At 36.2% G+C, this 70,925-nt stretch overlaps 6 protein-coding genes across 6 annotated transcripts; 3 read left to right on the top strand and 3 right to left on the bottom strand.

Annotated features, from left to right (window-relative positions):
- Window positions 1-1,096: 1,096 nt before the first annotated feature.
- LOC132049377 (receptor-like kinase TMK4) lies at window positions 1,097-4,783 on the bottom strand. The gene is made up of 2 exons (XM_059440145.1): window positions 2,271-4,783; window positions 1,097-1,677 (listed from the first exon to the last, which is right to left on the bottom strand). Exons 1-2 carry the CDS (start codon window positions 4,582-4,584, stop codon window positions 1,187-1,189), a joined length of 2,805 nt encoding a protein of 934 aa, XP_059296128.1. The 5' UTR covers window positions 4,585-4,783; the 3' UTR covers window positions 1,097-1,186.
- Window positions 4,784-6,001: 1,218 nt separating this feature from the next.
- On the top strand, window positions 6,002-10,243 carry LOC132049385 (peptidyl-prolyl cis-trans isomerase FKBP15-1-like). Its single transcript, XM_059440156.1, has 6 exons — window positions 6,002-6,158; window positions 6,283-6,332; window positions 7,260-7,322; window positions 7,767-7,857; window positions 8,811-8,915; window positions 9,923-10,243. The coding sequence occupies exons 1-6, from the start codon at window positions 6,095-6,097 to the stop codon at window positions 9,997-9,999; spliced, it is 450 nt and encodes a 149-aa protein (XP_059296139.1). The 5' UTR covers window positions 6,002-6,094; the 3' UTR covers window positions 10,000-10,243.
- Window positions 10,244-17,128: 6,885 nt separating this feature from the next.
- Window positions 17,129-22,447, top strand: LOC132049359 (peptidyl-prolyl cis-trans isomerase FKBP62-like). The gene is made up of 13 exons (XM_059440120.1): window positions 17,129-17,446; window positions 17,835-17,921; window positions 19,575-19,835; window positions 19,927-20,001; window positions 20,082-20,162; window positions 20,247-20,441; window positions 20,529-20,627; window positions 20,760-20,935; window positions 21,019-21,141; window positions 21,246-21,392; window positions 21,477-21,604; window positions 21,692-21,809; window positions 21,893-22,447. Exons 1-13 carry the CDS (start codon window positions 17,272-17,274, stop codon window positions 21,941-21,943), a joined length of 1,716 nt encoding a protein of 571 aa, XP_059296103.1. The 5' UTR covers window positions 17,129-17,271; the 3' UTR covers window positions 21,944-22,447.
- A 1,289-nt stretch (window positions 22,448-23,736) lies between these two features.
- Window positions 23,737-27,248, top strand: LOC132049368 (small ribosomal subunit protein eS8-like). Its single transcript, XM_059440132.1, has 4 exons — window positions 23,737-23,867; window positions 23,994-24,066; window positions 25,967-26,300; window positions 26,816-27,248. The coding sequence occupies exons 1-4, from the start codon at window positions 23,864-23,866 to the stop codon at window positions 27,074-27,076; spliced, it is 672 nt and encodes a 223-aa protein (XP_059296115.1). The 5' UTR covers window positions 23,737-23,863; the 3' UTR covers window positions 27,077-27,248.
- Window positions 27,249-29,106: 1,858 nt separating this feature from the next.
- On the bottom strand, window positions 29,107-43,103 carry LOC132049349 (probable xyloglucan glycosyltransferase 6). Its single transcript, XM_059440110.1, has 5 exons — window positions 42,273-43,103; window positions 40,294-40,602; window positions 38,942-39,232; window positions 38,750-38,863; window positions 29,107-30,121 (listed from the first exon to the last, which is right to left on the bottom strand). The coding sequence occupies exons 1-5, from the start codon at window positions 42,921-42,923 to the stop codon at window positions 29,480-29,482; spliced, it is 2,007 nt and encodes a 668-aa protein (XP_059296093.1). The 5' UTR covers window positions 42,924-43,103; the 3' UTR covers window positions 29,107-29,479.
- An 11,382-nt stretch (window positions 43,104-54,485) lies between these two features.
- On the bottom strand, window positions 54,486-57,432 carry LOC132049340 (transcription factor bHLH62-like). Its single transcript, XM_059440099.1, has 8 exons — window positions 56,498-57,432; window positions 56,228-56,431; window positions 56,073-56,138; window positions 55,922-55,990; window positions 55,770-55,814; window positions 55,484-55,675; window positions 54,975-55,074; window positions 54,486-54,824 (listed from the first exon to the last, which is right to left on the bottom strand). The coding sequence occupies exons 1-8, from the start codon at window positions 57,167-57,169 to the stop codon at window positions 54,787-54,789; spliced, it is 1,386 nt and encodes a 461-aa protein (XP_059296082.1). The 5' UTR covers window positions 57,170-57,432; the 3' UTR covers window positions 54,486-54,786.
- Window positions 57,433-70,925: the final 13,493 nt, after the last annotated feature.

Raw genomic sequence — 70,925 nt, 5'->3', positions numbered from 1 at the left:
ACAATAGGCTCAACAGTTCAGCGAGTAGGCGCGGAGCAATATTAGTGACTTGATCGGCTGAATTTTGAAAGATAGACAGAAAATGCAGGAAACGATTGTGTAAAGGGCTCACTAAAGTTCGGTTTTGATACCATACAGAAGAATCCGATAATTTAACTCAAACTTACAGTCAGGGGATAGGCCTAGGACATTATAAACTCCAGTGAAAACTTCACACAATTAATGAGCGACAAGAGTATTTTCTAACACTACAAGGATGAATCTTCTGTCAATGATCTTACATCTGCCAATATCTAAAAAATGCTTTGAGTTGTCCCCTTTTTTGCTCGTTGTAAGTTTTACTTGTGGTTCCTTATCAACAAGAGCATCGCGATCCTTTTCTGGGAATTTTTGGGCAAAGGGATTGAAGCTGGGAACCAAGCTCAAAGAAAAAGTAGTAAACTCTTTAATTGCAACTCCTATAAACTAGAGTACTAGTATAAAGTATAAAGGATTGCTACCTACGTTTTCATTTCAGAAAATATCTTAGAATACTTTGTTCTTAAATGAATAGGAGAAAAACCAGCACTGATAATAGGAGTAAACTCAAAACTAAGAATATATGTTGCGCATGGGCACTTACATCTAGTCTAGATTTAATGGAAGAGAATTAAATATTATTTTGGTCAGATATACATAGTTTATAATATATATCTAATCGATTTTATCTTTCTCTTGTAAAGACACATTTGAACACTTGTACAGATGCAGTGAAGGATATTTAAAGGACTGTAGTTGCCTAGTCGTTAGCCTTGTTTTCATTTAGAAGGAAATCAAATACTCTATGCGGACAATTCGTAATTCAGTTTATGCTCACAGAGTAAGTATATATAAATTTGAGAAATTATTTCTTCCCAGTGGTCGCCTAATAATCCCAGTCATGATAATATGCAACTTTTTGGTTCCTCCTTCCCAACATCATTTTTTTTTACTAGTCAGAGAACTAAAATCTACAACCGAAATGTCTACCTGATCCATAATTGATACTTATAAAGCAGAAAATAAATTTTATGAGCAGTAAGAACAATTAGAGAAGAAAAAAAAAGAAAGGAAAACCTGAGACAGAAAGGTGCATCTCTATGTTATCGGTTCTGTGGCATTAATATACACGTCCTTTCTTCACAATTTAAGTATATCTTTACATTAATCACTGGTGTTCCTTTGTATAACTAGATGTGCTTTTGTCTCGCTTTGTATAGTCACCATATGTGTCTTCAGAAAGCATGGAATCATCGTTAGCTCTCCATTTTTGCAGGGCTTGAGGAAGACTCATAGTGAAATCAATATTGAAACTACCATCACCAGTAGCAGCAGAGGGAGTCCATTGCTCTACAAGAGGAGCTAAGACATTTACCACGTGTCCCATATCTGGTCTCTGTGATGGTTCCCTAGCCGTGCAATGTCCTGCTAGCTCTGCTACTTTGCAAATGCTCTGGTAAGTTTCCTCGTCCGGATCCAGGGTCGAGTCTAGAACTTCTAGAATCTTCTCTTTGTTGACAACCATTTTTTTAAACCAGGGGACTAAATGACTTCTGTCTTCTGGTAAGTTCTCATCAAGTGCTTTTCTGCCAGTGAGTATCTCCATCAAGATCACTCCAAAGGCGAAGACGTCAATTTTCGTGGTAACTCTTCCAGTGGCTAGTTCCAACAAACAGAGATCCCATGAGAATTATTGCAGATTTATGAACATATATCATCATATTCCTAATCTAATATGAAATTCTAAAAGAATAAATTCGTTTCATTTGGGATAGTCAAGCTAGAAACTTTTTGTTACTACCCGTTGTTACTTGTACTACGGTGGTCCCATTATTTTGTTGTTGCTACTATTCCTTTTTTGCTAAATGCTATGTAATGTTTTCCTATTATTTGCTATGTCTTCTTTACTTTTGTATTTGCTTTTTCAAACTACTTTGATATGCTTTACTTGAATTGAGGGTCTATCGGAAACAACCTCGTGAACCTCAGGGTAAGGTCTGCTTACACTCTACCCTTCCTAGACCCCACCTGTCACAGGATATGTTGTTGTTGTGGTTAAGCTAGTAACTGTGTTGGCCAAATATACATTATGTTCAGCAAAGTTCTTTTCCAGGAAGAGAACGTGTCAAGGTGCATTTTAACCATTAAATTCTTTAGCTTAATTTTCAAATTAAATCCTTTGTTTGTTCTATGGTTAGTTAGAGGCTTAAATTGAACTAATTCATGCAATAGAAAAGGAGTGTTATACATACAAGCATACTCTGGAGCAAGATACCCAAAAGTTCCTGCCAGCCTCGTTTCCACGGAATACTTCCCATCAGGTGCATTTTTAACTAATCCAAAATCAGAGACCTTAGCCCTCATGTCATCATCAAGAAGTACGTTAGAAGGCTTTAGATCTCTATGTATGAAGCTTTGTTGTGCCAAACCATGCAGATACTCTACTCCTCTGGCAACATCTAGTGCTATTATTAATCTTTGCTTCCAAGTAAGAGGTAGAAATCCCAATCGATCATGCTCGAACAAATGCTGGCCTAATGTCCCTTGTGGCATGTACTCGTAAACTAAAAGCCTCTCATTTCCATTGACACAAAATCCATGAAGTGCCACTAAGTGTCTGTGTCTAACCTTTGTGAGTACTTCAATTTCAGCTCTGAACTCGTTCAGGCCTTTGTTACTTGCTATAGTAGCTTCCATTCTCTTCACAGCAATCTCTGTCCCATCATGGAGTTTACCTTTGTAAACGATGCCAAACCCGCCACGTCCCAATATATTTTCTTCATTGAAATTGTCTGTCGCCTCTCGCAGAAGTTCCACCGGGATGGTTACATGCCCACCTTCATATACATAGATTTCGCTGTTTGCTGCACTACTTTGACTAGCCGTGCTTGGAATTGCACCATAACCATTCACATTTTTAGGGGAACCATTCTTCGATTTTTGCTCCTTGCCTCTGCTCAATTTTGATTTTTTCCCATTACGCTTGTATTTATATATCACCAAGCACAAAATTACTAGGAGTACGAAAACAGCAGCAATAACAATAGCAACAATGACCCCTGTAGAGACAGAAGATTTATGTTCGTCTTTTGCAGCAGAAGGTGATAAATTATCTCTCCCACCAGACGAACTTGGAGTACTTGATCTTCCAGGTGGAGGACCTAGGGGCACATCTTTCCCTATAAACGGATTACCAGACGTTTTCACTATGACATCCGAACGAAATTTTGGGACCTTCCCAGAAATGTTGTTGTTGGAAACATCGACAAGCACCAGGTCTCCTAAACTCGTCAGGCTATCTGGAATTGGACCAGTGAGATTATTATCACTCATGATCAATTGTTTCAAACCGGTGAGATTAGCAGTTGCAGGAGATATAGTACCAACCCAATTCTGTTTTGCAAAATTGATTACAGTGACACTGCCTTTAGGATCACATGTAATATAGTTCCAATCTTTACAAGGATTATTCCCTGACCAAGACTCGGCAATTGCCATCGGACAACCCACTGCTCCAGCAATCTCAATCAATATAGTTACCTGTGGATCACACGGTCCTGGCCCAGGATTACAAAAATGATTTGTGTTACCAAGACTCACTTGGACATTTGGTTTGAACCCTGGCATTGGTCCTAAAAATATGTTATTTTGCAAAGACACGTTAGCCAGCTTAGGAAGTGAAGTTAGGGAAGGAGGAATCGCTCCAGTTAAGCTATTATCACGAAGCTGAAGATCGATCAAATTACTACAACCAGAAAGATCAGGAATTGGCCCTGAAAACTTATTAACATGGATCCAAACCTGAATTAACTGTTCCATAGAACCAAGAATATCAATGCTGCCTGAAAGCCCAAACTTTTGATTATTAAGCACCAAGTTTTGGATCCCAGACTTAGCAAAACTCAATGGCAAGAACCCCGTTATATTATTATACGAAAGCCTAAGATTCTCCAAACTAGGTAACGACCCAAAAAAGTCCGGAATCTGACCAATAATATTAGCATTAGACGCTGAAAAACCAGTCAAGGATGGTGAATCTGTTAAACTATCAGGAATCGTCCATGGAGGAAGACTAGGATTTTCATCAATGCTAAAATGCTGTAAATTGGTTAACCCTTTAAGAAAATCAGGAGGAACGGACGTAAAATTATTGGAATCAAGATGAACATCCTGAATATTAGCAAGGCCTGATAAAGAAGGTAAAGAACCGGAAAGACGATTCTTTTGTAGATTAAGAGATTGAAGATTAGCAAGTTGATTAAGATCTGGTGGTAATTGACCTCCTAAAGATTTTCCTATAAGACTAATAGAATCAACCCTGCCTGAAGAGTCACATGACACACCTGGCCATTTACATACATTGTTACCTGACCAACCAGGAGGTGTGGGTATTAGAGACTTAGCCAATTTAGCCATGATGGATGCATCATCACCCGAACCATCACGTACAACGACAGACACCTTAACGTCGGATAAAACGTTAGCGGAGGCATTGGTTATGAGGAGGAAGAAGAGGAGGTAGCATTTGATTATTTTTTCATAGAATTTGTACCTTTTTTTGCCCATTGTTATGGCTATACCTTTCTCTTTTTCTTCTCTCACCTCATTGTTCGGAAAGATTAGGGTTTGTGTGAGAGAGGAGAAAGAAGGCTAAGGGTTTGGCTTTGTGTTGAATGCTTGAATTAAGGAAAGAAAGCTGAAAATGTATGGAATGGCGAAAGAACGTTTATGGCAAGTTTCTAAAACTTACCATATTGGCTTTTGGCAGAAAACATTTTCGAATTCTCCTACACGTGACATGAAACGACGCTATATTGTTGATTCTTTTTTCCAAAGGGTTAACAGCATTTTCGGTCCCTCAATTATTAGTCGATTTTAATTGATGTTTGTGATATCCGACTAAGTACATTTAACCTTCAATTAATTTAAATGTGCATTTTTTATCCATTTGTTTGTGCAATATTCACAAATTTACCATAATTACTAGTCGTTCCACTACTTATAATAACATATGTGTTATGTTAAGCTTGCACTGTTACCCTATATTTGACGGTGATATAATTCTAAAAGTAGTTCAAATATAACATTTTTCTTGTGTAGTTCAAATATAACATTTTTCTTGTGTCCTAGTTTATGTGGCACAATTGAAATTTTGAGAGTCAACCAAGTTTTTTTCTTATCGAAATTTCTGTATACGCCCTTTTTAAATTCTTAATTCATGTGATTTATAGTACTTTTTACGTGGTTTCCAAATATATAAATTATTTCAAAAACTTAAAACTTTTATGCCTGGATTCATGGTCAAAGTTTAGAAGTTTTAATCTCAAAATTCCAACCGTATCGCGTACGAGACGGCTTTAATTTTGGGATTTTAAGACGGCGGGGGCATTATCGATATCGTATACACGACAACAAAATTTTTAATAACGACTGAGGGATAATACCGTGTCGGATCGGTCACTAATAGCGAAGCAGTGGCGAAAATACAAGTATATAGGTGAAAAAAATTGTGTTGGAGCCAAGATTTGATCTCAAGTGGTGACCAGTGAGCACTCAGGGGCACTCCTACCAACTGAACTATTTTTACAATTATGTTTGAGGGGTCCTTTTAAAATATATCATAGTTTTTCAAGGTATATAAATATATATAGGGTTTTTCTCGAAGTTAGGGGGGCACGTGTCCCCCCACCCAACACGTTGGGTCCGCCCCTGACCACATGTATTAGGATAGAGGGAGTAATTCTTACATAAAAGGACTAAAAATACATATTTCGATTAATTAATGGTTAAATGTGTTTCGTTAGATATACAAGAATACACCTGCAATCCACGGACCAAAATTGCTATTATCCCTTTGCCGAAAGTTTAATTGGGTCATTATTGGTGACGTGGACGTCGTTGTAGAGTTCGTCCACGTGGAATTTATGATTGCTAACGTGTAAAAAAATGATTGGCCCTTACTACGTTGCAGATCCGTGATGGCTTATTTTGGATCTATTCTTATATTTTTACTACCTAGAAAGAAACAAGGGAAGAAGAGGAGATTCATATTAGTGTGAAGAAAACAAAATCGAAAATGGAATTAGGCCGGGCATTCAATGCCACTTCAATTTTCCTTGTTTTGCTTCTTGTTACCATAGGTAACAGCTATTTTTGTATGAGATCTCTTAATGCCATATTTAATGCGCTAATTTTTATTTTTTTCTTGAGCTAGAAATCAAATACTAAGTCAATAGCAATTACGTTTTGATTTGTATTTTACAGTTACGGCTAAGAAGTCCAGTGATGTGACAGAGTTGCAGATCGGTGTGAAGGTAAGGTTTTTGTGAAAATCACGCTCTATGTCTACTTTTGTAAATATTTACGCCACGTAGCCCATACTTTGTGTATGAATACCCGATTTAGCTCATATTTGTGTATAAACACCTTTTAGGATCTCTTGCTTTTAGCACAGTTTTAGGTTGTAGGTATTTAAATAAAAAATGAATAAAGAGCATAGTTTTTGGATGCAAATGTCATTTGGCTCAACATTCTGCTTTAGACTAATGATTCGATGAAAATTGAATCGAAAGTGCTCTATACTTGTTACCTTTAGCAGAATTGTATAGAGGGAAATATGCATACGGTGAGAGGGGGAAGTTTTGTTTCTATAAATGGTTCAAGTTAATTCCTCATTGAGTGTGAATACACATCAACAGTATACTCACTTTGCCGAGTGGTTTGAGAGCACGAATGGAGAATGAAAAGCTAGTCTCTTATAGTGGTTTATAGCAATGATGACGAGGTGTATTTGATAGAGAATAATCGGTGAATAGGAGCGAATAGATAATGTTTGTTTCTTTCTGTTCCACGTGTCTTATGAAATCATACTTGTCCCTCGTATAAATAAGTATACGAGGCGTGCTATGGCATTCACAAGAATCACAACTATGTATTGTGCCTCGCGGAGTATTTGTCAACTGCATGTATTGGTGATTCTCTACTTTACACTGCGTTTGTAGATTCATCAATCTTTTATGTTTTTCGATGTCGATAGCAATGGTTGCCCTACCTTTCAAGGTGGGGGTTAGGTCTGCGTACACTCTACCCTTCCCAGACCCCACATGGTGGGATTATACTGGGCTTCTTGTTGTTGTTGTTGTTGATGTCGATAGCAATGGTTGTACATCTCCTTCATTTGCTGATTCTTTCTAAACACTAACCTACACTAACCTATTGTTTTCTTGGTCCATCTGTTGCAGTTTAAGCCAAAATCTTGCGAACTTCAGGCTCACAAGGGTGATAGAGTCTCAGTACACTACAGTGTGAGTAGAAGTGCTTCTCTACTTTACTATTTAAAAGATCCTAATTGTGGATGGAGGGAAGGTTACCCATAAGAATGAGGTGCTTCTAAGTTCTTGTGATCCCTACTGGTAGATTAATAAATTATAATGTTTACTCCTTTTAGGCAATCCTCACTTACCTTTATCCGAAGGAAAAAAACGGAAACCGTTGCCTTGATAACTGGGTTTTTTGTCAATTATGTTGGAGAATTATATTCATGCATATTGGCTTGAACATAAGAATAGAGTACTGAGGAAAAAGATTTCCCTTGATTATTCAGATATTTTCCCCTTTTCATCTACTTTCATTCTCTTCCTTGGTAAGCTTCGGGAAGTTGGATCCGTACCTTTACACCAGAGATAATGTCTTACTCAGTCTAGAGGTAACGTCAAAGTGATTCACCCTATATCCTAATGCTCCTGCAGGGAAAACTTACAGATGGAACTGTATTCGATTCCAGCTACGAGAGGAATGACCCCATTGAATTTGAGCTTGGAAGTGGTCAAGTGATTAAAGGTTTGTTTGCGATTCCTTTAACATTTGCACATTCTACATCATTTATTCATTTCTAATCCTTTGGAACAATGGCAAACACGACATCATTACATTCGTGCATTTTCTGATTTGCTTGGTCTTCTTTGATGGTTCCCCTCTATGATAACTGGCAGCAGTTGTGAGAAGCATATTAGGAACTAGAATCTCAGTGAAAAGCCATTGAATTCTTGACAATGATAAGCACGAATATGCGCATGGAGTAAATAGGTGTAGTGCTTACAAAACAAAAGATGGCTTATTGTTTTTGTCTCTTGCTTTTCAAGATAATTTAGTTCTTTAGTACTTTGTGTGAGCTTACAATTTGAAGTTTTACCCTACACACCTTGGACTGTAAACCTTTACTCCGTTGATAAGTCAAAAAATCTTTGTAATACACCAAACTAGTTGCAAAAATTGATGATGTTGGTGCATGGCACATCAAAGTAAAAGTTGGAAAAAAAGGAGCTAGGTTGTTACTTAGCAAGAGAAAAGAAAAAAGGCAACAGAGCTTGCATTGTAAATAGAATCTGACAAACTGAAATCATAACACAATAAAAAGTGTGTGCCTCTTCAAAGATATGAGGCCTGAGGCCTTTTAGGCCCGTTGGTTCTTCATGAAGTATGAGAACCTCTTTTGTATTTCCTACTCTTCAAGGTAACACATTTACTCATGAAGTAAAGCAAGTCTATAGTATAAGTTTCTCTAAGCTAGATTTATGTTTCCCTATTCTGATTTCCTTCTATGTAATTCATTAAATATGATACTTTCGCAGTCTACGGTGATATTAAGGACATAGACATATATAGATTTTGACAGAGATATATAGAATATTACATTTTCTGAAAGACATTATGTGAATGTGGTAAGCTATCCTAAAAGGGTTACTTAACAAAAGAACAGAACAAGCTAGACGATACTGAATGTCGCCTTGCAGGTTGGGATCAAGGAATTCTTGGAATGTGTGTCGGAGAGAAGCGAAAGTTGAAAATCCCTGCTAAACTTGGTTATGGCGAGAGTGGATCTCCACCAAAGATTCCAGGTAACGTCAGATCTTCTTTAATAACTTACAAATTCTTTTTTTGATAAGGTAACTTACAAATTCTGCTTAAAGGATTAGCTAAAGCTATAGACCACAAGCTTTAGGTATTATCCTTTGGTACACTAATCAACTGTACCACAAGCTTTAGGTATTATCCTTTGGTACACTAATCAACTGTTTTTGTGGTATCTATTTGTGATTCTGAACTAATTGTTTTAATAGCCTGGTTTCATTAGCGATAAATGTGCTCTCCTTCTGGTGGCAATGCCTCCGTTCCATATAATTGATTGGCATTTGTTTGACTTTTTGGAGAATCTGCAAAAGAATTTTGCAAACATTTCTGGAAAATCTTTTTAGGTTTTCAGAAAGTGTTTCTTTGGTGAATTTTTCTTTTCAGAATTTGCAAATTCTGGAAAATGGGCTATCTGTCAACTCGGAAATACTTTCTTATTTTGCAATAACTTGGAAATAAACAAAAATTCAAAAAAAATGTTCCAGAACTTCTCCAAATATAGTAAAGTTCTTTCTTCGCCAGAATGAATTCTTCTTTTGTTGGCGTAGCTTCTGATTTCTATTTGATTTGCCACAGTAGCAAAAATTGTAATTTCTTCAAAGGAAGTCAGTTTGGGTGAGTTGTCTGGATTTGTAACTGAATTCGTCTCCATGATTGACCTCTACATCTATTAAGAGCGGGTGGGGGTAGCAGGGACCGCAGGGTGGGTTAGGGGCATTATGTTGTATTCTTCAGCAAGAGGGTTGAATGCTGCTTAAATTCTGATGATGCTACATCTATCATTTGTTAACTAGAGAAGCACTATGCTGGAATTATAGATAGTTTAAATGTAAGCACATATATGTCTAATCATAATCCATTATCAAGTTCGAGATATGATTTTATTCTACTTGTTGCTGGCATTTTGTGCTCTCCTTTGTTTGTTATGTAAATTTTCCCTTTGAGTTAGCTAGTATCGTGTCTCAATATCTTTTATATCCGTTCAAATTTATAGGTGGTGCGACACTTATCTTTGACACTGAGCTGGTTGCTGTGAATGGAAAGAAATCAACAGCTGATAGCGAACTGTGATTTCATGATATCTCTACACACTCCTTTACATTAGCTTAAGTATGGAGGAAACTTCTACGGATTTGTTAATGTTAGGCTATCTGATACACTAGTTATATTTACCTCTTTGATAATTTAGATACTGAAGTATTGGTCTCTGGCAGAATTACACAAGTATGTTACCTTTTGTCACTTGTTCTTTCTTCTGCTAAAGTTAAGTAGATGGACGTTGAACTCTAAGGGTGGTTTTTCCATCGTTACTTCTCATTCTAGTACCATTGGTGGTTCTATTTCTTCTTCCTTTCGACGTCAGAAGTATCTGGTAGTGGTAGTGGATGATTTTGTTTCTTGATGGAGGATACTGGAATTAAAATCTTTCCATGAAACCCAAGTATTTGGTTACTTGACGCACACCCAAGGCGAAAAGGAGAAATTGTTATTGCTATATCACTAAGTTACAGAACCAAGGAGTATCTCTGTAAAAAAAACAGGAGTATTTCTCTGTACGTCACAATCTCGGAGCTTATGAAATTGTTGTCAACTTCCATGAGCATGTCAATGACTTCCAATCTGATTTTTTTGACTTACTTTGTTAGTGGATTTAAATCATACTGGGTAGGCCGTGGTTTTTGCATCTTTTGAGTATGGTGTTAAAACTGAATACTCATTAGAACAGGTTCTATAGTGGAGTTAAGGCTAATTTTAATAGGAGACAAATTAGGTAGGAATTAATTCACCACCTCTTCTTAAGTTGTGAAGGTGCACCAAATTAACAATAGGAAACACGTTTTTGCAAAACTGACCTCCCCATTTTATCCATAGTTTTGCATGAAAAAAAAAAAAAAGCCTTCAAAAGATTTCCGTTAGTAGGTAACCCACCCACTATCCTTTAGAAAAACCATTCAAGATGTCAACCCTTAAATCACTTTTCATAAAAATTACTCCTTCCGTCCCATAACAAGTGTCATTTTTGTCAAAAACACGCATATTAAGAAACCAATAATGCAATATTAAGTTTACTAAACTACTCCTATATAATAAAAATAAATTATTTTTTCCTCTTAATTAAAGCATGCATGAGTATTAATCCTTTTGACCTTGAGAATCCAACAATACAAGTTATTATGTGGCTTTTCTGATCATCATTTATCTAAGGGTAGAGTCGAAAAAAATTAGTCAATTTATATCTTGATTTCCTAAGGTGACACTCAGGAGCAAATTTAAGCGTAAAATAAAGGTCATGTCAACCAATGATCATCCGATTAAATTTGGTATATTATGTGTATAATTTTTAAAATATATCTAGTATTACCTGTCGGAATCCTGCTACAAAAGGCTTAGTGGTGCACTTGGTTGAAAATTAAGTTATCTATCTTGAGGTTCAAGGATCAATCCCCCACTTAATGCATTTTTTTCCTCTTTTTTTTTAGCAGCGTACCCATCTTCTAGAAATTCTAAATTCGTCGACACTTATTATGAGATAATTTTTTTTGGCTAAAATGACACTATTATGGTACAGAGGGAATACTTAGATACATTAAAAAGGAGGACACGACCAGAGTAATAACTTAACTATCTTGGTTAGCCGGAATCTCAATACCGATGGACCTCAAGGTTATTTAGGCGACGACGAGATATTTATTAGTCTTTTCTTACACCTAATTTTTTTTGGTCTATCCCGGTAGTGAAAGTTTAATTCAATTCTTAAAAATTCCATTCAAACCCTAGATTAACATCATAAATTCCTTAATGAAAATAGAAATTAAAAACAATTATTTGCATGCAACGATGAGGAAGCACAAGTAACCATAGAGGAACCAAGAAGAGAGAGAGAGAGAGAGAGGAGCTACGGAACAAAGATCAAGAGGAAGAGGAAAGGAGAAAAATCATAGCATCGAGGAACGAAAGATAGATGATGATGTATGACTCGAGGGTGTGATCTATTGATCAATATGTAATATGTAGTGGCTTGAGAAATGGGTCTCTGGTTAGGCAAAAGAGCTAGCAATTTTTTTTCATCTGTCTAAATTTTGACTGATAGAGTTACTTGTTACATGTGTTGGTATGAGATAGTAGGTATCTTGTAAAATTAATCAAGAAGCACAAGTTAAGTTTGATTATGACACCACCATTGAAAAAAATAAACAGATGGATAAAATGGGTTTTACACTTTAAATGACAGTCCTATGTAATTAACGAAGTGTAAATTGATGTGGAAAGATATGGGAATACCCTTCGTGCATCCTAGACTCACAGAGCAATTAATTATAGGTGACCAAAAGGTTTTAAAATTGAATAGAGATAACTTAAATTTTAATTATTGAGTAGAGGTGATAAAATTTGATTAGTGATTAAGGGTTTTTGGACTTGTTCAATAATTTCGTTTTTAACACTTTGACCCAATTTAATCAAATCCTAATTATCTAAAATTGATAGGGAAAAAATTTTCCAGTCCCCCCTCCCCTCCTCCTCGCACCCCTCACACCCCCTCCCCCCCTCCCCCAACAACAAAAAAATACTAAAAAAGTTTTCTCACCCCCCCCCCCACGCCCCTCCCTGCCAATTATTTTTAAAAATAGTTTTGATTTATTTTTTTATTTTTTCACTCCTCCCCCCTCACCCCCACACCCCACGAAAAAAAAAATTAAAAAGTTTTGAATTTTTTTGTTTTTGTCACCAACCCCAAATCCTCCCACCCCTCACCCCCGTGACCCAACACCCCCCCCTCCCAAAAAAAATTAATTTTGATTTTTAAAAAAAAAGTTTTTAAAAAGTTTTTGTTTTTTGCAATTTTTCTTGAAAAGGATTTTTAAATTTTTTTGTTTCTTACTCCACCCCGCCACCCCCTCCTCCTCCTCTTTTGCTCTGCTGCTTTCTTCTTTTATTTAGAAAATCGTTGCGCAAGACCAAAAACAAAAAAATTTCAAAACATTTTTTTTAAAAAAACACAAATTTAATTTTTTTCTAAGAGGGTGGAGGTGTTGGGGTTGTTGGGTCATAGGGGTAAGGGGCTGGTGAAAAATTATTTTTTTGGGGGGGGGGCGGGGGGATGGTAAAAAAAACAAAAACTTTTTAATTTTTTTTCGGGGGGGGGGGAGAGGAGAAAGCTGATGAAAAAACAAAATAAAATATATCAAAAATTTCTTTAAAAAAAAAAATTTGGCGGGGGTGGGGGGGAGGAGGAGAGGGGGCCTGCAAAGAAAAATCAAAACTTTCTAAAAAAATTTAGTGTGGGGGGGGGGAGGAGAGTGCGAGGCGGTGGATGGAGGAAGAGGAGGAAATTTTGGTGAAAAAACAAATAAAAAAATCAAAACTTAAAAAAAAATTGTTTTGGGGTGGGGGGGGGGGGGGGGGCTAGTGAAAAAGCAAATAAAAAAAAATCAACACTTTTTTAAGGAAAAAAATTTTTGGGGGTGGCGCGGCAGAGGGATTGGAGGAGGAGGAGGGGAGCTGGTGGATTTTTTGGGATTAGGTTGAGATTTTTTTGTAGGAACCCAGTAGCTCAGTTGGTTGATTACTTGAACTTTCACCTTATTAGTGAGGGTTCAAATCCCCACATTATAATCTCCTCCCGAATTTTCCCTTCCCCAACCCTTATGTAATAAAATATTTTTTTTTTAAAAAAATTTAAAAATACATTTTAGACCCCAATCTCTTTAATCCCAAATTTAATTGAATTTTGACTTGGGTGATCTCCACATGTCACCTTTAGTAATTTCATAACTTAAGAATCACCATAAACTAATTCGAACTCACGCATACTATTATATTTAGTTAAAAATTTATCATCTTGCAATAATATCCCAATTTGTACACAGGATGTCAGGATCCTACCCACTGTCACTGTCAGTTGTCACCAAAAGATAACAAATCTGGAAGAAATGAAACTTACAGCATCACTTTAAATTTTCATGTTTTGGTTAAACCTGTTCACTGGCATTTCCTATTTCTATTTCAAAAAAAATTCATTTATAGTATGGTTCCCATTTCCTTTGGAGCTTGAAACGGGTAACTATTCAACATCAGACCCTACTACATATCGTATTACGTCGAACTTCAAAAAAAGACTGTACTGTTAGATTAAGATTAACGGCTGAAACAATTGCCCACACTATTACCAAATCAAAGATAACCTGTGTTTCGTCATAAATCATAATTAGAGATTTTCTAGAACCTCGATAGGTGTTGCGACACGTGATTAGTGCTCCCCTCAGTCTACTTTTATTTGTTCATTTTTATCTTTATACACCCCTTAAAAATTAATAAATAAAATATATATTTTATTATATTATCCATATTAATTGGTGTATAATCTTATTAGATTTGGAGATAATTTAGAAATGAATAACTACTATTAAGAGTAAAATAAAAATAAAAAGTTTGTTTTTTCTTGATATGCTAAAATGAATAAGAAAAGTGAAAATTTATTTTTAATATAGTGGATAAGTAAAAATGAATAGAGGGAGTAGCTTTTTTGGTAGGGCTTTTGGGAAGATTTTTTTCTTTTTGGAAAAATGCATTTTTAATTATTACCCAAATCAGATGGGAGTACACTAGAAATAAAAAATGGTGGATATACCTTATTCTATCGAATCGCATGTAGAAATAGTCACCTTAGCTAAAACATTGGGGTCGTTTGGTAAGTAGTTAGGATAATGCGGGTATTAGTAATGCAGGTATTAGTAATTAAAGTATTAGTAATGCCGATATTAATTATGTGGGTATTAATAATGCAGATATTGGTTATGTAGGGTTCAGTTATGCAAAAATTATTTCTTTTTGTTATATTAAAAATTAATAAATATATTATAGTTTTTAAAATTAAAATATTTGTTTACAATTAAAGTTAAAATATTACAACAATAACAATCGTTGAAATCACAACGTGGTGCCGGGAAGGTAATGACGCAGAAGGACTTCACTACTTTTAAGGTAGAATAATTTTTTGAAAGACCCTCGGTTCAATAAAAAGCATAAAAGAGAAGGTCGAGATAAGGCTAAAATTCAAACGTGTGGAAATGCAAATAACGAAAGCGACACAAATAAAAATGAATAATCAAAGTACGTGAATAACATAATAGCAAAAATCGAGCACGAAATTATATTTGATACGTTAATTACTAATAAGGAAGGATAACAAGACTATCTATTAGCCTTCTACCCTAATGCGGATCCTCCAAACCCTATCTAAGGTCAAGTCCCTCGTAAGCCGCCGCGGCACGTTCATCTAATCACCTCTCCCCGGTGCTTCGCTTACCCTACCTCTTCGAAACCATCGCAGCCTTCTCTCCCGAACCACGTCAGACGGGCGTGCCGCTGTGGTTCTCCTCTTCACATGCCCAACCATCTCGCCTCACTTCCCGCATCTTGTCTTCCACCGAAAGCCGCTCCCACCTTGTCCCGAATAGCCCCATTCCCCAATCTTGTCACTCGCCGCGGTGTTGCCCGGCCACATCCATCTCGGTATTCGTCTCGACAACTTTCGTGCGCGAACGTGAGAGAGATCTTCAGCGTCGACACTCCGCTCCGTGCAACACTTGCCATAGTCGGTCCCCAACCACCAACACCTTGAAGCTTGCCCTTAAGTTTGGCAGTAAGCACGCTTCTTTCACGTAGCACTGCGACAAGCCTCGGTTTCATCTATCACCGCGATACGATGTGTGACATCGTTACGTCAATCTCCCCATTGCCCTTGCATGATGGACCCCGAATGTGGCTCGCACTGTACGGATGGCACGGGTATAAGCCTCGCCCGCACTTGATCTGAAGTGCTTCCAGCAAACTTCCTCCCAGTACTCTTTGTCTTGGTCCTCTTTCATTTAAACCCTTTCGCTCAAGGTACGTCTCTAACCCTCGACAGCGTTAACTCCGCCCTGCGAGTCTCGTCGATCGGGACTATGTCATCCGCGAAAAGCATACACAAAAACAGCACTTAACTTGAATTTGTCGCGTCAATCCGTGTCAATAACAAGGCAAATAAAAAACGGACTAGAGCGTCGTTGATGCGGCCCCGTTTATAACTAGGGAAGTGCTACCGAGTCCCTCTCCGTCCTTACCCCGATTTTGGCTCCCTCGTACATGTCATCGATCACCCTAATGTACGCCGTTGCGGTGTACACTCAGCCCCAAGATCTCCGTAGGATCTCCGTCGGGAACTTTGTCGTGACCTTTCTAGTGGACGAATACCGTGGTAAGTCCCTCTTCCTCTCCCTATCTTTTGCTCACAGGTCTCCTCCAAGATGGATAAGCACGTAGGCTTCGAGCGTCCCGACATAAATCCGGCCCGATTCTCTCTTAAAATAGACACGTCTCTCCTCACCCTCATCTCCACCACCCTTTCCCACACCTTCATATGGCAGTGACTTCGATACCTCTATATGGTTATTTAAACTCTGAGATATCTCCCTTGTTCTTGTGTATAGGGATCATTGCACTCGACCTCTAATAAAATATTATTTTTTTAAAATTATTATAATATTATATTAAAAATTATATAAAAATATTTGTTTAGAAAAGGAAAGTATTTAAGTGGAGAATGATACGGGTAATATTGTCATTTCAACTCCTTATTCATTTATTAGTTATTCTATTTTCTACCCCGCATAAAATAATACATATACTCCCTCATAATTTATACATGTATTGGTTATGCGGGTTTAAATTAAAACCAAGCTGATAAATATGCTAATTTTATACACATGAATAACTTACTTTCTAACTAGTTATAAATACGATATAAGTATACAGAAATTAATATATGAATAAGATATTTCTTACTAGCTACCAAACATGATATAAGTTAATGTAAAAATTAATACATAAATAATTTACCTCTTGTCAAGCTACCAAACGATCCTAATGGCCTGATAGATTGATTCGCTAATTTTTTGGGAAGTTAAAAGTAATTATTTTAGAAAGTTCAATTATTTGATCAAATTTTTAAGAAATGACCAAGTACTTTTAGAAAAATAATTTTTATAATTTTTCAGAGACCAAAAAGGTAAATTTTTATATCTGGAAGTATTTTTGAAACAGAAATTGTTAGAAGAACTACAGACTATTACTCTCAAAAACTATTTTTTCTACACAAAATCGTTTCAAAATAAGTAAGACTTTGGAAGCTTGGTATATAAAACTCAATCTAAAAACCTTATTGGAAGTCTCTAGAACCTAAAGCCTTTGACACTGTCGCTCTCTGTCACACTATTTAAGCCTCTCTTTACCCGTTGCTCACGCCTTCACTGCTTTATTTGAGTTCCAGAGTGAAGCATATTTATCTTGTTTGGTTGAATAATGGATGACGATTTTGATATTCCTGGAATGAATGGGGAGGACATGGATCTGGCGGATGAAAGTCCGATAATGAAAGTCGGTGAAGAAAAGGAAATCGGTAAAGAAGGTTTGAAGAAGAAACTTGTTAAGGAAGGTGAAGGATGGGATACTCCTGAAGTTGGAGATGAAGTTGAAGGTAATTAAATTACTCTTAAATCACAGTCTTTAGAGTTAATTGGTCAAAAACCACACCTGAACTCTATCTTTTTCGCAAGTTTCACACCCCAATTGTCTATCTGTTTACTTTTTTCCTGCCTGAACTATCACCATTTATATACTAAAATACACCTTAACAATCCGTTGTTCTTTTTTCCTACCTGAAAACTCTAAACCCTATCAACTATCTGTTGACATGTGTTTTAACATATAAACGGTGATATTTGGGGTGTGAAACTCACCAAAAAAATGATAGTTTAGGTGTGTTTTTTACTATTATCTCTAGGCTTTATCCATTTTTTGCCTAGCTAAAATAATCTCAATTTGTTCATTTTATGCTCATAATGTTGATTTCATGTGATTCTCAGTTCATTATACTGGGACTCTTGTTGATGGGACCAAATTTGATTCCAGTCGCGATAGGGGAACTCCGTTCAAGTTTACTCTCGGTCAAGGTTAGAAAAAGTTACTCTACTTTTTAACATTGTCGTTTGGTAACTGGTTAGAGTTATGCGATGAATCCATGTACTTATTTTATGCAAGGTTTGGTTATTCATGTATTAGTTATTTCACGTTCTATTCTTCATAAAATAATATATACAATCCCTCATATCTTATTCATTTACTGTATTAGTTATGTGGGTTTCTAATTAAATTGCAAACCAAACACCTTTTTAATTGTATACATGAATAATCTACCTCCTAACCAGCTTATTAAACATGGTATCTACCAAATGACCCCGTAGTTTTGTATAGTGTGTGAATAGTAGTTTTAATATATCGATGTAGTTAGGAAATTCATTTGCTGCCTTAATATGTCTGCTTTTACTTCAATGGCTATCTGAAAATGAATGTGGGATAAAGCTTTTAATTTAATGAATATGAATCTGAAGGTCTCCCGTATTAAGAAATCTGATGTCACGTTAGTGCTGGTCACATCAATGAGATGTAATGTATTAAGGTAGCCTGATTTATCTAATCTGAGTAACGAGAAGCTCTCATTTCGTTGAATTTCAACTTTGAGAATTTGGATTAATATCAGCTTTATTGCATATTGGGATATTGAAATTAGTTTTGTCCAATTGCAAGTTGATTATATAGTGCTATATTCACATATATTAAAGTATACTCCCTCCGTCCCATTTTAACTGTCTTTTTAGCTCAAGAAAATTATTCCAAAATAATTGTCACTTTAGAAATTCAAGACTAATGTTGGCAATTGTTTTCAGCTGTACCCTTAACATAAAAAGAAGTACTTAATAGTTAATAATGCTCAGTTCTCAAAAAGCATCTATAAAGAGGCGTAACTTAGTGAACTATACCTTGCGTTTATTGTGTTTCTTAATGGGTGTGAAAAGAGTTAAAGCGGCAATTAAAATGTGACAAGGAGTACTTTTTAGTATCGTGATTGTGCCTGGTCATAATTTTTTTTTCTGATTCCGTCAAATTGTTTATTTTCTCATTCTCTGAGGGTGCAAGTAGCGTGCGCTAAAGGCAACGTACAATTAGGGAGCCTTATACGAAGGTTTGAACTATATGATTGAGAAGCTGATCATGAGATCTGAAATAGTTTTGCTCCTAGGGCTTCGGTCTAGTGGTAAGAGCGCATCACTTGATGTGTGGTTTAGGTGCATGTCGCGGGTTTGGACACTTCCACAAAAGTTTGTTATTTAAGCGGAGAAAGATAGAGGGATGGGCTCATTATGCACACTGATTTTGAATTGTGTCCTACTGATCCTCTGGGATTTCTCAGATATTAAAAAAAAAAAATGAAATAGGTTTACAGCATGTAAGTTTATTTTTACCATGTGTATACAATATAAATGCGAGAGACTGAGAGCTGATATTCACACACGTGTGTGTATGTGTTTCCATGCATGTGTGTATTCACAAGAGGGTATTTTACAGTTTGATTTATAAGTAATTTATTCAGTGATTTTACATTTGGTCTCCTTATAATTGATTAATATAACCCGTATCAAAACCATAAATGAAGACTTCTTGGTTATGGGAACTGTCATGTTCCGTATATCTTTGTTTTGTATTAAATCTTGGATGAAGGACATCTGGTTGCATGTTTTGCTGATGCTTCTGTTCTTTCCTAATAGGACAAGTAATTAAGGGATGGGATCAAGGTATTAAGACGATGAAAAAGGGTGAAAATGCCATTTTCAGCATTCCTCCAGAGCTGGCTTATGGAGAATCTGGTTCTCCTCCAACCATCCCTCCAAATTCGACTCTCCAGTTTGATGTTGAATTGCTATCATGGACGAGTGTAAAGGACATCTGCAAGGATGGTGGTATCTTCAAGAAGATCCTTACCAAGGGAGAGAGTTGGGAAAATCCCAAGGATCTTGACGAAGTTCTAGGTATCTGTCCTTTTCTTAATTTCATCAGAGGTCTGTGTGTATTTATTTGGTGGAACAATGATTAAGCATTTTGTTTGATCTTGTTGTTCAGTCAAGTATGAAGCTCAGCTTGAAAATGGCTCATTGGTTGGGAAATCAGATGGAGTGGAGTTTACTGTTCAGGAAGGTAAACTTTGAGTCATTGCAGCATCTTGTTTACAAGGTTCATAGATGCGCTATCATCCACTAACATTATTTTTGGGACAGGACACTTCTGCCCTGCTATTGCAAAAGCTGTGAAAACTATGAAGAAAGGTGAAAAAGTCCAGTTGACAGTGAAGCCACAATGTAGGTGGTCCTTCTAAGAAAGGGTTCTTGTAGGTATCCTCCTGTAAAGTGCTTTCACTAACATGTCTAAGTTGTTTGCTGCAGATGGTTTTGGGGAGAAAGGAAAACCAGCCTCAGGGGATGCAGGAGCAGTCCCGCCTAATGCTACACTGCAAATCAACTTGGAGTTGGTAGCATGGAAGACTGTCTCAAGTGTAACTGATGATAAGAAAGTAATAAAGAAGATCTTAAAAGAAGGAGAAGGATACGAGAAACCCAATGAAGGGGCTGTGGTTAAACGTTAGTTACTCAGGAAGTACCATTATGTTGTAGATTTATCAATTGAAAACATGATATCTGACAGATGTTTGAATCGGCATCTTGTAGTGAAATTGATTGGCAAGCTGCAAGATGGCACAGTCTTCGTAAAGAAGGGCCACGATGGAGAAAATGAAGATGACCTTTTCGAGTTTAAGACAGATGAGGGTATGGATTCTTAATACATCATTGTCGTTACAGTAAAAAATATTATTTTGTGAAGTTTTCGTTCGCTTTATTCTTTGTTTAATTTGTTTATTCTTTGTTTAATTTGTTCGCTGCTGAATATGCCTTGAACAGAGCAAGTTATTGATGGGTTGGATAGAGCTGTTATGTCAATGAAGAAGGGTGAAGTGGCACTGCTAATAATTGCACCTGAGTATGCCTTTGGTCCATCTGAATCAAAGCAAGACTTAGGTGTTGTTCCTCCCAACTCAACTGTACATTATGAGGTTGAGCTAGTTTCCTTTGTCAAGGTATATGATATATTTTTTCCTTATAATTTCAACTTTTCCCTGTCTGCCAAAGTGTATCCTCATATCTTTAATGTGGCCTGCAGGAAAAACAATCATGGGATATGAATACACAGGAGAAAATTGAGGCTGCTGGCAAAAAGAAAGAGGAAGGAAATGCTCTCTTTAAGGCTGGTAAATATGCAAGAGCATCAAAGAGATATGAGAAGGTGTGTACTCTCCAAGATCGGGTGCTCCTATGTTAGTTGAGTAATTAGTTGTTTGGGTCCTTGAACCAGTTTGGCCTAACAGCGAGAATTGATACAAAATGCAGGCTGCTAAATATATTGAATATGATACTGACTTTAATGAGGAGGAAAAGAAACAGTCGAAAGCTTTGAAGGTCAGCTGCAACCTAAATAATGCAGCTTGCAAGTTGAAACTGAAAGATTACAAGCAGGCGGAGAAGCTGTGTACCAAGGTTCCATTAGATCAGAACATCCCTTGTGACCACCTTATTTTCTTTGATCTATTTTTATCTTTTTACTGATTCTGTGTACTTTAGGTGTTGGAAATTGAGAGTACAAATGTTAAAGCTCTTTACCGGAGAGCTCAAGCATATATGAACGTGGCGGATCTTGACCTGGCTGAATTTGACATTAAGAAAGCCCTTGAGATCGATCCTCACAACAGGTATTGTATTGTTTCCGCTATACTCTCTGTCCAAATCTATTGCTTCTCTTTCGTGGTGTTGAAGGTTGTACTTTATATGATGTCAAGGGATGTGAAGCTTGAATACAAAGCTCTGAAGGAGAAAGTTAAGGAATACAACAAGAAGGATGCGAAATTCTATGGGAACATGTTTGCTAAGTTAAATAAGCTGGATGTCAACTCAGATGTAAGTTTCAGACTTCATGATTTCTTGTGTATGCAGCTCCATCTTTTTGGTGACCAATTCATGACACCCGTGTCTTTGTGCAGAACTCTGCTTCCAAGGAACGACAACCGGTGAGCATAGACAGCAAGGCATAACTGTCTTAAGCAGACAAGTATAATTTTCATGGTGCTTTGTTAGTTGTTTATGAATGCTAGCGCTGGATCTCTGATACGGGAAAACTACACTGGAGTCTGGATTTGTGGGATCAGTCTTCTGTTTACACTGGATTTGTGGAATCAGTCTTAGCTGTTAGAAAAACTTGATCTCTTTTATTGGATGCAACGATTCTATTCGCTCACTTAGCCTAATATTATTGAAATCCTTGTACTTGCATGAGGTCAACTTTGATAGTGCTCAAATAAGGCTATTCCCTGCTGAATTATTGAAGCTGTTCTACATGTTTAGGCTTAATGTTGGTAGCCATCTTGATGGACCTTATGAAACTGTGTTGTGCTAGGCCTTGTACGAGGCGGATGAAATGTTTTTCATTTTTCTCGTGGTATCAAATTCGTGGGTGCAAGGAGAAAATGGTGTGATGCTTTGCATTCGATTCTCTCTTTCTCTAGTGTTCAAACAAAACAAATGCATGAAAGAGAAAAGGAAACAAACAAATTTTAATGGGTTTAGAGATACATTTGTTAGCTGGTTAGAGGTATACTGGTTTACTAATACATGAATTAGTTACGAGAGAATTTTTATGTTATTTTATATCGGTGATAGTCATGCAGGGTTTAGTTATTTCACATTTTGTCCTGCATAAAATAATGCATAGATTTGCTCATAACGTATGCGGGTTTCTAAAATGCAAATCAAATATTGTACTAGTTTTATGCGTGAATAATTCACCTCATAACTAGCTACCAAAAATAATATTACTTGTGTAGGATTTTAATACATGAATAACTTACTTCTAACTAGTTACCAAATGACCCGTAAAAAATAGTAGTAGCAGAAACTGTTTTCCAAAAGCTGAAAATAATAACTTTTTCCTAGGCACACTTTTAAAAATCTAGCTAAATACAAATTTATTCTATAACGTTAATAACTATTTCAAAATTGATTAGCCAAACACAAAATGTTACTCTAAAATTACTATTCAACAAAAACTTCTAGCAATTTTTTTTTCTTTTCAAATAATTATATTTTAAAAGTTCCTGCCAAACAAACTACTACCATTATTATAAGGGTCATTCGCACAAATGTCGCTACTTCGGTGTGGTCTTAAATTTTTACTCTCAAATTTGTGGTCTGTAATTTTTGTCATTTAGCATTTTCCACATGGAATGCGTTTAGATTTCGCTCGACCTAGTTTAGATTAGATCCCACAAGTTATATCAGACATGACAAAAATTTTAAAATTCAACATAAAAATGGTCAAAAACACATCAAACTCCACAAAAACAGGACTTATGCCGAGCGAACTTAATTTCTATAGAACTAATTCCTACCAAACTTATATCGAGAGAAGCAAAAATTTAGTTACAAAATTTACCCTGAGCGAAGCATATCGGGATATTCTTAATTAAATGAGTAGCACCATAGATATGAGAGTCAAAAATTAAAGACCCGTACGTTTGAAGAACGGTCATTTGCACTTTTGGCCCTATTTGTGCTGGTCTTCAAATTGGCTCGTCTTTCATTTTTATCCTTCAAAATCAAATTTATGCCTAGAGGGCATAAATTACGTATCATAATATACACAAGTTATGTCAGTTCCCTTAAAGAATTTATGCCCCTCTAGGCATAAGTTTGATTTTGAAGGACAAAAATTAAAGACCAACCCATTTGAAGGAGAAACAATAAAGACCAGTCCATTTGAAGCGCAATTACTTATTTGAAGAACAATCAATCCGTGCAAAAACTAGTGATTATAAGGCCAGGAACGAGAATGAATAAGTAGCCCAAAGATGAGTAAGGCCCAAACATAGGAGGCAGCAGCTAGGGTTTAGGTTACCTACAAAGGTGAAAGACAAGTGGTTTAGTTTTGCCTCTTCGCGGCTAAACTCTCAGCAACCATGGGTATGGTTTTCAACTTCTCTCTTTCTTTTTATGCTTTAACAATTCATCTATTTACATTCATTATGTGTTCTCTTTGTCTAATTAATTAGTATGTCTATGTCTATGTCTTGTTTAATGGATATTAAGGTATCTCACGAGACTCTATGCACAAGAGACGTGCCACTGGTGGCAAAAAGAAAGCTTGGAGAAAGAAGCGAAAAGTAAGCTCCCTTGTTTATAAAACTTGTAAGAAGCGTTAAAGTAAGTCACTTCTTATGTAGGATATAATGTATTCTTTTTTATAACTGTAGTATCCGGGCCTGTTTGCGTGCACCTTGATTATAAGATACAATGTATTCTTCTGTATAACTGTAGTGTCCGGGCCTGCTTGCGTGCACCTTGATTGTAGGATATAATGTGTTCTTTTCTTTTTTCTAATTGTAGTGTCTGGGCCTGCTTGCGTGCACCTCGACTGTAGGATATAATGTATTTTTGCTAGTTACTTTATGATCATGGTATGATTTGACCCGAGAATGAGTTGATCGGTGTATAAGCAGCCCAGTGAAAGTTGTTGTATGAAGCCTATAACTTGGCTTTTCCTTTTCAAATGATGGTTGATGCCCACCTTCGAACTAAGAATTATCGTTCCTTGTACAAGTAGACTTATAACGATAAGCTATGTTGCTCGGACTCTCCAAAAATATTGTCACACCCGTGTCGGATCTCCAATAATGCACTACTTTTGGAGTGTCCGACACGCATCCGTCGATATTTTTGAAGAGTCCGAGCAACATAGACATAAGATACCCCTTGCTGTGCTCTTCTATTTTAGTAGTAGGAACTAGGAAATTTGAGTCATAGTAATAGTAGCCGAAGCTGTTCTTCTCAAAATGGATAAGAAACTTGTTGAGGTCCACGGTAATATCTTTACGGGTTTTCCAACCTAGGAATCCAGTGCTCTACTCGTCTAATCCTTGATAAAAAAGATTTAGTGATCTATTTATAAGAGAGATGATTATGCATCTAGAAAAGAGAAGAACTTTAAAATCTGAAATTGCTAAATGTTTTAATAAACTGTAACCGAAGGGCTCAACATTTTGAAAATCTTAATTATTTGATAGACTGTAACTCTGCATGTCCAGAAAGACTAAAAATCTACCTCATAAAAATTGCTACAAATTAAACTACTAAAATTGATTTATTCTAGATTATTTCAATCAATTTGATCTATTCACTAGAATCAAATGGAATAGAAGTAAATCAGTTCCTACACATATAATCTCTAATATTATGACACATATAATCTCAAATATTATGTAACTTGAGTAAAACACGGTGCAGAGTATGAACATATTGAGGGTATTGACTTTTTAAAAATAGCTTATAAGCTAAAAGCTGTTAGAGGGTGTTTGGATTGGCTTTGTTTTTTAGTGCTTTTTGGGCAAAATAGCTTTTAAGCTCTTTTTTCTACTTTTTGTGGTGTTTGGGAAATGTAAAAAGTGTTTTTAAGCACTTACATTTAAGCTAAAAAAGTATAAAAATAAGCTAAAAGCTAAAAGTTGGGTATCCCCAACCGATGACTTTTAGCTTATAAGCTACTTAAAAAAAGTCAATCCAATCACCCTCTAAGTTGGCAATATCCAACTTTTGGCTTTTAGCTTATTTTTGTACCTTTTTAGCTTAAAAGTAAGTGCTTAAAAGCACTTTTTATTTTTCCCAAACACCACAAAAAATAGAAAAAGAGCTTAAAAACTATTTTGGCCAAAGAAAAGCACTTAAAATAAGTAAATCCAAACACCCTCATAGAGCCCGTTTGTCTGGGCTTATAAGCCATAAGTTAGAAATTCTAGCTTATGACTTTTGGCTTATTTTTGTCATTTTAGCTTAAAAGCACTTTTTTATTTTACCCAAACACTATAAAAGTGCTTAAAAGCATCTAAAATAAGCCAATCCAAACAGGCCCCTAGTCTATTCGGAAATGATAGCTGGAAAATTCATCTTCCCGTGACCTGCAGGACAATTTGTTAAACCAAGCTTTTATCGTTTGAATATTATATAAAAAAGGTATTTTGGCTGCATTCCTGACTCTGAATCTAATCATTTCCTTGAATTCATTGAAGGTATGAACTTGGCCGTCAGCCTGCTAATACAAAGCTCTCAAGTAACAAGACAGTCAGAAGAATTCGCGTGCGTGGTGGCAATGTGAAGTGGAGGGCGCTGAGATTGGATACAGGAAATTACTCATGGGGTAGTGAGGCCGTCACACGTAAGACTCGTATCCTTGATGTGGTCTACAATGCCTCAAACAATGAACTTGTTCGTACACAAACACTCGTCAAGGGTGCAATTATTCAAGTTGATGCTGCACCGTTTAAACAGTGGTACCTCCAGCATTATGGTGTTGACATTGGTAGGAAGAAGAAGGGAGCTGCCGCTAAGAAGGAAACAACTGAGGTACTTGAAACACATACCATCATCTTAATTAGTACTCCCTACCAATTTATGTGAAGTTGTTTGACTGGGCATGAAGATTAAGAAAAAAGGATGACTTCTGAAACTTGTGGTTTAAAAGTCACAAAAATTTTTGTGGCTCTAAATCATTTCATTAACGGTAAAACGGGAAGTTTCTCTTCTGTGTGGTTTGCGAGCTATTGCACAGGAGCTGGGTTTACCCTGTGCGCACCCGAAGGGTAGCGGCTGCGGGTTCCCATGTCATCCAAAAAAAAAAAAAGGGGAAGTTTGAAGTTAAAATGCCACTAAATATGGAAAGATATCATTTTTTTTGGGACTGTTTAAAAAGGAAAGAGTGTGACATAAATTTAGACGGAGGGAGGAATTGTTGAAGTTAATTATTTATGGTGACTAGCGAGCCGTGAACTCTGATGACATTGTGTACATGCTGAGTGATCTTTTAGTGCTGAATGAATTCTTCCAATGTATTCTGATAGTTCTGTTCTTGGCTGATACAGGAAGTAGAAGGTGCTGCAGCCGAGGAAACTAAGAAGAGCAACCATGTTCAGAGGAAAATTGAGAACCGCCAGAAGGATCGTACACTTGATTCTCACCTTGAAGAGCAATTTGGTTCTGGTAGGCTTTTGGCCTGCATCTCTTCCCGCCCTGGTCAATGTGGCAGATGTGATGGGTACATTTTGGAGGGGAAAGAGCTTGAGTTCTACATGAAGAAACTACAGAAGAAGAAAGGCAAGAGTGGAGCTGGTGCTACTGCTTAAATAGTGCCATCAGAATTTTCAGACTAGTTTCATACGGTTCTCTATTGCTGTAATTCCAGTTTTGGGGATATGTGATTTTGTATGCAGTACTTTTAATTTCATTCTTGTACTCTACCAGATTTTAGTATGTTCTCCTAGACTTTCTTAATCATTATCAGCTTTTCCATTGTCAGTCCCAGTTTCTCTCTTAAGGTTTTGTGATTTAAGTGGAATGATAATTCATGGTTCAGTTTTGTCTGATAAGAGTGGTTCCTACACTGTTATTTAATCACACTAATTGAGATTTAGCACTATGAGCTCGACATATTGGGCACAAAAATGAATGGACTATGTTTTAACCAACCTTGTCTAGTGGAGTAACTGATTTCATTTCTTTGTTTATTCAACTCAATTTACTTGTTTCATTCAATAGTGAAACACGTATGCTAATTGGATTTAGAAATAATCAGTAGCATGACGAACGTCACATTAGGAAGTTCTCCACAGGCACTACATTCGCAAATAGGAGAGTTCATGTAACCAATAACCCAATCGCAAAATAGGTATAGCAGTTTGGAATTTTATAGTTAGCGTCTTAACGGTGTGGGGTACGGTGTACTCATTTCCTTATCGGTTTAGCCGTTAACCCGTTAAGAATTACTAAATTCACATTTATACCCTTTGGTAAATAAAATACTTTAAATTTAGAATCCCAAAAGAACATTATTAAATCTCAATTAGCTAATTTTCCTTCTCTCAGCAGTCTCCTCGGCCCTCACCTGTCGTTTCCTCCACTAGACCACTGTTCGATCGTCTTCTCGAAGCCAACAACTTGGTTTGCCAATTATCTACTAAGTATATGCTATTAGCAGGGAACAAGTTATTAGCATTTAGCAATGTGGTCTTTCTTGATTGAATTACAAAAAGACAGCTCTTGTTCCAACTTTGATTGTCAAAGCTGAAATCATCAATGTTTTTACAGTTGATATTGCTTCCCCTTTGCGCTCTAGAGTATATGACATTTAGGAAAATAAGCTACTGCATACGTCTGCTAGACTTTCAAGTTATTAGCAATGTGGGCTCCCGGTTGGATTACAAACAGACAGCTCTTGTTCCAACTTTGATTGTCAAAGCTGAAATCATCAGTCTTTTTACAGTTGATAATGCTTCCACTTTGCGGTCAAGAGCATATGACAGTTAGGAAAATAAGCTAAATGCTCTCCCCATGGTATATGATTGCTTCACTTATATTTTTTTCTCAACATCTTTTGAGACAATTTGATTACAGTTTTAAGAAGTTTTATTTTAGGCTAGAAGTAGCTTGGTATATCTTGTTGATTAATCACTAAACCGTCCGATAATTACTAACTCGATATCGAACTAACCGATATCTTAACGGCTGTCTAGCGGATTAATATATTTAAAAGCCAATAATCGATAAGCCGAACTGTTAAGCATAATTATCCGCCCGATAAGCAGCCCTATTCACAAATATCTTTGATTACGATTGGATACCCTTTGTCAAAATATATAAATAAAAGATTACTTAATCTTGAACACCCTTAACAAGATTTCTAATTTCGCTACTACCCTACTATTCTTTACTCAACCTATTTTTGAAAACATCTTTGATTACGATTAAAGAAACAATCTCAAAAATAGACCAAGAACCAGTTTCAGTGTTAAATATTTCGGTTAGTTCCTTGAACTTTGTGACATTAGCTAGGGTCGTACTTCTTTTGGTGGATGATCTGGTGAGTTTTGATGGATGACCGGTTGATGACTTTAAAAAGATAGGTAAAAGACTGAAGACCTTGACTTATGCCTTTTCTTTGGGTTGGAAGTCACTGATATTTATCTGGTTTATTTTGGGGGCTATATTTTCTCAGAAAGTGTTGCGATAATAAATCCGTGCTACCACAAAATACAAGTTAGCTATCCCTTAATTCCTTTAGGGACCATATAAAGGCCGTTAACAAATTTCATATGAGAATGGACCAATTTGAACCAAGCTAGTAAATGATCATCAGAATGCACGCTGTAACTGGTGCTTTCTCCCAAAATTTAACTATATATAATTGTCAATGGCAAAAATAAAGAATCAAAAACTTGACCAAACAAAAACAGACTACTCGATGGTTACATACTATTACAGATAAACATGTATTAAATTACATTAAACCAAGAGGCAGGCAGATGACAGATCCTACCAGTATTGATTTCAATCTCCATCTTGGCATCAATGGATTACATATGACTGCCATATCTTATGCAGCCTTCGTTAAAATTTTGTGTTTCAACCACATAAATGTAGGAATAGGGAGCCAGGTACCACAATCACATGTACAAGCAGTACGGTCAGCCCTTCTGAGAGGATTTACCACAACTGAATTCGTGGCCAGATATCCTGTAGGGATCTTATGATCAACTCACCTGTTCGCCAATCAAATCAAGACCAACGACAAGGAAAGTAAACCCTTGAAACAACAGGAAATAGAAGTGAATCCCTTGAGCAGATAACAAGCTTCTGACAGAGGCTGTTAACAATATAAATGCAAGGGCAAGCTCTTTCCTGTATAAACGGTTTCTCTTCCTCTTTCCCATTTTCTTGGTCATCTCTAATTTGCTAAGCTCAGCGAGGCCTGATTCTGATGATGACCTTGAGACAGTACTCTTCTTCTCCAATAAAGGTTCGGATTCATTTTTCACCATTGCAACTAAATCAGCTTCCGATGATCTTCCGGACTTCTTCGTAACAATCCACTCGTAAGAACTTCCTAACTGGAAAAGCCCTGATATCATGGCATGGAATTTGGTCACAGACATTGTGTTTTCAAATAAAAGATATGGTACAATAAAAGGGAATGATTGTGGGGCTGGAAGAATATTGAGGACAGACATAAGTCCAGGCACATAGCAGACGACCCAAGCTGGTAACTGGGCTTCTGGGAGGAACATGGTGAGTGGGAGAATGATACAAAAGAGAGTAAATGAATAAAATGGTAGGATGAGCTTCCGCAAGAGGAAAAAAAGAAATATCAGGTTGGCTTTCTTGAACCAACTAACCTGAAATGAGAAGCATATACAATAATCACTTGAGAAGATATAATGATCTTTAAACTTGTTAAAAAAAAAATAGTGTATCTATAAAGCATTCAAGGATTCACTCGAACATTCAAATTGAAATGACACAGTAAGGAAACCATTACTTGATTAGAAGGAAAGCCTCATGATTTACGTGTGATGAGATAATAAGAAGGGGGTAATTACAACAACTTCCCTTTTGTATAACGACAACATACAATAACCTCTCTTTGGGTAGAGTAACTTTAACAACCATCATTACTCAATTTTATCCCAAAACTAACTGACATACGAGTCCTCAAAAAGCAGGAAACTAGGGTACAAAAATATATGGAAGAAGAGGATGACCAGAGGAGTACGAATTTGAGGAAATGAAACAAAAGTATGTGGTCCTCAGCTCAAGTGGTATATATGCCCAACGCAAAGATGTCAGAGGGAATACACCCCGAGTCCTTCCTCTCTTCTTTGGTATTGGCCTTCAAAGCAAGCACATAGAGGAAAAAAATGTTTCAGAAAGAAAAGTTTTTGAAGAGCTTGTCCTACCAAAGTATGAAGAGAGGAAGCCAACACTTGAAAAAAGATAGGACCTACTAATTTGCAAGAGCAACTACTGTTTCCTACTAAAGTCCTACCATTTTCAGCAACTACTTAGACCCAAGTTATTTCCAAATTTCCCATTATCTGGAACATTCAACCAAAAATCTCATATTTAGCAAATGTTAAAGAAGCGGATTACCGAAAAAGAAAAAGAAGGCAATATTTCACGAAGTTCTATTTCTTTTTGTCTATGCTTGAGACATGCCAATACTCCCTAACCAATTCTACAACTCTGCTAATCTTTTTGTTCGTTTTCTGCATTCCAATTCTGGAAACTTCTTCTAAGCTTTAGTTCCTATTTTCCATCTCTTAAGCACTCCTGACCTGTGATATGCTGTCCTGCACAGTCACACTGATGTTCTATAAGTCAGGATGGCCATACCTGCCAACTCTTCCTTCCTCCCTGCTTTCAATCTTTTTCATCCCATAGTTCTGATGTTCTTGCTGCATTCCAATGGGCTGTCCAAACCATACTTAGCTGTGATTACCTTTTCCCAAAGATCCTCTTGCTCCTTAGTAAATCTCCAAGCGATTTGCACAACAAGCTTCTATTATGTAATTTTCTTAATCCATCATCTTTTGCTGCGAATTGCTTTGGACAATCTCACAAGATTAACTTTGCTGTTCTCAGATATGAAACCACCTGTTCAATAATTGCTGCCATAGCAAATAGTGCAGTCACACTGATGTTCTATAAGTCCTTCATCCACAGCTTCTCCGATCATCATACTTAGGCTTACATTACCATGATATAAAGGAATGGAGAAAGGGCTCTTTGTGTCCTCTCAAATCCAATTCACATAATATACCAAGTTCCTTTTTGCCTTGCCTCATGTCTAAACAACACTAATTTGCAGATAAGGCACCTATGATTTGTCTACTATATACAGATGCACTTCAGATTGAGAAATCAATCTTGGAATGACTCTTTCTGATATTTTGTTTGACACCTTGGATATTATCTTGTAAATACTGCTCAATAAATTGATAGGTCTACAATCTTCAATCTTTTCTTTTTTGGATCAGTCTATGAAGAGAGATTTTTTTTATCGATAAAATAAGTATTGTTGATGTAAAAAACAGCATAAAGAGATAAACGAAAAGGAGTTCATGGACATGTAGTGAACTAATAAGGGGGTCTGGCTCTAACACATATGCCGATCCCATGTTACACCAAAAACTAATCCAGTTAGATAATATTGGAACTTCTTTTTCGAATATTCCTTCCTGCAGGAAAAAGTCAAAGGCATTCATCACATATCTTCCTATAAAACCACAGTTTCTGCAAAAGGATGTAATGAAACCATTTGATCTTGGAGATTTAGCCCTTGCAATGTTCTTAATCACCAAGTCCACTTTCTATTCACCAGAAAGTCTTCTCCACAGCTGTTGAGAGCTCTTTACGAGTGCCAATGATAATCAAGTCATCAACATACACTACTATTATGACAAATTCAGATCCAGACCTTAAAAAACACAAGGACAAATAGGATCATTTTGTACCCTTCCTTTAGCTCCAGGTTCTCAATGGTTCTTTCAATAGGATTTCTGCCCTGATTCTTTCAATAGGATTTCTGAAGCTTTATTGAACAAGTTTCACAGGAACTTTTATGTGCTTCAGGCATTTTGAATCCTTTAAGGATTTTCATAAAAATGTGTAATAGTATAAATAGCCTGGTTTCCATCAATGTATGGCTTTTCAAACTTCGATTAGATACCTAAAGTAATTGACCCACCACAGAATGTCCCTATATAATCAATAGCAGGCCTTTTTAAAAATCCTTTGATTTTATATCTTTACTTCATTTCTCACTTTGTTTTATTTTGTAGCTTGACTTCTCCAGAAACTTCACATTTGCCAAGTGAAGCCAATTTTGCTTGGATTGCATCCTTCCACTTTTGGCCAATCATTACTCTGTCTAGGTTTCAGTTTAACATCCTCATCGTGTTACTTTATTTCAACAGCAACATTATAAGCTAAATCTTAAAATCATTTCGGTCTAGTAGCTTATGAGATTATCATTAATTTAAGGTACCTAGACCTCCCCCTGCGAACTTAGTAGGCGTTTGGACATGCGGTTTGAAACCATGAGATGAAACCAGCGTTTAGACATACATTTCATCTTATGATTTCAAACCATATTTGTTTCCAAAAAGGCATGATTCTCCAAATTTAAAACTTACCTATAAGTTTATATCTTGTAAAAAAAGACCATAAGTTGGTAAATATTTTTAACAATTATAAACCATTTACCATAACTTGCAATGGTCACTTTCTTCAAAGAGTAGTTACATTACTATTCATGTTAAATTTTGTTTTTATTGAACTAAAGTTCACCTATTTTTTAGAAAGGTCTTCTAGTAGCGTATTAATTTTGTCTTGAACTATGACTTGGTCATTTGGTAAGATTATGTTTTTAGTTTTCACAACTTGTGGGTTTTTATGTCTATAGGAGAAAATACTTATATTTGTATGAAATATTCTTTTTGTTATGTGTCAAAATTTTTTATTTGATCTTCTTGATCATTTGCTCCTTTACTTTTTTGAGAATTTTTATCTTTGGATTTCTAAAAATAATATTACTACTAGTCAACTGAACTTCGTAGTATATGAGATTTTATTGGAAGGTTAGTAAATGCATTTGTCTGTTCATGGACATCTAAGAGTACTTTGTATTTATATGTTATTTATGAAACTTAATTATTTTCTTATTTTGGTAACTCCACTCCCAGTTTACATCCTTCAGTTCTCAATTTGTCCTAACTTAAGGCAACGTTAGTAATCATCCTGTAATAGTCTAAATAGAGATGTAAATACGTTATTTTGAGCTTGACTTCTCAACACGACTCCTACTTTTCTCAGAGTTAAATTCCAGTTCTTCTATCCGCAAGATATAAAGATCTTAAAAAAGGTCTAGTAGCTTGAGATACTGAAAGGTTGACCTACTTATGTTCTTTAGTATATTTGTTTTCTTTCTCCAGAAAATTATTAGACACGTTATTTCAACAAATAAACGATAACTTGCAATGGTCACTTCTTCAAGGTAGGAATCCTGACATTGTCTAGGTTCACCCACTGCTGCTTTTCTTTTATGCAGCCATTGTTTTTTCCAAACAATGTATCTTATATTTGTATGAGTATTCTTTAAGCAAACCTTTTATTTGATAACTAATACATTAAAACAATTATTTCTAAAAATAATATTACTCGTTGAACTTCTGTAGTGAAAATTGTGAAAGTCCGTAGTACTTGTATTTTATTATTTCTAACTTAATTATTTTCTATCATAGTTTACATCATGTCGAATTTATCCTAACTTGAGTTAGTGGCACTTGATATCTCTGAGAAAATTACCTATCATGGGTTCTCGATGCTGAAATTCACTTAAGACGCTACAGGTCTTGGTACCACTATTACTCAGGATAATGAAGCATTGAATCAGGACAAAGCGAAGGCTATGATTTTCCTTCGTCATTATCTGGATGAAGGGCTGAATTTGACGGGGAAAGATCCACTTGAATTGTGGACTAGTCTAAAGGAAAGATATGACAACCTTAAGACAACGGGATTTCCAAGGGCTCGGTATGAGTGGATACACTTATAGTTACAAGATTTTAAACACGTATGTGAGTATAACTCTGTTGTATATAGAATAACTTCCTAATTAAAATTATGTGGGGAAGCTAAGAATGATGAGTATCTATTGGAATAGACTCTTACCACTTTTCATGCCTCAAATATGGTGTTACAGCAGCAATACCATGAAAGGGGTTTTAAAAAATATCTTGAGTTGATCTCATGCCTTTTGTGGTTGAGCAACATAATACTCTTTTGATGAAAAATCATAAAGCCCGTTTCACTAATCTGTTCCTTTCCCGGAAGCCAACGTGGTAGCAGCACATGGTAAGTCCGAAAGAAGACAATAACTATCGGGGCCGTATGAATGTGCGTCGGTGTGGCAATGGCATGGGACAATATAATAATCATCATCCCGGTGGTCACTATAAATAGGAGAACAATCTGGTTTCTCAATACAATCCTCAAAAGGCAAAAGCAATAACTTTCATCATTGTGGCATAAAAGGTCATTGGAAAAATGGGTTCATACTCAAAAGTCTAGCAGAATCATTGATTAAATGCCTCCAATTGATAATTAGACCATCGCTAATGAGGACAAAACTTCCCCTTTCGGAATGAGGGCATGCTATTTTGCACGCAGCAGACCATCGCTAATGAGGACAAAACTTCCCCTTCCGGTATGAGGGCAACTATTTTGCATACAGTAGCACTTGTACGCATAAGGCCAACTAGTTATCATGAAGTCTCCCCACTACAGTTGGCTTTAGGTCAAGAGCCAAACATTTCCCGTCTTGTGCGGTATATGTTCCAATTGCTCCACGACGCACGACGCCCCAAAGAAGATTGAGGTTATATATTGAGTATGAATCTCCTATTTTAAAATATTTGGAACCTGTGAGTAAGATTTATTTACGGTAAGATTTGTTGATCTTCTTTCTTTCTTTTCAAATTCTTTCTTCAAACACCCTACAACATTTGAAATCTCTTTAGGAGTGCCAATGATATTCAAGTCATCAACATACACAAGCTATTATGACAAATTCAAATCTAGACCTTCTTATAAAAACACAAGGACAATTACGATTCTTTTTGTACCTTTTCTTTATTTGCCTCTCTCTTGTAAGAGTTTTGATAAAGCTTGACAAAATGCTCAAGTGCCCAACATTCATTTTTTCAATGACCTTTCATGCAACAACGATGACAATTATTGTCTTTACCTTCTGAAGGATTGTATTGCTAACCCATATTTCTCTTCTATTTACAATGACCACCACGATGACGATTATTATATCGTCTCTTGCCATTGGCACTCCCACACACATTCATATGGCCCCGATAATTATTTTGTCTTTCTTCCAGACTTACCATGTGGTGCTACCACATTCTCTTCCAGTAATGGAACAAATCCAATGAAGCGGGTTTCATGATTTTTCCATCAAAAGGGTATTATGTTGCTAAACCACAAGGAGACATGAGATCAACTCAGAATATTTATTAAACCCCTTTCACGGTATTGTTGTTGTAACACCATATCTGAGGCATGAAAAGTGGTAAGTCTTTTCCAACAAATCCTCATCATTCATAGCTTCCCCACATAATTTTAATTTGGAAGTTATTCTTTATACAACTATACTCACATACTGTCTTAAAATCTTGTAATCGTAAGTGTATCCACTCATACCGAGTCCTTGGCAATACTGTTGTCTTAAGTTTGTCATATCTTTCCTCCGTACCAGTCCACAATTCAAGTGGATCTTTCACTATCAAATATTCAGCCTTCAATCCTTCATCCAAATGATGGTGAAGAAAAATCATAGCCTTCGCTTTGTCCTGATTCAATGCTTCATTACCATGAGTAATAGTGGCACCAAAACTTTAGCGTCTAAGTGAATTTCAGCATCGAGAACCCATGATAGGTAATTTTTTCGGGAGATATCAAGTGACACGAACTCATGTTTGACAAATTCGACATGATGATAACTATTATAGAAAATAATTAAGTTAGAAATAATAAAGATACATATATTACAAACTTTAACAATTTTCACTACAGGAATAATGACAAAGTAACTTATGTTTAGAAATATTTTTTTTAAGTGTATAAGTTATCAAATCAAAAGTTTGCTAGAAGAATACTTATAACATATAATATACATTGTTTGGAAAAAACATAGCAACTACATAGAAGAAAAGCAGTAGGTGAACTTATGTGTTGAAATAATGTGTCTAACAATTTCATGGAGAAAGGAAGGACTGAAATATACCAAAGAATATAAGTAAATCAACGTTTCAAAATCTCAAGCTACTACACTTTTAGTTTGTATGAGAACGAGATCTTAGAGGAATGATAACTAGAAGATCATCATACAGTGCATATATAAGAACTGGAATTTAACTTGGAGAAAATTAGAGTCGTGTTGATAATGTGTTAAGAAATCAAGCTCAAAATAACAATATTAAAGATGAAAAAAAGATAGACAAAATAGGAGAACATTCTTCTTTCTTTCAAGTGTACCATATATTACATTTCATACCCCTATTTATACTATTACATAGAGGATGGCTATAAGATGGCCTTAAACATGGCATTATTGAGATCATGTAGGAGGTTATGGAGGCTTGAGAGATCATGGAGGAGGTTATCTAGGTGAAACAACCAAAATAAAGAATTACACCTTTAGAGTTGTGAACATCCACTAATAATATAGAATTTACAACAATAAGTATTTTTTCAACTATTAGTAAATTTCTCCAATTACCTCTACTTGTATTGAGAAAATCTCTCTCTCTCTCTTTCTACATTGTTCATTATCATAGATTTCTATATCTCGTTTATCATAAAAAAAAATTCTAATGAAAAAAATGATTTGAAGACAAGAGAGGGTAGCTCAAGTGAGAAGCACCATATACCTCCTATTTTGAAGGATGCAAAGTCGCCAAGGAAGCAAAGTGACAAAGGCCCAGTGTTGATCTTTTGGGGACAGTGGTCGAGGAATCGGATAGATGCAGGTTCTCATGTTTAAGAATAAGGCAAAAAACTTTTGGAGTGCAATCTATGTATTTCACATTTTCTTTGGAAAGGTAATAATTGTTAATGTGAAGTTCCCAATATACAAGGGGTATGCAAAAGTAAAAGAATCTACACAAAGATATGATTTTCTAAGAATAGCACCCGATCACCTACGCAAACAGAAGCCTCATGGGTGCACCAAAATTTTACTAGGAACAGACGATCAGCTCTCATATGTATAAAAGACTTTACACCTTTCCATCACAGACAAAAGATGAGTTATATGGTGGAATACAGTCCCAGCATCTGGTGGACAATTTGGAGAAGAGTAATTATAGATGCTTTGAAGATAAATCCAACTTCATTCGGAAGATAGAGTTTAACTACAATCTATTGTCTAGTTCTGGTGTAAAACGGAGCTTGTAAATGAGGCAGAACCAGTTTAGAACTCATAGAGTATCTTCATGTTTAGAAAAGGGATACACTTTCGCATTTTGTTTTTTGCTACGCTGTAATGTTCTGTCCAGCACCAACTTAGCACTGATTCTTAGTTTATAAAGTCCTAAATTTTCCAAAAAGGTATTTTCCGCCTATTCGAAACTTCCTATTCCTTTCTTTCCAAATTATGACATAAGAGCCAGGAGAGCTACATCCTATATTCTATATCGAGCCTGTTTGGATGGGCTTATGCCTATAAGCTGTTTGCAGCTTATAAGCTAAAAAAAATAAGTTGGGGTAGTCTAACTTATTTTTTTGGCTTATAAGCTGTTTTCAGCTGCTGCTTTAGATAAGATAAGTCAAATGGGCTCAATTATTTTTTTGAGCTTATTTTAAGCACAAAATGACTTTATATGCCAATAGCAAACACCAAAAAGCTGAAAACAGCTTATAAGCAACTTATAAGCCAATCCAAACGGGCTCATCTTCTTTTCCTTCATCTGAAAGTCCAGATATATCACCCTTTAACGGGTGCCAGTGTCACCTACTGTCTCCCAGAAATATTTCAGGTGTATTTCACATTACATATTAATGCATTAGCAATTCCACTATGTAAACAGTTGGGAATCACTGACCCATCAAAATTCAATACATTGTTGCCATAAGAGGTTATTAAAGTCTAGTATACTCTTCAAAATCCAAAAAAGCACAAGATTTAAGGACAAGGTTGGCCATAACTCCCTGTTGTTTATCCAGAAATTACTGATCTTCACGTGTAGTGGATCAGAATAAAGTGTTGCAGAAAAAGAGTCGTGACCCTGGGTTGCCATATCTCATTTACGCTTTTAATTTACTGGCCATATTAGATGCTGAGTAACTTGCTGACTAAACTTCAAGTTAGTTATAGATATCGTAACCAAAATGTATGAAAATATTTTCTTATGATAAACACCCATACTTTCTTATGATAAATACCCCATACGAACCTTTGAACGCAATATGTCGGAAAAACACAGGCGAAAAAGTTGCATTGGACCAGAATGCCACCGGTGTTGCTGCTTCTTATATGCCTCATAAGACTCCGGTAGTTCACAAAGACACTACAAAAAGGAGAACCAAATTTGTTAAAACCCGTTATTGTACAAAGAGCCTAATTAACAATTTAGAAACTTACAAACCTTAACATCGTTCACATAGATAAACTTCCATCCGCAAAGGTGAGCACGGACAGCAATATCCATATCTTCAACTGTTGTTCGCTCTAACCAGCCTCCGCATTCTTCAAGAGCCTTGATTCTCCATACACCAGCAGTGCCATTGAAGCCAAAGAAGTTAATGAACCATCCATTGACTTGTTGCTCTACTTCAAAATGAAACGCAAGATTTATGTTCTGCAATCTCGTAAGCAAATTCTCGTCCTTGTTCACAAAAGCCCACCTTGTTTGGACAAGAGCGACATCATCATGTCCCTTCAAGAATGCAACAGGAAAAAGTCATATACGTGACTGGAAACATAACCGAAGTGCGCCATGGCAGCCAATTAATGCAGAATATTGCAGTTAAGAGGTGGGAGGCTCACTATAACACTAGCACCCAAGAGATATAAAATAATCTTTACACAAGCCTAGTTTTTCGCTCAGCATAAGGATAACTTGAAATCTGAACGCACTCAATAAAGGGTAAAAGTTAGAAATTATTCGTCGCAATTAAAAAAAAGAAATAATTTGATGATAACAATCAAGCCTGCTCATACCGTGCAAATTTTATATCTACTAGGACGAAGTCTTCTAGCCAGCATGAAAATACATCATGCACATAATATGAAGGAAATAACACTTCAGCACCAATTGTTCTTAGTAAATAGAAAAGAGAAAAAGAAATGAAGTAGAAAACCCCACGAACAGGTAGCTTCTAAAAGGAAACTTAAGAAGAGATGCTTTGATACCCTCAAGATAACTTTTGTACAAAAACACGACTAGTAATTTTTTGATGTGTTCTGGGAATTTCGGCTGATTTTGTGCATAGAAGAGTGGTACTACACGCTTACGGAGGAGTACAGCATGACAGTTAGTGAGAATAAAGGAGTTAGTAATTCTGTTCTTTACTTTACAGTTTTGACTTTAGTCCCGTTGAGGATAAGTAGAAGTTACACTAATTACACATTAGCCCAGTTTCATTTTCTGCATTTATCACTTTTAGTCCAATACTCTTCTGGCAAAGGACACTGCTATATGTAAGCTGAGAAGCTTCTTTCACGATTATGAAATGCAAATCCCTAGTTTATTTTCTTCTTCTTAGCTTAGCTAGCTCATTTCTTCCTGTGAATTCCAAGTCCGATCCAGATCACATCATTTTTGCAAATAAAGATTGGAACAAACTCCTGCCCTGCCTATAATATGAAATAACATAGGCAGACTCCAATAGTAACACCAACAAAAAGAGACAAGCCTATAGCAACAAGATTTCAATTCAGAGAAGATTCTTTAGTAGGCACATGAGCCAGCCAGATATATCTAGGAAAAGAAATCACCTTGAAGTAGGGAATAGTGTTCTTCAGAAAATCTGGTGTTGGTTGGAAATCTGCATCAAAGATTGCTACAAATTCATAATTTTTTACATAGCCACAACTCATTGCAGATCTGAGATTTCCTGCCTTATAGCCTGTGCGTATAAGACGATGACGATATACGATTTGCACACCCCTCTGTTGCCACTTTTGTACTTCAGCCTTGATAAGTCCCTGAACACCCAAATCATCTGAGTCATCTAAAATTTGTACGAGCATTCTCTCCTTAGGCCAATCCTGGATACATACTGCTGCAATCGATTGTTGGTATACCTGAGTTATACCACAATGAAGGAATTTATACTTAGTAAAAAAGTAACTCAACAAAACATCAACTTACTCATTTAGGGAAATAGGCGGCTCGTCATAAAGATACACCTGAATTAGGATCACTAATGAAAGCATTACAAACTCTCAGCAGATAATAGGTGCATAGTTGCTGTCAAGAACACAACGCAGTGACAATTGCGGGTGCTGACCCAGGATTATTATTAGAAATTGTTTGCCCATGCAGATACGTTCTTAAATCAGCATTCAAGTTAAGATAGAACTACTTGGTTTAATCAACTGCTCACCCTGTATTTAGGCCAACTAAATACTGTGTAAGAAGTCTCAGTCTTAGTAAAGTCATCATCTCAACTAAATAGTCAACGAGTGCTTTATTCTACAAAAACAGTTATTCAAATGCATGAAACATTTTACGTGCGAAACATCACTAGATACTGAAAAATTAGTAAAGATTACATCTTATCACTCAAAACATCACTAAAAACTGCAAAATTAGTAAAGATTGCATTCTCATTATTCCTATTTCTACAAGCAAATGAAACCAGCTCGACACTTGGCTTTGTGAGGGGAAGTTCTGCAGAAATGAATAAACTAGGTGTTGGAAATCTTACGAAAAATACTTGATCACGAAACCTGTAGGGAATTCTTGAAAGCTTGAGGCGTGTCAAAGACACTGTCCTTAAGGATATTTCACCCATAAAGGTGTATCCCTAGGATTCAACAAGGTCCTCTATTATTAAACTTGTGCTGGAGCACAGAAACTAACAAAGATGAACAAAAAGAAAACCCAGCACAACAATAATATGGGAAGAAGAATTTCTCTTGATCTTTCCCCTTCAAAGGAAAAGGACTAGAATTTATATATTGATAAAAGATGGTTGAAGAGCCTTCAATGTTAATAAGAAATTAATGTCCCGACTTTAATAAGAAGTTAATGCAGTAAGAATTGAACCTCAGATTAATGTTTGAAAACGTATCAAACATTATGATATAGTAAAAGCCATATTCAAGGCTAAGAATTGATGGCTAATGAAGAATAAAGGGACGGTTACGATTCCAACAGTAATGTTAGGATTGTAAGATAACAAAGCTTTAAGGAATGAATTTAGACAATAATATGAATACATAATTCTTTTTGAGATATTATAATTATTTTTCCAACACTAAGTAAGGAAGCAAATTCACTGAGCATGTAAGGTCTAGAATCACAAAGTACTCCCTCCGTCTCAATTTAAGCCTCTTAATTTCACTGGCCACAAAGTTTAAGGAATAAAAAGAGACTTTTGAATCTTGCGGCCCTAAATTAAAGATATGTGTAATGTATTAAAATGTCCTTTGAATTTTGTGATTTTATACTTCCCATGCAGGATCAGCAGAGGCGGAAAAAAGATTTGATATTACTGGGTTCAGGATACTAGTTTTCTTAAGTTACTGGGTTCTAAATTAAGAATGTGTATATATTCAATAGATTTCTTAAGACAAATACAGAGTTTGAACCAAAGTTACTGGGTTCGGCCGAACCATAACACGTACACTGGCTCCGCCCCTGGCAGGATGTTAGAATCGTCAACTTACTAAATATAGAAAAGATGCACTCTTTCTGATACAGACCAAAAAAGAAAAGTAAGAGAACTCGAAAACATACATTGTCTTACCTCCCTCTCATTGCACATTGGTATCTGTATCAACACCATAGGATAATCCTCAACATTCACATCATTTTCACCATACTCAATCTCAGCTTTCGGTTTAAGTCGTCGAAACTTAATCCAAAAGCAACCAAATACAAGCACAATCCGATCAACCGACTGTATTAGAAACAAAACAATACACATATTCGTCAAACTCTGCAATGGCGGCGCCAAATAATTTGCCCTAATTTCTATCCAATTCGCATACACATAACCCGATTCCACAGTTGGTGGACTGAAATGCCATCCTTTAAAGTAAGCAATAAGCTCAAACACTAACAATATCACTGAAACTGTTAAAAACAGTTTAATTACACGGTAAAGTCTAGAATCTGACTTAGGTGGTGATGAATTGGAGGTCACAATTCTGCGATTAGCTGTACGAACAATAGAGACGAATCGATTAGTGAGGAATGCGATTGAATTAGCGATTTGTTGGAATTTAAGAAGGTAAATCCAGGAGAGTTGACGAGCACTACGAGTACGAGTATGTTCCTTTTGGTCAACATTAGGGCTACTGATCTCAATAGTCAAAGGGAAGAGGTTGTCGTCATTGCTATTTGCTCTCTGTTTGTTCCACCATTCCTGAAATTCTTCATTAGGCTGACGAGACATATATAGGAGCAATTTTTTTTATTTTATTTTTTTTGACGAATCGGAGTAACAAAGGGCTGAATCTGAGTGGATGAGGCAGATTTTCGATTTTTTAACGGCGATGGAATGTGGAGGGAGGGAGTGTAGTGAGAGTGAGTGCAGTACAGTGATCCGGAGAATGGGGAAGAAAAGCAGGACGGTAATGGAAGCTAAATTTAGGTGCCATTTGGCTATAAAAATTATTCACTTTTCTATGTAATTTCTTTTCATTTTTTACCGGAATTAGAGTTTGGCCATGAAAATTTTTAAAAAAATTATTTTTTAAAAAAAATTCACTTTTTTTATTTTTTTATAATTATATTTTACTAAAAATTATAATTTTAAAAATTATTACGAAATACTATTCTAACTCTAACTTTAAAATTTCAAAAAAAGTAATTTTTTTTTGATATGTATGGACAAACGGAGCCTTAGTTTATCTGCCTGACAAAAAAAAATTGAAGCAGATCATGTGCGGCAATATTTGAGAATCATACGCGCATGCATCATCGTATCTTTCACGCGTGCCATGTTTTCAAGGAGTTGTTTGGTGGCCGGCTAGAGGCTAGAGTTATACGAGGGAATTTATGTATTATTTTATATAGCGTTTAGTAATTCATATATTAGTTATTTTATTTTTTATCATGTATAAAATAATATATAGATTTTCTTTTAATTTATACATGTATTAGTTATACGGATTTCTAATTTGCAAATCAAACACTGTATTAATTTTAAACATGAATAATTTACTTTCTAACTAGCTATAAACGTGATATTACTTATGCAAGATTTAAACATGAATAGCTTGCCTCCTAACGAGCTACTAAACGATCCCTATTTATTCTTTCTTTTATAATAATCTTTTTATGAGTATAAATGTATAATAAGTCCCTCATAAGAAAATGATGCTATAACTTCGACAAGTGATCTGATCATTGTTTGTAGCACTTGATTTTGAAACCATACACGATCAAGTAGGGTTGAATTAGGCAACAGGAAGAGTGGACAAAAATAGATATTTGATATTTGAAGCGTGTGGGTTTTGAAGCTGATCCATTTGCCAATGAGTCGCCGATAAATTACATCACTCATCATATATATATATATATATATATATATATATATATACACACACAACTGACACTAGTTATATCATATTTTTTTCTTATCTCACAAAAAAGTGTCCATCTTGGAATAAATATTTTCAAGAGAAGTATTAATGCACAATTTTATATTTAAAGGAGATAATTTATGGGTTCTTTAGTTGAAGGCTGAAGTGCGCATATACCTCACTAGTGTACTTGCCCGCACTTCGTGCGGTAGTGAGAAAAGACTATGTGACTGAATATTAAAATCACACATAATTTTTATAAAAGAAAATGAATTTTACAAATCAAATAACTTTTCATGATTTTTTGGACATCCTATTTCTTTGATAGAAAACAGATGCTTAAAATATTGCATGTTAAAAAAAAACCGACCTATTTAAGTAAGTGTATAGAAATAATAGAAAAAAAAAAAGTAATGGAAAGAAAACAAATGGTAATGAAATCCAGGGATATTGTAAACCTAAGACGTAACCTACTTCTTTTTTCTTCTTCTTCCAAGGCATTTTTCTTAATATTTTATTTCATAGCATGAATTATTGATACTTATGTTTTATTTTTTTCATTTCTTGTTAAATAAAAACTAAAAAGGAAAACAAAATAAAAGTGTGGTTGCAATTTCCTGATTTCTAATACTTCATTTTTCCTTTTCTTCATTTCTTTTGTAGATTTCCATGTACCTAGATTTAGGTGCATGTACTCCTTCTCTTGGACAATATTTCCTTGCAGAGGTGTGTCTAGTTCTCTGAAAAAAACTGTAACTGGTGATATGAAAAACCGTTATAGAAAAACTGCAACTTGTGTGATACGGAAGACGTTGAAATAACAATTGAAGACAATATAAAATAAAAAAATACCTTCTGGTTCCTTAACAAAATGATAAGCAAATATATACATGTATCAGCAACCATTACCAATTATTCCTCTTAAATCACAACTCTATAATTCCTTTTAAAATTGAAGAATAATAAACATTCAGTCAAAAGATTTGTATTTGTGTATTAACAGAAAGAGAAAGAAAGATAAAATGAAGGGTGAGACTCAGGGGCGGAGCCAGCCCTTCGGATGTGAGTTCGGCAGAACCCAGTAGCTTTTGTCCGAACCATATATTTGTATTAAATTTTTTGTCAAATATGTACAAATTATTAATTAAGAACCCAATAACTTTAAAAAATTAGAACCCCAAACCCACAAGCTTCGGATCACACTCCGCCTCTGGTGAGACTCACTATCAATCTTAGCTTTGCTGTTAAAGATGAATTCTTTGTTTTGAAGCGGCAGGGATGTGTGTTTGGAATACTATTATATATTGTTTTTGTGGCTGTTAAGCTATTGCAATTTACTTACGTCACACTGATGTGATTCAATGACAAACTAACGTGGGTATAGAAATTTAATGGGGAAGGAATATGGGCATATGAAAAGCAAGAAAAATCAGTGGAGTAAAAGCCAAGAGTCTGATAAAGATAAAACAAAACGTTACATTCATCTTTGGAGTAAAAACTTAAGCATATTTAACATAATAAAGAGAGAGTTTAATGAGTGAATTTAAGTCTTTTTACATAGCACATAAATCAGAAAAAAAAAAAAATAGGAAAAAGGCTAAAAAAAGGAGAAAAAAGATAAATAGGAATGGTGGCCATAGAAGGTGCCACATCACCTTGTCTATGCCTAGCTTTAAATTATATATAGATTGGGGATCATTATTCGAGCACTACTTGTAGACTGTAGTACCTAAATATTTAGAAAAAGGGTTCAAAACACGCTCTAATTTTGGCAGAAATTGCTATAATACACTCCAATTTTGCGGGGGTCCTATGACCCCCCCCGGAATATCTTTTTGTGTATTATTGATGATATTATCGAGTGACCTAGACAAGCAAGTGAGCACACGTTGGTTGAGCGCGTAAGGGTGGACTTAAAACTAAACAGACACATCTCTATTTCCCGCGTTGAATTCCAAATAATCCTTTTTTTTTTAGAGATGGGTGCATTTAGTTTTAAGTCCACCCTTACGCGCTCAACCAATGTGTGCTCACTTGCTTGTCTAGGTCACTCGATAATATCGTCAATAATACACAAAAAAAAATAGTTTAGGGGGTCATAGGACCCTTGTAAAGCTGGAGTGTGTTATAGCAATTACGGCCAAAGTTGGAGTGTGTTTTGGAACCTTTTCCCAAATATTTATAAGTTCACCCATTTGGAAATAAATTCAAACTATTTGAAGTTACATATGATTAAAGTCCAGTCGTTTGTGTAAACTTCAACCAATTTATTTAAAATTCAAGCATTTTTATCTGAAGTTCATGCATATATGGATGAAGTTCAATTATTTTTGTGTTAAATTTGGGTAGAAATGCTTAAACTTTAGCCATATTTAACTTCAAGACACTACTTTTTGAAATTATTTCGAAGTGATTAGGAGGCCTGTGTTTGTTTTATCATAGGCTCCATTGTATCAAAATTTTCAAAACATTTTTTTGCGTGGATTGTCCTTCAAAGGTGCCGGTCTTTAATTTTGGTCCCTCAAATTGCTGGTCTTTAATTTTTGTCCTTCGGTTTAAAAAGTGGTCGAAAATACCCTGGGGTTCAAAAGATTCTATGTTCGAACCCCGCTTAGTCAAAAAAAAAAAAAAAGAATTTCACAAGGCATGGCTTTCGCGAAAACCTCTGCTTTAAAGCTTAACATTTGCCCAAAAATTAGGCCTATTCGGGCAAAAGTTAGGCCTTAAGTCAATCTTTTGCCCAAAATTAGGCCTTAAGGGGGCCTAATTTTACCTCTGCCTTAAGGCCTAATTTTTGCTCGAATAAGCCTAATTTTGGGCAAAAGTTAGGCCTTAAAACAAAGGTTTGCCTTAAGGCCTAATATTGGGCAAAGGTTTACCTTAAGACCTAACTTTTGCCTGAATAGGCCTAATTTTGCTACGAAACTCTGCCTTATGATTATTTTTTTTGACTGAGTTGGGGTTCGAACTGAGAACCTTGAAATATAAGGCGAAGTGGAAAAATTAAAGACCAGCAATTTGAGGAACAAAAATTAAAGACCACTCCCGAATAAGGCCAATCGTGCAAATTGCCCATTTCAAAATTCTTGGACCCATCTAAAGATAAAGGCCCATTGTTTTATCTGGGCCTAAAATCTGACACTTGGTCAACTAGCATGTAACTTGATGCATCCATTGGGAGTTTCCCGTACAACAATACTTTTTACCTGCAGGCCACTCCTCAATCAAACTTTGGAGCTCAATAAATGTCGTTTTTCTAATGTCCACAGACTACTGTGTATTGAACTCACACATAGCGGGCCTTATAGCCTATTTGGATAAGTATGGACTTCTCAATTGGGCTATCATTGCAGCTCTGAAAGAAGACAATTTCATCGGACATCCTTTTTGGTTATTTAGTAAATGATCTATTTTTTTATTTTTTATTTTTCTTATAATTTATGAAACTTTTAGATCACTCGATACAGATTTTTTTTGAGCAAACTATATATTTTATGAGAAAATAATAGGTCATGATTTAAAATTTGGTTTTTTATTACAAATAGAGGACGATAGGTACATTTGCGTATATGACCCCTACGAAATGCATCCCAAATTACCTTCCTTGGGATCGACGTAGAATCTTACCATATGTTTGGGAGTTTTACTGATACAGTTAGTTGTACTAATTGTGTACAATTTTTTAACATCAATAAAAAACTTTAATTTGGTAACACAGAAAATAGTAACTTTTTACGCTTCAATAGGATTAGTAAGGTAAGGCATGACCCCTCTTGCATGTATTTTTTCCTTTGAATTTCGTCTTTATTATGTAAATAAGAATCTAGTCCTAGGCACCTCGCCAGCTAGTGAATTTGCTTTTAAAAAAAATTGGTAACACAGAAAATAAAGTACCATGGTTGGTAAAACGATAATTTTTTTGCGGGGCAGTCTGTTGACACTATCATTTAAATTGTACACATCTTTTTTATATTTTTGTACATGTACCACTTCAAATATGATGTGTCTAAAGTTAGACTTGACAAAACCTAACTTCAGACATTTTGCCTGAACTTCAGTCATATATGATTGAAGTTCAACAGTTTTTGCATCAACTTTAGCTATATGAGCATGAACTTCGAATAGAAATGACTAAAGTTAGACAAAAATGATTGAACTTCATTGTAAAGTAAAACAAAAATGATTGAACTTCAGACACTGTATGTCGAAAATTGTTTGAAATGAATACATGTGCAAAAACATTTAAAAAGGAGAATAAGCTAAATGGTAGCATCAAAATCGGGTATCCATGCACTCCCCAGTAAAATGTGCTATACTATAATAGCACTCCGGCCGGTAAAATGTGCAACTAGCCTATACTATAATTTTTTTTTTATATACTGTATTAACGTATCGGTGCGTATATGATAAATCCTGCTTTTGGGCTCAATTTCTAGGTGTCATGCCAAATAAGTAGTAAAATTTATACATTTCTTCATTAGATTACAAAAGGGTTACAAAAAGAGCCGACATGGGGAAAGATAAATGACATTGCCTGCTCCACTTTTGCTTTCACTCCGTAATCAGTCCTCTTCATTTCACTTTCACCACATAACTCGTTAATACCTAATTTATGACATGTTTGCCCAAATTTGGGTGACAACTTATTGTGGTTTTGGATGAGTATCACTCGCAAGCTTTATGGTATATTCATAGAGTAAAGCCTCGGGAATTTTTTTTTTATCGTAAACATTCATCGATTATGATTTTACCTCATGTGCATTCCATATATCAAACACTAATTTCGCAGTATACCAACACCTTTATTTCATTGATCAATATAGTGTAATGTTTCACCATATCATCATGCAACAATTGGCAGCAATATCTTTTTTACCTTATTGGTCAAGGATCTTCTTCTTTAATTAGAATTCCAAAATTCTCTTAGTGGAAAATGGATTATTCGATCAATGAATAGACAGAAATCGTTGGTCTGTTAATGCGACAACTGATTAGCAATTTAGCATCGGTAAGACACATTATTGGAAAGGGAGGGGGGGTTGGGGGTTACTAGCAGAAAATTCTCAATTGTTAAACTACATTAACAACTTCTCTTAATAGTGAATAAACCAAGGGTACAACTTCATCCTAATGGGCGGTACTACGATCCTTAACAGGGGCCTCAAATTTAGCCCATAAAAATATAACTCGATTAGCCTATCGATCTTGAATTAGATTGGTAAGGTTGGTTATATATTTATTATTGGGTCATGTTGAGCATGTAGTGCAATTAGCATAGGCGGAGCTAGGGTACCGAATAATGGGGTCATCTGGGCCCTCTTCGTCCAAAAAATTATACTACATATACAAAATTAAAGTCATTTTTTATGTATATATATAGTACATGTTGAATTCTCTTGACTTATTCGTACAGAAAAAAATACTTAACTTTTTTAGTTTAATTTGTTCAACATATAGTAATGATAAATAAAAGAAAAAGTTTATTTGGGTTTTTAATTAAATAAATTATAAAGAACAAAGAAACAAATGACAAATAAAATAAAATTTGACGCATTGTTTAGCCAAAGTTGATCTGACCATCTTGATTCAAACAAATATTATCCAGTTATGATCCAACTCAATCATTTATATCAGCAAAAATGAGTGAATGGTAATTCTTAGCAAGCGTTTTAGCTGGGAAAAGAGAAACAAGAATGATGTTTGCAGAGAGACAAGGGCATCCTATCAAATGATGACGATCAGAAATATAAATATGTACAAATATAAATTAAAACGAAAGTCCTCCTAATACATTTCAAAGCTCCAACCTTACTCCCTTGCCAGTTGTGCACCATGTTACCTGGTTGGTAAATCAAATGATCCTTTGCTTACTTTTTAATTTAATCACCCCAACCTACCATTAGGCTCCTTATATTCTAAATTCTACACTTTCTTGTACATTCAATCTTACAAATAAATATGAAGAAGATTTATTAATATGAAAAAATGCGGTTAAGAAAATAGCGTTTATTCTCTTGAATGACTCAAGTTATATAGTTTAGTAAAAATATTACAAAATTTATTCAGTCTGTTTTGATGTTAAAAGAAAAAATCTTTACGGGGATTACATTGTCAAATTTGTATAATATTCTCATTGTGAACCTGCGAATTTCATTGCTTATTGCTCAATTATGGTCAGGGGCGAATCTAGTTAATGATTTATGAGTTCATCCGAATTCAACAAAGATTCAGCTTAGATTGTAATCATTGTTGATCAGCATGAAGAATATATGACCCTGCGAGAGTGTATTATTTTAGAAATTTCAACAATTTGTTTAACTGATATAAAGTGTGACCCCGATCTCGCAGATATTTCAATTCCAGGGAATGATGAAGTCATATCCTCAATTCGATTAATTCTTAACAAATTAGTCCAAATAGTACAATTCGATTTCAGTAAATCAAATGAGTTATAGCAGAATCTCCAAACTCAAAATCGTGATGTTCAAACCGAATCCAACTGATCTGATTATGGTTACTTTTGTTTTCATATTGAATTATGGTTACTCATGTCCTACTGAAATGCCATCAAATTTGCGTCAGTACTCAACCTTGTCTAAACATTCTTTCTTAGTAAAAAATTTCTTAATATATATTCCTTTGTCATTTTCACTCCAACTTTCGGAAGCATATAAAACTTTTCTCCAACTTTTCGTATCAAATTTCTTCCACGTGATTGTGACTATCAACCAACAAACCCTTTTGAGGCATGATATCACCCTATAGGTTTGAAGCATTCATGCTAGACTTATAATATACTTACCCCCTAACATAACACTATTAGGGAACATGTTAGTGACTCACTTCAATTTGTACTTTGCTTGGACATTTGTTCTTCAATGTAGCTGTACGTAGCAATTTTTGTGTCATCAACATGTCAATTCCCGGATGGGTGCAAAATTTGAAACGTGCAAGTAAAGAGTTTTTCTTTACTAAGCATATATCTTTATGTCTTAATCACATTTCTAACTCAGTACATATGCACATGAAAGCACAAATTTACCTATAAGCAAATCGGTGGTTCCTAATTTTGTTAATTATTAATTGGACACAGTAGAGAAACAACTAGCTAGCTAAGGTTGCTAAGGGAGTAGGAGTCTCAAAAGCACTATGTAAGTAAAGATTATATTGGCTTTATTGTCAGCTTTGGACTGGCTGCTTCTTAGTTAAAAGTAGTGAAATGACTCAAAGCAGAAACCACTAACTTCTATGGAAAAAAAGGACCAGCTGAATGAAGACTGTTTTCTTTTTTTAAACAAAGTTAACAAACAAATTAGAATCAGTCAATGGAGACTGCCTCATTTATGCCGTTTACTTTCAATTTACTCATTCCGTCATATTAATAGCTTTCAAATATACTTTTTTTTCTACTTAACTTCAAAATACTCTTTTTTCTTCAAATTTTAAGCAAATATTGTCCAAACACCTACTAAAGAACTATTTTTCAATCACGGAATTAGCACCGCAACCAACAAATGTCCTAGGAGAAAGGGAATAACAATGATCCTCAACATGTAAGAAAAGACCTTAGGTCATTGAAAATCATTACTTTATGATCCATTGTTACTTTACTCTTTCTGAATGAATTGCAGTCAGTGAAATAATCTGATGGAAAAGGTTCACAGAAAAAAAAATTGCTTTATCTTTTTTTCTATTTTTAGATTTAGAATAGAGGTGTATAGAAACTAAGATAGGCTCTCTAGACACCACAATGACATTTTCTTTGTCCCTGAATGAGTATGTTTCATCTTAAATGAAGGGGTTCGGAGTATCGAGATTAGACTTTTAAATTTTTTGTTTCAATTTGAACATTATTTTTTAGAAAAACATAGATAAATAGAAATTACATAAAAAACTATTAGAAATTGCCAATTTTTATAAATAATATAAGAAAATAACTGTTATGAATTTTTTTTAATTCTTCAAATGATAATAGTAGTATCTTATAAAGTAAAATAAACTAATAAAGTAAGCAATTCTTTTCCTGGTTAGTCTATCACTGTCGTAGGTATGAATTTGGAGTGTCCTCAATTACGGATTGGAAAAGGAAAAATGAAAAAGAAAGGGAAAAAGCACAACATTTGGTTTGGGCTTTTCTGTACAGAAAAGTTAAAATCAAATTTAAGAAAAGACATTCAAGTCCTGCCTGCAAATCTTCCTGAAAATTACCTTATTATTTAGCAAAGGAAAGGAACGCTGTTGGCTTTATTTGGCCTTGCGGACAAACTATATTAATTAATTATTATACTGCAGAATTTTTAATAAGGTAATTAATTGTAATTATATTTATTAAAAAATGTTTTCAGTCTTTGTATTAAGGTGCCGTTTGGCCATAAATACCAAAAATAAATTCACTTTTTTTGGGAATTTTTGAAGTTGGAGTTGGAGTTGTGTTTGGCCATAGTTTTTGGTGAAATGTAGTTTTAAAAAAGTGAAAAAAGTGAATTTTTTTTGAAAAACAAGGTTTTTTTAGTTTTTGGTATTTCGGAGCCCAAAAGTGAAAAAAGTGAAAAAAAAATTCGGAAAAAAATGAATAATTTTTATGGCCAAACGGCACCTAAAATTCGAGTGCACGGTATATAATTTAAAATGATTTTCTCCCTAAAGTAGGCCAAAGATTTGTTTCAATAATACCTTCGGTCTCTATAAAAACTTCCTATATTGGTTCTGAACATATGTGATTAATTAGGTAATAATCTATGTAACAATTATAAATTCACCAAAAAATTTAATTATCAAATTTTACTATGAAAATTTAATACTATAGACAGAATCAGAAATAGACGAGATAATAAGTAATAAGAGAACAAACTAAGTACCGAGAAATTTTTCTATAACGATGTCGTTATAATTTTTTGGTTGCTATAGTGAGAAGATGTTATAAAGAAAATATAATATAACATAATATTAAAAATTGGTTCCAAGTTAAACTTGACAATTATAGTAAAATATTGTTATAGAGAAGTCTGACTAATAGTTTAAACAGCGTGCTTGCATGCAGTTATCTAATACATATATTGTTATTCGACTACTTGAAATGTTAATCATACAAATTATGTACATAATTTTCTTTACGGGAAATAAAAATTGTAACAACATCCAACTGTTAACACCAAAGATTATTTTTCTTATACTTCAAAATTAATCAAGCGAGTCCCGATAACTTAAAATGGATTCAAAAGGATTAAACGTTCCATATTATAGTAGTTAGAGATGATATTAAAAGAATCTTTCTGATTAATCAAAACATGCTTGAGGGGTAGTGGGGGCGGGGGGCGGGGGTGTTGGGGGGTAGAGGGAGACCAATAATGGAACTAAACTCTCATTAAAATAAAAATAAGATAAGGCTGCAAGGCAGAAATCTTTTGTTAAACCCCATAAACTTGTTTTTTGGCTAATCTCTTTCCATCAAATGATTAATCTATTTTTTAAGGGTATCTTTCCCTACCTGAACTCCACTACTCCACTTAATTTTTTCCAGTTTATTGATATTTTATAATTAGAAGGAAATTAAAGTCCTCTCATTCATTGGGTCTAGTCAGAATCTCACCCTTTGCCAACCTGGGATTCTTTTGATGTCCCCCTTAATATAATCATTTAATTATTAAGCAACTAAGAGAGAAAACTTCCCCCCTTTCCAACTAAGTATTTCTTTTTGTTTTTCAATTGGTACCCTGCAGCACTGTGAAAATAAACGGATGGAAACTTCTCTTTCAGGTTAATCTAACAGAAAATGAGTTTAATTTTTGTACTCGATTGGAGAGGCAGATTCAGGATTTGAACATTATATATTTGAGTTTAGATTCTATCATAGCTCATTTGATTGATCAGATTCGAAATAATACTTACTTGTAGATTCTTTTAACATTATGTAAGATTAGAACAAAAGCTAATGAGTTAGGATGAATCTATATGCTACACACTACATTAGATCAAGATAACCTAAAACAACAGGCAATTGTAAAGCCGAAAGAATAAAAGTAAATAATCAGTTATAATCGATTAAAAAAAGTTATAATTGATTAAATTATAAATTATAATCTAAAAAAGGTTTATATTATCCGTGCATATAATTTACATTCACTGAAAATTACAGGAGACCCCAATAGAATGTGCCAAAATATCAAAAGTTGACTCCCATCTCAAGCTAAATCAAGAATTGTAACTAATCATTCATACAAGACTTTTGAAAAGAGAGGTAAGGCGCCCCACCCTTACAGCTGGTTACAACATACCTAAATAATCATAACTACCAGAAAATTGTGGTTTAATTGCTGTGTAATTTCACATCAACCATAAGCAAATCTTTTAGAAGATTTGAGTATAATTTGTCAAGTGATATGAAATTACTCAATGAACACTAATGGACAAATGTTTCTGAAAATGAAAGCTCATAATAGCATCTCAATTTCTCATTGATTTACAAAGAAATATAATACTTATCTTACATGTGCTGTTACGACTTTGCACCCAAATGACTGTTCGATCTTAAGATTATATTACAATAAATACTCATGACTTACCAAAGCAAAAATTAGTAAACCGAAATCAATTAATTATACATTAGGAGGACTACTAGGGAAGTCAATCCTCAAAACTAAATCTAATATTATGAATTAGTAATTTCTGAAGAAGATTAAACTAAAAATCTCTTCCTATATACACAACAGCCTCTTTCTTCTGCAGGGGCTTTTACATCTCAATTTTCATGTGAGACGTTTGATAAGGCCCTGCATCAAAAGAAAGAAAACATACTCATTAATCAAAGGTTCAAGATTTCATTATTATCAACTTAAATTTTGACAATTGTAACCCACCATTCTGCCAAAAATAGAAAAACATAAAAGAAAAGAAACCAAAACTTGTCTCCCTTTTCTTACCAGGAAAACCTTGTGATTGTAGTGTCAGATCTTTGTTGGTATTTTGGCTAAATCCCATCTGCACAATGCTTTGCAGATCATCCTCACACATTGTAGGGAACTGGACAAAACGAAGTTGTCAAAACCAAAATCACAAGATGAAAAATGTTTCGTTTAACATGTACGTTCATTGATACAACAAGTTTGGGCTTTTTTCTTTTTTTCCCGTCGGCGAAATTAATTTACGAGTGGTAGCCAAAATCTACATAACATGTACGCTGATTATGTCTATTTATATATACAATATGTATATTTGATGGCTATTATATTTTTGAGCGGTCCAAAAATGTAATTACCCCTAAGTTTTATACTATCGGGACACCTAAAAGATAATCACAGTAACCTGTTCAGGAGAGTAATGAGACAAGTTGCCAGTTACAACATGTTAAAATACACTGATAATGTAAAAGTCCGCTACAATGTCCACATACATAAGTGAAATCTTCAGTTATTGTTGAATGGGTAATCACCTGATTAAGATAATCAGCAAATCCATCAAGAGGAGGTAATTGCATTCCTAGGCTGCGGCATAGTGAAGTCTCCACTGAGCATTGACTTAATGCCCCATTTGGAATATCGTTATGTTGGTAAGAAGGTAAAGCAGATGATGTTTTATCTACTGAAAAAACAGGTTGGGGCAGAGAGCCATTTGGTTGACATATCTGAAAGAACAGAGTAAAAAAATTGCGTTAGAATGTCAGATAATGTCACGTAAAATAAGTTATTTTAACTGACAATGAATTATGATACACTTACATCATCCAAACTTGGGTTCACTGAACTCAACTTCATGGATAGAAACTATAAAAATGTTGCACAAGGAAGAATTAATTAGCTGATGAATCAGAACACTTCATCAGAACACATTTCCTAGCATGCTTAGGGCAATTGTGAATTACTGTAATTACCTCGACTTGTCGTTGGAGTGACTGTACATAATTTATTATTTCGTCAAGCATTAGTGCTTTTCCTGTCACCTGGTACACACAATTTCGATTATGATGCGATAAAACAGAAAGAACAAATGGAAAAAAAAAATGTCGAATCATTTCAACTAACCTTATTACACCCTGGTACAAGATCTTGTAAAAGCTTCATCCTTTCACTAATCTTCTCTCTTCGCACCTAATTAAATGTAAAAAAGAGATTAGTAAAGATTGTTAACACAATATTTGACATTTTTTTTAGATTACTTGGTGTTAATTAATGCTTACTCTTTCTGCTAAACTATGGCTATCAGTAGCTTGTCCTCTTCTTGCTCTAACATGAATATAATCCTTTAATGGTTCAGGAGCCTTTTGATTTTCCTCATTTTCCTTTGATTCTTCCATGTTAACTGTTCCATTTTCAGTCCCATTATTACCTTCTACTTGTTTACATCGCTTTGCTCTTGCACTATCATCAGCTTGATCACCTCCCTGAAATGAAAATTTCAATTAACCACTAATAATTAACCAAATCAAGATTATTCATCACTTCGAAACAATAATCCTTACCATAGGTGAATCTTCTTTTGTTTTCCCTCTTGAAACAGTTTTTCTTTTCCTAGAATTATTCAGTTCAGTTGTTGGAGGTTTCGACCCTGTTTCTCCACTTGGCTCTGAAAGTGACTCAATAAAATTAGTGGCCTGTCCAGATATTTTGCCTGACATAATTTCCATACGGGTTTGACCCGAATTCTTGATTTGTAAAGGCGATCCACCTTGCTTGAGAGAAGGGCTACTCGAAACTCTAGGCAATTTTCCATTTCCCAATGGTTGAGCAGATCTATGTGACAATTCTAACGGTAACGGGCTCGTTCTACCGTTAAAACTACGGCTACCAAAACAAGAAAACTTAGCAGCTCTTTGTGCAAAACCAGGATCAGTTGAAAGAGCTGGTAATGGAGGAGGAAGTGAATTTACCAAATTGGGTATGTGTAACTTAGGTGGAGAGTTAACAGGTGTATTAGTATTATTACTATTATTGTTCCCAATGTAAGGATGATTTGGTAAATTGTTTTTTACTAATGAGTTCAAAGTTGAGTCAAATTGGTTAAATTGATCAGTAGAATGATCCCAATGTAGGGAATTCCAAGAAGGGAATTGCATAGTGGGTGGTTCAAATTGGAGGGGTGGATTAGGAATTGCACCGTTGATGAAGTAATCTTTTTCCATGGAAAATAAAATAAAATGAAGTTTAATTGGAATATGAAAGAGAGAAAGAAGAAGAAGAAAAAAGGGAGAGGGAAAGAAAATGAGAGGGGGAAGTTATATAGTGGGGAAAGAGAGAAAAAAAAGGTTTGTTTGCTTTGACCTTTACTCGTTTGTATATTTAAAATAAAGAAATTGTAGTAATAGTAGTAGGGGCAGAGTGTACTGTAGCCGGGAAAAGAGGAGAATTAAGGTGAATTGCCGGGTCTTCAACGGCGTCGGATGAACGATTTACTGTAACATTTTACCAGTTTTTTCCTTCATCAAAGCCCTCTTCAAGTGCTTCCAGCTTGCAATACTTATAAGTAGTCTATTACTCCCTCATCCCAATTTAAGGGATCATTTGGCACGAGAGATAAGAAATTATTAACTCTGTGATTAAATTTGAGATGAGTGTATTCTAGGTTTTGAGTGGAATAAAATTGTAGTGTAACTAATCCTGAAATTAGTTATTTCGGGATTGTAGTGTTATATTTATTCTTGTGCGAGGGTGGAATAGCAATATCTGGATAACTAATTCTAGGATAATTTGACCAACCAAAAGACGCCTCAGTGTTTTATTTGGCATAAAGTTTAAGGAATAAAAGAGAATTTTGAATAATGTGGTCCTAAATTAAAGATTTTTGAAAAATGAAGAGTGAAAAAAGTCTCACATCGATGTTTAATGAGATGGGTGATCTCTTTGTATGGATTTGGCAATTCTCTCATCATGAGCTAGCTTTTGGGATTAAGCTAGGTCCAAGATCCATTTCTTTATATGGTACTAGAACAGGATCCATCTCACCCGATGTTGCGCCCTCAAATTAAATTGCGCACGCTTTGAACGTCCAAAGACTAGGCGTGAGGTGGATGTTGAAGAGTGAAAAAAGGCTCACGTATGTGGTTAATGAGATTTATATGAACTTTGTCAATTCTCCCCTCATGAGTTAGTTTTTGGGATTGAGTTAGACCCAAAATACATTTCTTTATAAAGATGTGTGTAATATATTAAAATATCCTTTGAATCTTTTGATTTTAAACTCGTCCTGCATTATGTTTGAATTATTAATCTACTAAATATAAAAAGAGACACTCTTTTTGAGATAAATCAAAAAGAAAATTAAGTCACTTAAATTGAGACGGGACTACTGAACAAAACTTGACGATTCAAAATTAAGTACTTAACATACTTATTTGAAATACTTTTTAACTAATCAAGTTCAAAACACAATAACACGTTGCAGCCTTGCTGGCTTTGGTTTGCAGTGATTGCTATATGAAATTAAAATCACCGAAACAGAAATTCAGCGCGGACATCTAATTGCATTCTATCTGCAGTTTCCGATACTCATTTAGACATTCGAATTATTACAAAATGTTTGAATTGAACACTTAAATATATGACAAATTAATTAGTTTATCTACAAATAAGCGCTTGAGAACATAAGCAAACAAAAAAAAATTCAAAATTTGAGTCGCAAAAATGTCTAATAGTAATATTTTATCATGTGTTTAACTGCTCGATTAAAACAGGCAATAATTTGGATGTTTAAATGAAATTTACTGACAAATTTAAGGGGCTATCAAAATATTTAACCATTTTTTTTCCACTTATTACTCTATCCTATGAAGAAGGCATGGAGAACACAATCTGAAAATGATTAATGGCTGTCGCATACATTTTTATGAGTAAATTGTAAAGTTAGTGACCTAAAAATTTTGGTTTGTTGCCTCATATATTTCCATTGAAAGTTTTTAGATGACTTTGTAGAAGATTAAACAAAAGATGAAAATGTAATTGTTGATGTTAAGTAAGCAAAACACGTCACTGCACATTACTTTTGATTTTGTTAAGATAAAAGAGGAAAAAAGGTGTTTGGAAGAGTGATGCGGTTTTGCATAATGCTTGAAAAGCTTACAAAAGTGAAAATTATGGTTGTATAATTTAATACAGAAATTAGTAGGACGTTTAATTTGAAGTACCTAGACGAATATCTTTTTAATTTCCTTTTATAATTATATGGGTCAAAAGCTCAAAATACGGGTTTAATAGCTGGGCAAATCAAAAGATGAATGGTAGCAGCTGAAGTCCGACTAGATCCAACTCAGCAAGTAGTATCGAACACAACGTCAGAACTTACCTGATGGAGCAGTTCTTGTCCACTGAAAATCCGGAGTAACGATTCTAGCTCTGGAATGGCGAAACCGGGAGCGCATCATCGACTAGTCAAGATAACCTCAATCCACATTCGTGCCCGAAGAATTTGGGTTTTGCTCCGGCAGTTTCGTAAGGACTCGATCATGCAGAGCGCATAAAAAGGAAAATGTTAGGGTAAACGTATCTCTTCTCCTCACTTGTATGACATCTGGTCTTCATCTCAATAGCTATAACATGCTCTCAAGTAATTGTTTTTTCAATGAATTTGCTGGGCAATTACGCTGGAGACAGTCTAAAAAGATTCACTCACTCTCTTTTGTTTATTATTTCATTGCCTACTGTTTGTTTATTACCTTGATTATATTCATTAGAAGGTCATTTAGGATCAAAAACACATTATTTGATCATTATAATCTGTGTGCCCATGAACTTTGAATACAAACTCATCTATTATTCTAAGTCCCTGATTTAGTGGTAAACAGTTTGATGCTCATCATTGGAAACAATTATTGTTTACCACGAAATTGGGTAATAAGTTGAATTTGTAAGTGAGGTATAGGATATGTGGATAACTTTAATCTATTTTGTGTTTGTGAGAAATATTTATGGATTTACGTGCTTTAATACGTGTATATATATATATATATATATATATATATATATATATATATATATATATCAATGCCTTGAGTGAATATGTTGCTATATAAGAAAATTAAGCTAATGGTGTTAGAAGAAATATATATATATATATATATATATATATCAATGCCTTAGTGAATATGTTGCTATAGAAAATTAAGCTAATGGTGTTAGAAGAATAAGCTAAGACCACAAAAAGCTGATTCGGACTAAAGAGAGAGAGAGAGAGAGAGAGAGAGAGAGAGAGAGAGAAATGATGCTTTAATATATATTTGCTATTACAATGTTAACGATCTTGAAAAAGCTAACCCTTAAAAAGTGAGGAAATGCCTCATATTTATAGTTTTGCCTTATGGGCCTTGCATACAACATAAAGCCCTTTAGAATAAAAAAAACCAAAAGGATAAGGTTGGGCGTACGGTCCGACACCCGTACGATTAGCGGTCAATGTAACCAATTTAATGGTCTTGACGCGTGGCAATTTTGTAACTGATCACCCGAACTAACGGTCACGATCAACTCGGCCATGGAGAAACCGAACTAACGGCCACGATCAACTCAGCCATAGAGAAACCGGACCAAACCGATTTCCTCCGCTTCTTCTCGATCAACCACTTCTAGTGTAATACCTCCGTCCGAAAGAAAATCTTCGTACTCGTGCTTGTTTCTTTCTTCCTACGATTCCCGGTCTCACCGATCTAGCATAAATCCGATTTTCTTACCGTATACGGATAGTCCCCCGCACTTTCTCGGGTGACCGTTGTTTTACCGAGTAACGGGAAGTGGATGAGTCACGAAACCGGTGGTTCCATAAGCTCGTTCTTATCTTTTCATTTTGGCGGGAACAGTTGCGTCACGTCCCTCTGCCATCAGCCACGTGTCTCATCCCGAACGGCCAACTTTGGCAACCGCCGTAACGCACGTCGTTTCAAATCACGTCTCATTAATTGTGGGACACGTGGCATCCCCCGGTTGGCTGGCCTCTGTAACCGCTGGTTTTCCATGCCTATATAAGGCTTTTAACCCTTTCATTTCTCCATTTTACTTCACTTTCTTCTTCTCCACTTCTAATCATCTTCATCTCATATTTCTTGCTGATTTCAACCGTTTTCTCCCCTCAATTCGTTTCTTCATTGCGTGTGTAAGAAACCAACTTTGCCAACTTTTTCATTTGTGTTTTCTATCGAAAGTCTTTCTTTGTTCTTCTCTTTGCCGTTTTGAATTTTTTTCAACCTTATTTTTTAACTCCTTTTCCATAACTTCCAAATGTCTGCCAACACCGAAATCACCTTCCAGGATGTTCCCTCGGTTTCTTCTCAGGGGACCGAGCCAACTTCACAACCCAAGGGAAAAACCGTCGTTGAGCCCACTGCTTTGGACATTGTACCGTCCAAACCCAACTATAACAAGGAGTTTGAAGTTGAGAAGCCTTCTCCCGTTCTTTGATAGAGGGTTTGATGTAAGGTGGTACCCGTCGTCCATTACCGAGGACAAACTTGATCAAGTCCGGGCTGATTGCGGATGGGATAACCGTCCGATGCAAGTGTTTGCCCCTGGACCTGAAGAATCGATCACCGATCATTGGGAGGGCTTCCTGTACGTTTACACCTATCCTTTTACTCTCAAGCTCGACCACCCAATCGACCCGGTTATTTTAGATATGTGCGAGACGTATAATGTAACCTTGGCCCAGATTGGTCCGATAGTCTGGCGGACCGTGGCCTGCCTCCGGCTGTTGGCTAACAACTTGAAGAAGGAGTTTACAATAGTTCACTTCATCGGATTATATGCCCCGAGGCTGTTCCGAGGGGGCGTGATAAAGCTACTAAGCGAAGCCGGAACCCAATCTTTTCGAAGATGGATGAAAATAGTGACCGAGGTTGGCTAGAGCGCTACGTCCGGGTGAAGACCGCGGACATTATTTCGGCCAACTATATGCCCTTTCCGGAGAGGAGGAATGATAATCGTAAGTGTCTCAGTTCTTTTAATAGTTACCTTTGAATGCTTTGTCAAACGCTTGTCCTTTCATATTATCACGATTTGTCCCCTTCTTTATACCGATGCGTGGCATGGATACCTCCATTGTCAGGAACATGAACGAATGGGTTGGTGCTCTCCTTATCCAACACACCCGTGAAGCACGGACATGGATACTCTGTGAGCGGATGGGTCGCTCAAAACCACGGTAATACTTGGGTCGGAATATATCGCATTTTCTACCTTTTCCTTTCCCCCTTTTGTTACCTCTTCGGTATTCGGGGTCTACCCAAGGGGCTCGGTGGACCCGAGGCCGGAGCCGGCCGAACTGTGTCGGCCTGACTCCGAATTTGATTCGGCGGTACATCCCGTGTGTGCTGCTGCCAACAAACAAGGAGGAGAAACCCCTCGGACAAAGGGCAGAAACCGAAAAAGAGGGCAAGAAGCGTCGTTCGGACTCTACGAGACGAAACAGAGCCCGATTTCCTTGTTCGGAGGATCGGTGTGACCCCTTCCATTGCTTCTATTCTGGAGGAGGATGTCACCATTCCACCACTTCCTTCAGCCGAGGGAGGACCGTCAACTCCGGCATTGCAAACAGGTGGGGAAAAAGTTCTTTACCCGACTCCTCTAAGGTCGATTGAATATGTTGACATTTCAGGTGATACTTCATCCGAGAAGACCCCCCTGCAAAGGACTAGAAGGTCCGGGAAATCTCCAGCTGCCGAAGCCGATCAGAGGGCTGAGCCGGTCCTCGAGACCGAGGCTCCAATGGATGTTGGTCCACTGCCCGGCGACGAGACTGCTGCAACCTCTGAGATCCCGGCCTCTACCAAGGCTGCTGAGGCTGCTCCGAATTCTCCAACTCCAGTTTCTCCGACTCAGCTTTGAGGTCGGATAACTTCGATGATATGTTCTCGGGTACCCCTCCCGCTACCGGGGAAGCTGCCGATTTCGGACATCTCCCTATCCCTCGAGTCATGAGGGCAGCTAGCCCGGTCCAAACCGGCGCAAGGGATAGCCCTCGCGCATCTTCCCGGCCCCAAGTGTGGAACCAAGGAGGACAAGATCTGCCGTGATTACCGTCCCCAAGGACTGCATTTTTTTATCGCGTCTTGTGGGGGTTGTGTTACACCCTATTTTAACCGGAGTCAGAATTAGAGTATAACATATTGGTGATTCCTATTTATTTTATTTTAAGGAGTCGCCACCTAACTGATTTTAAGGTGAATTAGGGCACCTATTTTATCAACTAAGGTAAAGCCTAGCTAAACCTCCGTTAATGGTCCACTTAATTAGTGATTCTAGGTAAGGGTTCTAATTATCCTAAAGGGAAGGGGTTAGGCATCCTCTAGGATCCGTTAACTTACGGTTATCCGACCAAACTTAGGTTAATTAATTAAGGTTAAATAAGGTACTTAAATTTTAAGAGAATGGCTTATAATATTACTAAGATTTTGAAGAAAGAAATATAATAATGCTATTTTAAAATAATATTTATAAATATTGCTAAGGCTTTAAACAAAATGCTATTTAGGATGAAATTTATAGAAAATGTGATAATTTGCATGAAAAAGGAATTTCAAATGCCATTTAAAATAAAACTTGTAAATGTTGATATAATTTTAAATACTAATGCTATTTAAAATAAAACTTGCAAAAGATAGTTTGCATATGAGTAGACGAAAATGTGGTTCTTCTTTATCCTTTTTTTTTTTTTTACTAACTGCGCTTAGCTAAAATATATGATTGATTTAAACTTGAAAAGTTATTTATAGAATACACTTGAGTTTATACTTGCATATTAGTGACGTTTTGAAATGTTTAGGATAGTAAGAATATGATTCCCTTTACTTAAAATATATAGTCGTGCCATTTTGCAAATCGTTTATTCCAAATAAAATAAATATTAGGCATTATAAATAGTTTAACATGAAAAGACGGAATAAAACTTATGGAATTAATTGCTAGTTTTCCCTAAACTAGCTACCCATTTCTAAACTAAAACTACTAATTCATTAGGATTTATCTAAATTAAGAAAAAAACAAAACAAACAAAGAGTTAGTATCATAATACCACTATGCACAAAACAAAATGAAAGGGCAAATAATATCAAATGGGCCAGCCCATTTTGGGTCTATTTGATCCATTTCTTGTTGGGCTTGGCCAAATAGATTTCTTTCATGTGTTGTTTGCGGGTTGGCAAGCGCTATCGGGCTTAGCCCGAAATTTTTTTTCTCACGCGGTGTGGGTGGACGGAGAAGAGTCAAGAGATTATGTTGGGCTTTCGGCCAACACCGAGTGCAGAAGAAGAACGAGTCCCTCGGACTCGTATGCGATGGTCATGCAAAAAAAAAGAAATGAAAGGAAAAAGATTAGATATCTATTGATACGATTAAATATTCTCAAATGGGTAAATAATCCAAAGAACACAAACCAACAAACACTTAAACATAAGTACGAGTTTATGAAGAAACTATCTCAGCCAAATACCATGCACCTTAAACCTATTTGAAAAATCAGAAGGGGAATAGGGAGAGGACAGAGGATTACAATTAGCAAGCATTTTACCACTTATTCTAAATCTCAGAATGCCTAATCAACCTATCATAAAGCAATCAAGATATTCCTATCAATGTTAAATACATGCTATCATGTGTTCGTCGTAATCAGACTAATCCCAAGCACACTTCAGAGCATATACTTGCTATTACACGACGCTGAACAGCTATATTCAGGTGTTAATACCTATTAACTATGACTAAACTAATTTAAACAATGCCAAACCAAATACATGATAACACATATTTGTCATTGATTAATCTCCACATTGGTACGGTCTCTCAAGTCAAGTAAGCTAACACATAACCAACTACCAAACTGGAAGTAAAACCAAACTGAACACGCGCGGCCAGAGATTTGTTTAATGGCAAGGGTATATGTCGAGCAAGGTAGCAGGGTACCAAAATGCTTCAATTTTTTAGAGGAACCATGTTAAACAGAGGAAAACAACACTGTCATGGGCTTCAACATACTCAAATAACGCACACACATATAGACATGCTTGCTTCATTATAAGGGTGTAAATATAATGAATCAAAGATTAAGTTAAGTGACAAAAGAAAACAGACCAATGTTTAACTAACATACACTTAGCCAAATAGCAATTGCCTAATCCAAATTAAAATAATTGGGCTTATAAGCAAACGACGATATCCAATAAATCCCACGTTTAAATTATTCATTCGGCTGTCCAAGCATGAAGCCAAAACAGGTTAAAAAGAAAACCATTAGGATTAGGCATAAACAAGATTTAAACTTAACAAGCGCGCTATGCGTATAAAGCAAATCAAACATTAATCAAAAGCACCCAAACATGTCTTGAACTAAACTAAAACAGAACGAAAATAAACTTAACAATCAAATAATCAAATGAAACAACAAACTACTTCACATAAGCATTGGAGCACATCCTAACGACAGTTGAACTAAATAGCTAATTAAGCACAGAAAACACACTAGACATAAGAATTAGAAAGTAAAAAGGGTATGAAGTTTGCTGACCTTCTTCGGGTGCAGCGAAGTGGGATTCGAGCCTCCGATATACCCTCGAACACTACCAACTCCGAGTTTTAGATTCGAACCAATATCCAGGGATAAAAGGAACAGAAATGATTCAGTATTTTGAGTCGATATCAAAAAAAGACGCTTATGACTGCTAAAAGAACTAATATTTTCTAAGGGGGAATTTCTGGGCCGCTAAAGAAAACTTCAATATTTTGAGGGAATTTCCGTGACCAAAAAGAACTCCCCTCAACCCTCCAACTAAAGATTATTTATAGGGTTCATCTAGGGTTTTCTGGGGTTTGAAAATGGGCGGGATTTGAAATTAGGAATTTTGAAAATGAGTCAAAGCAAACGCGCTCTATCTGAACGTTGGAGAGCTCTTTCTCTGTCATCGATCCGAAGAAAGAAACAAAAGTCTCCGTACCCGAAAATGAAAGTCACGGAATAAGCAAGATTTTGACTTCACAAACGCCCAAAGATCATTAAGGTTTTCGGATCAGAGGCATAAGAAAAGGAACGGAAAAGACAAACTTTCAAACGTTGAATCCGGATGGGGGAGGTACAGGCATTAATTTCTTTTCCCAAATCAACCATGCAAGGACTGTGGGAGCGAAAAACTCTCTGTGCTTTTCCGTTTTGGGCGAAGAAACGAGAGAGAGAGAGGAAGATGAAATAGACGAGCCAGTTGTGGTTCACAACAGACGACTTTTACGCGGAAAGGGGAAGGTCAAACTGTCCATGGCTAAAGGTCGACTGAGCTTTTGCCATTTTTGTTGAAGAAGGGAGATGGAGAGAGGAGAGAGGAGAGACGATGGGGGTGGGGCGGCTGAAGGGGGATGAAAAAGGAACCCTAGTGATTCATTAGTTGAAACACGCGGGTCGGGTCGGGTCCCATTGTTGGGGCCCGAAAATGGGCGGCTCGGTTGCTTATTCGAAAATATGGGCTGGTCATTAATGGACTGGCCCAAAACATTTGTAAATTGCTTGGGACGGATGGTCCCCAAAATATATTTTCTTATACTGCTTTGGCCTCTAATTTAAATAAAGATCCCTTTTAATAAACTCCATACTAACGTGTGTTAAATATTATATAATATAAAAGTATGTAATTATTAGTACTCAGATAAAAATAGAAATTACATTATGTCGCAATAGCCGCGTAATAATATTTTGTAAGTCAATCATAAATAAACGTTATTATTTCATTATGCGATGGTGGGCATAAGACGGTAATAATCTTCGAAATGATTATAATGCGGATTACGATAATACGGAGGTAATAATAATAATGACAAAATAATAATAATAGTAATAATGATGATAATAATAATAATAATAACAACAACTGGTGAAAAATGGAGTAGTGAAACGCCTATATTAATAAAGGCTAATAATTATAGTAAAATACAATTAATTTTTAAAATGTCAAAAATACTAGTAATGTAAATAAATATTTAGGGAAGGCGGGACAAAATTGGGTGTCAACAGGTTGCAAGCTACCTAAGGCCCCTCGTATCGGACTCAGATAAGGGGAAGATGAACGGGGTCCCCTGGCAGAGTCTTATCAACGAGGGCATGCACGCGGGTAACCGGGTAAGCTTATCAGCCTATCCTTCCATAATTCGATGTGAACTTTTCCTTCTCGTTTTATCCGAGTTTAAATATCTCGTTTCTTTCCCAGAGCGTGGTACTCGTCAATGAAGCCTTTATCTATTCTCAGCAAGAGGTCGACGACCTTAGAGGCCAACTGGACGCCCAGGGTCGAGAAACGGAGAAGTTCCAAAGACCTTTTGCAAATGAAGGAAGACCAATTGACCCTAGTTGCTGCCCTTTCCAACCTTCAACCTGAGCTCGAAGCAGCGAAAGCCGAAAACCTTCGGTTAAAGGATGAGTTGGCCGGGATGGTCGAGAAGAACCGGCTTCTGGAAGCAGACAAGGTCGGCCTTAGCCAAGATAATGCTCATTTTTCTTTGACGCTTGGTGAACTTGAAGCCACTATCTCTTAACTCCGGGAGGAGCTTGACTCGGTCAAATCTAATGCCGTGAACATGGCCGAGAGGCATCGGCTGCTTGAGTCCGAGAGTGCTAAGTATAAGGAGAGAATGAGGGTGTTCGAGCAAAAAGCCGAGGACAGGGCCCGGATATGCGACGAGCTGAAAACCGAACTCGAGGAGACGGCCGAGGCTAATGACCTTCTCAAAGCCGAGCTCGAGTCGGCCACTCAAATCCAAAGAGTCCTTGATGAAGAGAGAGATGAATTAGTGGCCAAGCTGGCCCAGGCTGAGGCCGATTTGGCAGAAGCCCTTAGGAGTGTGGAGGCTGCCGAGGCTCATACCACGATTGCGGTGGAGTATGAACGGTGGAAGTCCCGGAGGGCCACCCTTGAGCAAGCCGAGCATGGCTTATCGGATCTCCCGGCCCTGATACTCGAAGCTAAAAGGACCGAGGAAGAAGATAAGAGAGCCTTCGATACCGACTCCGTAGATTCCGAGCGGACAAGATCCGAGAAAGAACGTCCGGATCCAACCGCACCCAGACCGGCCGTACTTAGCCTTTATTTTGTCTTTGCCCTTTTGGCTTGATTTTTGTTTTTCAACTTCGTAGGAATTTGACGTATAAAATACCTTACATATATGGAATGTGCATTTTTCTTGTTGACTTTCTTTTATTCTTTTGTTTGAATGCTTGTTATGACTTTTGCCCGAATTGCTGGTCCGTTTTAAGGACAAGCAGAGACTCGGAGTCATTTTTTTCGGACTGTGTATGAATATTGGCTTTTCTCTTCGTCCGGTACATTTTGTCCGGGAATTTGATCGAGTGATTTTCCCGCGGGACTTATTTATGCTTTGTGAATTCAGACGTCTCCGAATCACGTTAGGCATTTTTAGGGTCGATATTTTTTCGCCCGTTCATTCATTATGGATTAGGTTCGGACACCTGAAACCCAGCCTTCGTAAATTTTGATATAGCAGTCCCCATTCAAGGGTGTTAAAGATTTTGGCTTGGTTCAATGTGACCTTGTTGGCTTTGCCGAATTTCGACTGCAGTAGTCGGTGTAGGGTATCTGGATAAAGCGATGCCGAAATTCGACAGTAATCACCGGGGTAGGGTGTTTAACAATAGTCATATCCGAAATGCAATAATCTGAATTTTCAATAATCTTTGTATTGCAAGTATTTGTATTTACATGATATGAGGATTTCATCCATTTCCTTCTGTTTTTGCCGTAGCAAATACTAAGTGGACACGATTCATTCTGATCGTTTGGTCCTTACATCGAAACCTAATACAGAAGGTCCGGCTTTCGACGAAGGTGAGAAATAAAATTTCGAGGATCCGACGGCGTTATGCTTTGTTGAGTCCGCTTTGTTTCTGGTCTACCGGGTAAGTCTCGATGTGGGTATAGTAGTCCCCTAGTGTTTATCCGAGCTGCATGATCGGGTAAGCACTATCCAGTACCACTCGTAGGGTATACCCCCGAGTTTCTGGATACTTAGCTTTTTTTTTTATTAAGTAACATGTTGTTCTTGTTGCCTCATTAAAAATCTTATCGGAAAACCCATTTTGGGACAAAACCGTACTAAGGAAAAGAGGCAACACGTGTTTTCGTACCTAGCACCTAACTTTATCAGACGACTTCCGCAAAAGAAAAGGTTAATAAATAAACATAAAGTGCCCATACCTTAGCAGTAGTATCTCTTCAAATGAGCCACATTCCAGTTATTGTGCAACCGTTGCCCGTCCATGGATTCTAGCTGATACGATTCTTTGCCCGTTACCTCGGTTATCTTGTACGCCCTTCTCGGGCTTGGACCAATTTTCCATCGTTGGGATTGGTGTTCAAGGTACCAAGCACCAAGTCCCAAACTTGGAAATGTCAAAAATTAGCCTCCCACAGTTGTGCACCTTTCCATTCTCTCGTTTCCGGGCTACCATACGGACCAACGCGCTTTGCGAAGTTCATCGTGAGATCGAGTTTTACCATGGCCTCGCTCGTTTGACTCTCGATAAGGTACCCCGACCGGAGACTCGGTTCACCAACTTCTACGGAAATGAGGGCTTCGGCCCCATAGACCAACGAGAAAGGTGTTTCTCCTATGCTTGATTTTGCTGTGGTTCTGTAAGTCCATAGTACCTCCGGGAGTACCTCCCTCCAGTGATGCTTCGATGTTTCAAGTCTTTTCCTTAGATTTTGAATTATTGTTTTGTTTGTGGATTCTGCCTGTCCGTTAGCACTTGGGTGATACGGGGTTGATACAATTTTCTTGATCTTCAACCCTTCGAGGAAATCATTGACTTTGCTGCCAACGAACTGAGGACCATTATCACAAGTTATCTCGGCCAGAATGCCGAAACGACAGATAATGTGGTCCCATACGGTCAATAACCTCTTTTTCTCTAATCTTTTCGCAAGGCCTTCGCGCTTCAATCCATTTAGAGAAATAGTCGGTTATAAACAAAATAAAACGGCCTTACTGGTGCCCATGGCAATGGACTAACAATGTCCATTCCCCAATTCATGAAGGACCAAGGTGACATCACCGAGGTAGCAACTCCCCGGTTGGTGAATCATCTGGCGAAAATGTCTTTGACACTCATCACATTTTCGGACAAAATTCTTTGAATCTTCCTCCATCCGGTTCCAATAATAACCGACCGCTCGATAATTTTTCGACTAATGTACACCGCACGGAGGATTTTCACAGTCCCCTCGACTTCTCTCATGACATAATGTCGGTTTCTCCAGACCCAAACATTTGGCCAAGGGCCCGAAGAAAGACCCGATACAATTGGCCGTCTACTAAGCAGAATCATGCTACTTTTATCCTTAATGACCGTGATTCTTTTGGGTCACTTGGGATCTTTCCATCCTGTAAGTAGTCGACGTACTTATTACGCCAATCCCATGTTAGACCCATCGTGTTTATTTCGAAAGATGCCCGATTCTTATCGCCGAATTTATTAATTGTACCATTGTGCCGTGGTTAATCTCCTCTCCCCTTTGACCGAAGAGCCTAAATTGTCAATGCGTGGCTTCGTTCTCGCTACTCCGGGTACATGCCGCAAGGTCCATTATTTAAACCCACAGCGGTATCACTTGGATTTTTTTTCCCGCATACCTTTTGCGTGTTCGTCCTTAACTCCGAACGCCATTCACCTCGGTTAACGACCAAGAGAGTCGCATTTTACTTCAATTATTTCGGCCCCCATACTCCGAGCTAATTCCAAACCCGCAATCATGTCCTCTTACTCTCGCTTCATTGTTAGTCAATTTAATAGTTCTAACGGATTGTCGAATGGCATCCCAGACGGGAGTTTCGAGGACGATTCCTAGCCCGGAATCTTTGAGGTTCGAGGCCCCGTCCGTGTATAATGACCAAATACCCGGCTTTTCC

The sequence above is a fragment of the Lycium ferocissimum genome, chromosome 1 (assembly GCF_029784015.1).
Source record: "Lycium ferocissimum isolate CSIRO_LF1 chromosome 1, AGI_CSIRO_Lferr_CH_V1, whole genome shotgun sequence".
Classification (NCBI taxonomy): Eukaryota; Viridiplantae; Streptophyta; class Magnoliopsida; order Solanales; family Solanaceae; genus Lycium; species Lycium ferocissimum.
Note: the sequence above shows the minus strand (reverse complement) of the source record. Positions and strands in the feature narration are given on the sequence as shown.

What these genes read in the sequence shown, in the direction of transcription:
- LOC132049349 (XM_059440110.1), bottom strand. Translation starts at nt 42,923, where the DNA reads ATGTCTCGTCAGCCTAATGAAGAATTTCAGGAATGGTGGAACAAACAG. An exon ending in CAATGTGCAATGAGAGGGAG is followed by an intron (nt 40,603 to 42,272) that starts GTAAGACAATGT and finishes GGTATAACTCAG; the next exon opens with GTATACCAACAATCGATTGC. An exon ending in TCTATGTGAACGATGTTAAG is followed by an intron (nt 38,864 to 38,941) that starts GTTTGTAAGTTT and finishes TCCTTTTTGTAG; the next exon opens with TGTCTTTGTGAACTACCGGA.
- LOC132049377 (XM_059440145.1), bottom strand. Translation starts at nt 4,584, where the DNA reads ATGGGCAAAAAAAGGTACAAATTCTATGAAAAAATAATCAAATGCTAC. An exon ending in TCTTGCTCCAGAGTATGCTT is followed by an intron (nt 1,678 to 2,270) that starts GTATGTATAACA and finishes TGTTGGAACTAG; the next exon opens with CCACTGGAAGAGTTACCACG.
- LOC132049368 (XM_059440132.1), top strand. An exon ending in GCTTGGAGAAAGAAGCGAAA is followed by an intron (nt 24,067 to 25,966) that starts AGTAAGCTCCCT and finishes AATTCATTGAAG; the next exon opens with GTATGAACTTGGCCGTCAGC. An exon ending in CTAAGAAGGAAACAACTGAG is followed by an intron (nt 26,301 to 26,815) that starts GTACTTGAAACA and finishes TGGCTGATACAG; the next exon opens with GAAGTAGAAGGTGCTGCAGC.
- LOC132049359 (XM_059440120.1), top strand. Translation starts at nt 17,272, where the DNA reads ATGGATGACGATTTTGATATTCCTGGAATGAATGGGGAGGACATGGAT. An exon ending in GTTGACAGTGAAGCCACAAT is followed by an intron (nt 20,163 to 20,246) that starts GTAGGTGGTCCT and finishes TGTTTGCTGCAG; the next exon opens with ATGGTTTTGGGGAGAAAGGA. An exon ending in CGGAGAAGCTGTGTACCAAG is followed by an intron (nt 21,393 to 21,476) that starts GTTCCATTAGAT and finishes TGTGTACTTTAG; the next exon opens with GTGTTGGAAATTGAGAGTAC.
- LOC132049340 (XM_059440099.1), bottom strand. Translation starts at nt 57,169, where the DNA reads ATGGAAAAAGATTACTTCATCAACGGTGCAATTCCTAATCCACCCCTC. An exon ending in CACCTATGGTAAGGATTATT is followed by an intron (nt 56,432 to 56,497) that starts GTTTCGAAGTGA and finishes TTTTCATTTCAG; the next exon opens with GGAGGTGATCAAGCTGATGA. An exon ending in TTGTACCAGGGTGTAATAAG is followed by an intron (nt 55,991 to 56,072) that starts GTTAGTTGAAAT and finishes TGTGTGTACCAG; the next exon opens with GTGACAGGAAAAGCACTAAT.
- LOC132049385 (XM_059440156.1), top strand. Translation starts at nt 6,095, where the DNA reads ATGGAATTAGGCCGGGCATTCAATGCCACTTCAATTTTCCTTGTTTTG. An exon ending in TTTGCTTCTTGTTACCATAG is followed by an intron (nt 6,159 to 6,282) that starts GTAACAGCTATT and finishes TGTATTTTACAG; the next exon opens with TTACGGCTAAGAAGTCCAGT. An exon ending in AGTTGCAGATCGGTGTGAAG is followed by an intron (nt 6,333 to 7,259) that starts GTAAGGTTTTTG and finishes CATCTGTTGCAG; the next exon opens with TTTAAGCCAAAATCTTGCGA.